Source organism: Rhincodon typus, chromosome 2 (assembly GCF_021869965.1).
Source record: "Rhincodon typus isolate 14 chromosome 2, sRhiTyp1.1, whole genome shotgun sequence".
Lineage (NCBI taxonomy): Eukaryota > Metazoa > Chordata > Chondrichthyes > Orectolobiformes > Rhincodontidae > Rhincodon > Rhincodon typus.
The window spans coordinates 117,621,298-117,693,386 of record NC_063333.1 but is presented as its reverse complement, the minus strand read 5'-3'; the positions used below and the strand labels follow the sequence as shown (position 1 = coordinate 117,693,386).

At 40.6% G+C, this 72,089-nt stretch overlaps 1 protein-coding gene and 1 non-coding gene across 3 annotated transcripts; both read left to right on the top strand.

Annotated features, from left to right (window-relative positions):
• The first annotated feature begins 19,741 nt into the window (after positions 1–19,741).
• On the top strand, positions 19,742–60,266 carry LOC109925977 (probable 2-ketogluconate reductase). 2 transcript variants are annotated; one of them, XM_048606017.1, is made up of 6 exons: positions 19,742–19,852; positions 38,863–39,241; positions 42,186–42,357; positions 55,635–55,813; positions 57,844–57,940; positions 58,060–60,266. In XM_048606017.1, exons 2-6 carry the CDS (start codon positions 38,866–38,868, stop codon positions 58,214–58,216), a joined length of 981 nt encoding a protein of 326 aa, XP_048461974.1. In that variant the 5' UTR covers positions 19,742–19,852; positions 38,863–38,865; the 3' UTR covers positions 58,217–60,266. The 2 variants fall into 2 exon arrangements, with proteins under 2 accessions (XP_048461974.1, XP_048461978.1); XM_048606021.1 differs by having other exon boundaries at positions 58,405–60,254.
• Positions 21,655–21,725, top strand: trnal-aag. The gene has a single exon. It is a non-coding gene; the product is annotated as a tRNA-Leu (tRNA).
• Positions 60,267–72,089: the final 11,823 nt, after the last annotated feature.

Here is a 72,089-nt window from a genome sequence, read left to right as displayed (position 1 = left end):
ATGGTGGGATCTTTTGTTGACCTCGCCCGGTATAGGATATGAACTCTTTCTGTTTGCATCACAAACCAGCCATACAGCTGACTGAGTCAACCAGTAACTACAAAATTGAAAAAAAAGGAACACTCTTAAGAGCTTCCATCTCACTTAGATGGCTTCAGACCAATTCACATGTGGAAAATTCTGATCACATTTTGATAGTTGTGGCAAATTGCATCAAAGCAGCTGAGACCACCACAATATCCTAAAAGGAAAAAGTCAATCTGTCATACTTTCCAAAGATCCTTTCAAAAGGTTATAAAATCTGAAAGTACTGATCAGTTTTTCTTTGGGCCATATGCTAATTTTATATTTGTTGAAATTTATCAACTAGCTTGAGAATTGTTCATAAACAAACAGATGGTAAATATATTATTTCTGCCTGCACTTAGTGGCAAAAGTAATAAATGAAACACATGCTGCAAGTACTCAGCAGGTTGATTTTTCTATGGGGAAAGAAACAGTTAAAGTTTTGGCTGCAACCTTTCATGGGAATCATTCTAATGAACATAAATATAAATTTAATGGTTTACTGTTTCAATATTTTGTTCATGTAACCATAATTCAAATTATCCACTGCCTGTTCCCTCATTAAAAGATTTCAAAATAAACTGGATCAAGCTGTCAAATTATTTAAAAATCTTAGTTTCTTCATTATTGCAGTGATTTGGATTTATTATGCTATGAGGTTTGGTTTTGAAATAATGATAAAATAGATTTTGTGGATCTGCAGGAAATACTGCTGTTATTAAATAATCCTAAACTGTCAATTTATTTGCCATTTAGGTGTGTTAGAAGAAATGCTTTGTGGTATTTGTAAGTACTGCAGTTTCAAGGGTGAATAAAATTCATTTTGACATTGCCACACTCTCCCAGGACCAGATGGCGAGGTTCTGCATAGTAGACTGGTTAGTTACATTAGATCACATGGGATCTGGAGCAGCTAGCCAACTGGATACAAAATTGGCTTGAAGGTAGGAAACACGGTGGTGGTAGAGGGTTGCTTTTCAGACAGGAGGCCTGTGACCAGTGGTGTGCCACAAGGATTGGTGCTGAATCCACTGCTTTATCATTTTATATAGATGATGTGGATGTGTATATAGGAGGCATGGTTAGTAAGTTTGCAGATGATGCCAAAATATGTGGTGTAGTGGACAGCGAGGTTATCTTGGGGTACAACGGGATCTGGATCAGATGGGGCAATGGCCAGAGGAGTGGCAGAGGGAGTATAATTTAGATAAATGTGACATGCTGCACTTTGTAAAGCAAACCAGGGCAGGACTTATAGGGCCCTGGGGAGTGTTGCCGAACAAAGATGTAGGGGTCAGGTGCGTAGTTCGTTGCAAGTGGAGTTGCAGGTGGGCATGGGTGATGAAGAACACGTTAGGCACACTTGTCTTTATTAGTCAGTGCATTGAGCATTGGAATTGGGACATCATGTTGTGGCTGTATAGGACATTGGTGAGACCATTTCAAGAATACTGTGTACAATTCTGGTCTCCCTGCTATAGGAAAGATGTTCTTAAACTTGAAAGGGTTCAGAAAAGATTTACAAGGATGATTTAGGGACTAGAGGATTTGAGTTCTAGGGAGAGGCTGAATAGGCTGGGGCTTTTGTCCCGCCTGGAGTGTTGGAGGCTGAGGGGTGACCCTATAGAAGTTCATAAAATCATGAAGAGCATCAATAGGGTGAGTAGCTAAGGTCTTTTCCCCAGAGTAGGGGAGTCCAAAACTAAGGGTGTAGGTTTAAGGTGAGAGGAGAAAGTTATTTAAAAAGACCTAATGGGCAGCTTTTCCCTGCAGTGTGGTGTTTGTATGGAACAAGCTGCCAGAGGAGGTGGTGGAGGCTGGTACAATTGCAACATTTTAAAAGACATCTGGATGGGTACACAAATAGGAAGGGTTGAAGAGGGATATGGGTCAATTTGGGATGCCTGTGTTGGTCAAATTGGACTAAAGGGTTTGTTTTTGTGCTGTATGACTCCGACTGCTATCTCGAGAGAGAGTGAGACATTAAACCTGAAAGTTACCTCCCCTCAGCCGAGAGGTGTGGTTGAGAAGGCGGGACCTTCAATGTTGACCTTGAGCACCTTGGGAATGAATGAAAACAATTAGATTTTGGAAAACTACTGTAGTACTGAAAATTCTACTGCTAAAATCAATTCTAAAAACAGTTATAGCCAGCCTGCACTGAAATTACACGAGCTGGATTAAGCTTGCCACCACCATGCATACTTGTCCACAATTATGAAATTCTTAGAAATTCCCGTGGTGGTACTCTGCATGTACGCACTCTGACTTGATGGTGGGATTGCAGTTCACTCTGGCATGTAACTGTGTAGCACCCAGCCTCAAAAGTGGTATAATGAGAGTCTGAGATGTGCTCAATCTATTACTTTCTGACCTTCGACCTGGAAGATATTTTGGTATGAAAGCCTGATACTGGGATTGCAATTGGTAAGAAGTTTTAGTAAATGCATGAGTGAAATTTAATAAACTGGAGAAACTGACTTTTTTTTCCCCCTGACTAAAGTAAAGTAGTTAATCGTAGAATCATAGTCCCTACAGTGTGGAATCAAGCCATTCGGACCCAGCAAGTCCACGCCTACCCTCCGAAGGGCATCATGCACTGACTTATTCCCCACTCTATTTCCCATGGCTAACACATCTAATCTACACATCCCTGGCCACTATGGGTCAAGTTAGCATAGCCAATCCACCTAACTTGCATGTCTTTGGACTGTGGGAGGAAACCAGAGCACCCGAACGAAATGCACAGGGAGAATGTACGCACTCCACACACAGTCGCCAGAGAGTGGAATCGAACCCATGTCCCTGGCGCTGTGAGCCAACAGCTAACCATGGAACTGCCATGCCGCCCCACTTATTGTCTTTTGAATGATGAAAGAAATTTGTCAATAGAGTTCACAAGATTTTCTCTGGTAATGAAGAACTTCGTGGGTTCTGAGCCTTGAGCAATAAGTAATTTTGTTTCATATCATGGCAAAAATTATGGATAACATCCATCAACTGTGAATATCAATATCAAAAATAGGTAATCACCAGCAATTATAAATAAACATCAAACCAATCAATTGTTCAATTTTTCTTTACCATTTTAATCCTTTAACAATCTAAGTTGCATCCCATCTGGATCAGGTTATTTTTCTTTTTTTAGTATTGAGAACTTCCAACAATCAAGTTTTATCTATTTTTATCATATCCTTTACTGTGACATTCGCAGCATTCTCTTCACAAGTGAAACTAACGCAAGATACTCATTTAGAAGCTCAGCCATATCCTCCACCATCTTTTTGGTCCTTAAGTGGTGAAAAATTCCTTTGACTAAGTTTTTCCTATTTGTAAATTTCTAAAAGAGCTCTTGGGTTTCCTCTAATGGTACCAGCACATCAGTTCTCACACACTCTGTCCTGTGTGTTTCTTGTTTCAATTCCTCTACTATTTGTATTCGGGTTGGTTTCTACTGAATAATAAGTCTAACATTTATCAAGCTTTGAGTCAGAGTCATAGAGTCCTACAGCATGGAAACAGATCCTTTGGTCCAACCGGTCCATGCGGAACATAATCCCAAACTAAACTAGTCCCATCTGCCTGCTTCTGGCCCATATCCCTCCAAACCCTTCCTATTCACGTACTTATGTAAGTGTCTTCTAAATGTTGTAATTGTGCCAACATTCATCACTTCCTCAGGAAGTTCATTCCACACACTAACCACCCTAAAACACTCCCTTCTCACCTTAAAAATATGCTCCAGTCTCGAAATCCCCCATCTAAGGAAAGGTTGCCTACCATTACCTCTCATCATTTTATAAACCTCATCAGGTCACCTCTCAACCTCCCAGTTAAACACATCCCAGCCTTTCTTTATAAAGTCAAGTCCCTCCATTCTTGGCAATGCTCCAGTAAATTTTTCTGAACCCTGTCCAGCTCACTAGTATCCTTCCTATAACAGGGTGACCAGAACAGCACCGATACTCCAGAAGAGGCCTTGCGAACATCCTGTATAACGTCAACATGACATACCAACTCCTATACTCAATGGTCTGAGTGATGAAGGCAAGTGTGTTAAATCCCTTCTTAACCACCTGTCCATCCGTGACGCAAATTTCAAAGAATTATGTACCTGAACCCTGAGGTCTCTGTTCTTAGACAATTAATGGTAGGGCTGTGGATAATGTTATAAGTCCTGTTGTTGTTTGAATTACCAAAATACAATACCTCTCATTTATCCAGATTAAACTCCATCTAGTGCTCCTCAGCCCATCGACCCAATTGATCAAGATCTCTTTCTAATCTTAGACAACCTTCTTCACTGTCCACCGTACCACCAATTTTGGTGTCAACTGGAAACTTACTAACATGTCTCCTATATTCTTATCCAAATCATTGATTTAAATGGCAAACAAAATTAGATCTAGTACCAATCCATGTGGAACATCGCTGGTCACAGGCCTCTAGTCTTAAAAACAATCCTCCACCGCCACCCTCTATCTCCTACCATCAAGCTATTTTGCATCCAATTGGCAAGCTCACCCCGAATCCCATGTGATCTAACTTTACTAATTAGTCTACCATGCAGAACCTTGTCAAAGGCTTTACTAAAGTCCAAGTAAACTGCTCTTTTTGCTTTTGTCTTAATCTCTGTTATTCAGGGAGCTGTTTTCTCTTCTTTCTTTCCCCTCATAGGAGTGTCACTAGCTAATCTGAGTCCAAATCATCTGTTGAAGCCCTCTCATTATTCATTGACTGTTTTACCTGTGAGTCTCTCTTGTAGTCCACTTGGGTCCCTTCTCACATCAACGTAATTGCTCCAGTTGAGTATTTTCAAATTTCCTATTCCCTGATTCTTCTTCACAACTACTTAAACCTTAATGACAGTGTGATCATATTTCGCCAATTCTGTTGCTCCCCCCCGCCCCTTTGAAACACACTCCATTTACCCGACTACATTCCCAGAGCTAGATCTAGTATTACTTCCTTTCTGGTTGGGATAGAAATAATATGAACAAGGGGGTTCTCTTAAACGTGCTAGGAGTTTCTCCCCTCTTTGTTCTTTATGCTGTTAATTTCTCAGGCAATTGAAGTGCCCCATTATCACTAGTTTCAAACTCTAGCACCTTACTGTTATTTGTCTTCAAACTTTATACTATTTGGTACTTGAAGCATCATAACTTCTCTATTATTCTTTAATTCTAAACAATCTATGTTAGAACACTTATTTACATCCCTTTCTATTGCTGGAACAGTATCTTTGATCAATTTGCCATGCCTTTTCTATCCCCTTCCTTCTTTCCTGCATATTTTGTATTCAGGAGTACTGAGTATTTATCCCTCCTCTTGTTTCAGTCAGGTTCACCTTGGTACCTTTGCCTCTGCCAAATTAGTTCAAACCTTCTCTCCTGCCCTGCCAACACTAGCTAGCCTATTAGAAAAGCTTTTGGGTTTATATGATAATGCTAAGACAGTGCAAGATACAATTTTGGAACTCTTGACTACAAAATATTTTAACCTGCCTGCATTCGGAGTATTGTACCACATTTTGGGTTCCAAGTGTTGTGCAGATTATTGTAGCTCTGGTGATGGTACAAAGGAGTAGCCAAAACGTATGTTCTTTGGTGTCCTTACTTAACAAAATGCACTCCAGATTTTGTCGTTTGCTTTTAAGAAAACACAATCTAAAGAAAATCTATAATTGAGAAAATGGAAAGATTAAGTTCAGTAGAATAGTTTGTTTTTCTCTAAAGGATAGAGATGTACAACAAGGAGTGAAAATGACAATCTTAAGGCAGATGATTATTTTAGATGCTGGAATTTCTTTCTAGAGTCTTCGTCTTCTGGAACAGATTAGGAAGCATTTACTAAGTGTGGTTTTCATGCAGTCCTTCTCGGTGAATATTGATGAGGTCATGAGAGAAGGATGGAAAACTATACTTATCACAAGAGACTTGTACTGAGCTGATTTTAAATGAACTGAATGAGGCCAAGGAGAGATGTACTGTATGTTTTAAAATTAAGAAATGTTCTTTGGGTGAGTAGAAAAAGATTTTTGATTTTGGAGTTAAACGGCATTAGGTGGTCAACTTAAAACTCTTTACCGAAGCAAAATAAAAGGATAGGATAAATAAATTGTAATAACTTTAGAATACTACAGAGAATAGTTAAGTCAGAGACATAATACATCTTTCCAAGACAAAAGTAAACAAATATTTGAAGCAAAGGAAAATACAGTAGAGCTAAAATGCAACTGCTGCAAGAAGAGGATCGTAAGGTCAGATGAGTATTTTTCTCTGGATTCTTTGTAGACCAGGGACTAGGGGGCCAACAAGGAAACAGTGGGCCTTTCTTGCCACTGGATTTTCTTCTTGGAGTCAGGGACTACTCCCTGGGTACCTGAGAACTGAACTTCATCTATCATAACCCTAGAATAGCTAGACATTCACCAAATGTTTGGTGAGTGAGTGGCACATTAGTGAGACCCTGTCATTAAAATTGTTAATGTCTAGCTATGTCTAATGATATGGTTCCCTGGTAAGCCAGCTTTATTCTTTGTTTTTACTCCCAAGCAGGAACACAGAGTGTGGTTGACTAAATAAAGTAAATAAATTTGAGAGTCATCTAAGTTTGGAGCAATTCATGAATATTACCGAAACGGATTGCAAAACATTCTATAGGTATGTAAAAAGGAGATGTTTGGCTAGACTGAATATGGGTCCATTACAGGCAGAGTCAGGAGAATATGCGGGCATAAAGAAAGGGCAGAGAAGCTAAATGGTTATTTTGTGTCTGTTTTCACTAAAGAAGATATCAGAAATCTCCCACAATCATCCAGGTGGCTGAGGAAAATGAGCAGTTGAAGAAAATCAGTGATAGTAAACAAAAAATTGTACTGGTTAAATTAATGGGGCTGAATCTTGAAAATTCCCAGGATCTGATGGTCTTCATTCTAGGATGCTGAAGGAGATAATTACAGACAGTCATTGGTGATTATTTTCCAAAATTCTATAGATTCTGGAATGATTCCTGCAGATTAGAAGGTATCAAATGTCACCCCACTATTTAAGAAAGAAGCAAGAGAAAATGGAATTACAAATCTGTTAGCCTTGCATCAGAATGGGAGATACTCAAATCTATTATAAAGGATAGAATAAATTGACATTTAGATGATAATGCTATGATTAAGCATAGTCAGCATGGATTTGTAAATAGGAACTAGTTGGAGTATTTTGTAGATGTTAGTAACAAAATTGGCATTGGAGAGCTGATGGAGGTAGTATACTTAAAGCTTCAAAAGGCTTCTTCCAGCATATTCCAGTGATAAGGAAGAACTGTAGGAAAAGAGAGAGCCAGCCATGGATGTCTAAGGAAATAAAGGAAAGTATCAGATTGGAAAAAAAACACATACAAAAAAGCAAAGAGTAGTGGGAAACTCGTAGACCGGGAAATCTTTAAAGGCCAACAGACAACCACAAAAAAAGTTATATAGAAAAGTAACATAGATTATGAGAGTAAACTAGCTCAGAATATAAAAACAGGCAGCAAAAGTTTCTGTAAATATGTAAATCGTAAAAGAGTGGCGAAGGTAAACATTGGTCCTTCAAAGGATGAGAAGGCCAATTTAATAACTGGGAATGAGGAAATAGCCGAGACATTAAACAGTTATTTCGTGTCGGTCTTCACAGTGGAAGACACAAATAACATGCCGAAAACTAATGGCAAGAAGGTTATAGCAGGTGAGGACCTAGAAACTATCATTATCACTAAGGAGGCAGTGCTGGGCAAGCTAATGGGGCTAAAGGTAGACCAGTCTCCTGGCCCTGATGAAATGCATCCCAGGGTACTAAAAGAGGTGATGGGGGAAATAGCAAATGCACTAGTGATTATTTACCAGAATTCACTGGACTCGGGTGGTTCCCGCAGACTGGAAAACAGCCAATGTGACGCCACTGTTTAAAAAAGGAAGTAGACAAAAAGCAGGTAACTATAGGCCAGTTAGCTTAACTTCGGTAGTGGGGAAAATGCTTGAATCTATCATTAAGGAAGAAATAGCAAGACATCTGGATGTAAATTGTCCCATTGGGAACACCCAGTATGGGTTCATGAAGGGTAGGTCATGTTTAACTAATTTGGTGGAATTCTTTGAGGACATTACTTGCATGGTGGACAATGGGGAACCTGTGGATGTGGTGTACCTGGATTTCCAGAAGGCATTTGACAAGGTGCCACACCAAAGGCTGCTACGTAAGATAAAGTTGCACGGTATTACAGGTAATGTATTGGCATGTATTGACCAGTAGAAAGCAAAGAGTAGGGGTAAATGGGTGTTTTTCTGGTTGGCGGTCAGTGGCTAGCGGTGTGCCTCAGGGATCAGTGTTGGGACCGCAATTGTTTACAATTTACATAGATGATTTGGAGTTGGGGACTAAGTGTGGTGTGTCAAAATTTGCAGATGACACTAAGGTGAGTGGTAGAGCAAAGTGTACAGAAGACACTGAAAGTCTGCACAGGGATATCGATAGTCTAAGTGAGTGGGCAAAGGTCTGGCAGATGGAGTACAGTGTTGATAAGTGTGAGTTCATCCATTTTGGTAGGAATAACAGCAAAATGGACTATGTTTTAAATGGTAAAAAATTACAGCACGCTGCTGTGCAGAGGGACTCGGGTGTCCTTGTGCATGAATTGCTAAAAGTAGGATTGCAGGTACAGCAGGTAATTAAAAAGGCAAATGGAAGTTTGTCTGCCATTGCTAGAGGGATAGAGTTTAAAAACAGGGAGGCTATGTTGTAGCTGTATAGGATCCTGGTGAGGCCACACCTGGAGTACTGTGTGCAGTTTTGGTCTCCTTACTTGAGAAGAGACATACCAGCACTGGAGGGGGTGCAGAGGAGATTCATTCAGTTGATTCCAGAGTTGAGAGGGTTGGATTATGAGCAGAGACTGAGTAGACTGGGATTATACTCATTGGAATTCAGAAGAATGAGGGGAGATCTTATAGAAACATATAAGATTATGAAGGGAATAGATAAGGTGGAGGCAGGGAGGTTGTTTCCGCTAGCAGGTGAAACTAGGACTAGAGGGCATCGCCTCAAAATAAAGGGAAGTAGATGTAGGACTGAGGTCAGGAAGAACTTCTTCATCCAAAGGGTTGTGAATCTGTGGAATTCCCTGCCCAGTGGAATGGTTGAAGCTACCTTACTGAATGTTTTTAAGGCAAGGCTAGATAAATTTTTGAACAGTAAAGGAATTAAGGGTTATGGTGAGTGGGCGGGTAAGTGGAGCTGAGTCTCAAAAAGATCAGCCATGATCTTATTAAATAGCGGGGCAGGCTCGAGGGGCCAGATGGCCTACTCCTGTTCCTAGTTCTTATGTTCTTATGTTCTTCTGATAAAGTCCCTGCAGGAGGATGGTTAGAAAAATTTAATGGGAATGTATTAGCATGGGTTAATTGCACAATAGACAGAAAACACAGAAGGAATAAATCTGTCATTTTTGTATTGGCAGGCTGTGATGAGTGGCTACTATAAGGATCAGTATTTGTGGCCCCAGCTGTTCACTATATAGCAATGATTTAGAGGTAGGGCCCACATGTAACATTTCCATATTAGCAGATGGTACAAAGCTGAGTGTGAATGTGTTGTGAAAAAGATGTCAAATAGCTTCAGGAGCATTTGGATAGCTTTAGTGGTTGGGCAGGAGCGTGGCAGAATGTGCAAAAACGTGAGAGGTTATCCACTTAGGTAGGCGATAAAGATATGGAGTGTATTTCCTAAATGCTAAGAGGTTGGAATCTGTAGATGTACAGAGGGATCTAGGTATCCTTGTCAGCCTTCAGTGAATTATCTACAAGCAGGTGCAGCAAGCAATTAAGAAGACTAATGGAATGTTAGCCATTATTGCAAGGGGATTTGAGTATAGGAGTCGTGAAATCTTCCTTCAAGTGAATGGGAGCTTGGTTAGACCACACCTGGAATATTGTCTGCAGTTTTGGTCTCCTTATCTCAGGAATAACATTACTGCCACCGTGAGTATGCAACAAAGATGAGCAGACTTTTTCCTGAGATGGACGGAATGTCTGATGAAGAGAGATTGGGTTAACGTGACTTGTAGTTTCCGGAGTTTTGAAGAAAGAAAGATGATCTCACTGAAACCTACTTAAAAGAGATAGACAGGGAAAATGCAGAAAAGATGTCTCCCCTGGTTGGAGAGTCTAGAGCCGGGGGGAATAATTTATGAATAAGGTGGCGCCACCTAAGTGAGAGATGAATTTGTTTTACTCAGAGGGTTGTGAACCTTCAGAATTCTGTACCACAGAGGGCTGTGGAAGCTCATTCTTAGGGTTTACTTAAGATTGATAAATTTCTAATTACAGGAATACAGGAATTACAGGTTACAGGAATGGTGCAGATAAAAGACATTGAAATGTTTGTTTAGCCATGATTCTAATGAATGGCAGGACAGGCTCAACAGGCTTAATGACTTAGAGATAGTAGGAACTGCAGATGCTGGAGAATCCGAGACAACAAGGTGCAGGGCTGGATGAACACAGCAGGCCAAGCAGCATCATAGGAGCAGAAAGGCTGACGTTTCGGGCCTAGACCCTTCATCAGAAAAGGCTTTTCTGATGAAGGGTCTAGGCTTAATGACTTAGTCTCATTCATACGCATTTCCAGGAATTTGCTTATGTCAGTCTCTTGATCCTTCTAACTTGCAATCTTGCGTTCATTACCACTGAAACTCTGTTATGTAAACAGAAGCCTTATATGAATTTTGTCTTTTAGTAGGATGCTCTTGTCGCATAGTTGTAGTATCCCTTCCCCTGGACCAGGAGACCCAGGTTGAAGTCCCATCTGCTCCAGAAGTGTGTAAGAACGTCTCTGACCAGGTTGATGAGAAAACATGGTTAAATAAGAACAACAGATTTCTAACTAAGCAGTTGGATAATTTATTGTGCATCACATAGTGTAACATTTCTGGGTTAATAAAATAACAACTTGAATGAGTAATATTTAATGTTGATTTGAATGGTGGGGGGAGGAGTAGTACTGTGGGATTTTTTAACATGCAAATTGACCATTTCATTTCACGCAACAAAGCACCGTTGGAGAGTTAATTTTCATTCATATGCTAATTTGAGAGAACAACTTGATGATACAAAGGTGAGGGCATTATTGACCTGTCAAGCTGAAACATTAAAATTCGGATGAAATCACTCTCTAGATTTTGCTCAGTTTGGATCTCCAAGGATATTACTTGTTTAAAATGTGGGATTTTATTTACCATGTAATTTACATGAGCTCAGTTTTGTTTGCTATTTTTGTGTAGCTTTATAAGCCCTCCAGTTTGGAGAATGTATTGAAACCTCAGTGCAAATTGCAGATAGAGCACACAATCTGAATGAGAGCGCTTAACAATATTCTTTACAAAGCAATCACATAGCTGTTGGACAGTAATGAGGTCAGCTCAGAAGTATACGACTATAAAGTTGAGATATCCAAAGTAAGTACAACTTTGTTCTGAAGGTATTATTCTATCCAAAGGTTAAATGCAACATAAGGAAACAACACAAGTTGCTCTGATTTTTGTGTTTAATTTACAGAGAACTCAGTGGAAGAGCATCAGTGTGCAATATGCGTGCATTGTTGTTGAACTGGGTTATTTTTAAACAAGAAACATTGTACAATATATGATATGTGATAATGTTTTCGGGCAAGCAGAACATTGATCCATCTAGTTATCCTTCCAAAATGCTTAGTTTTCTTTGTAGAAATAAAAACTTTGCAAAATAGGAATTTCATTTAAAGCATACCATACTTTTTTTTGTCCCAATGTGCCAATACCACCTTACTTTATCAAAAATACCTACATTTGCTCTTGATCTTTCACATCTATCACTTTAAATAGTTTTTTTTTCCCCCAGGCTTAAGACTGTAGGAAGATATTTCTTGAATCCAGATTCTTCTCACCTGTAAAAGTCCTTGCTGTACCACATCATCCTCGTCCCTGTAGAGAGCCAAGTCTCAGGGTGACTTTGTAATTCTGCAATTTCCCTGTTTTCATATACCTCCATTTCTACAAAGATGCTTTTGAGACTACATATTTTGAATTGAGTCTTTGTGAAAATTCTACAGATAGGATTTGGATATCTGCCTCCAGGCTTCCTCAGCATCTTGAACTGTCAGTCATGCCTCACACACCCAAATGTAACTTTATTCTTCTGTATATAGAAGCAGATGTCTTTGTATGTCTTTTCTATTGTGGAACTGTAATATATTGTCTAACTAGAAATATATTGTTCTAGCAGTTTAGGACTAGATTGTAATGAAAATTCTATAGAAGAAATTGAACAGGAGCTAGCAGTTACAGTTGAGAAATAACTGAGGGACTTTTTCATGTTTGCTATTTGGACTGTGGTTTTAAATTTCTTCTTGTAAAGAATGTGAATATTTTTCGAGAAATAATTCATGGCAAACCTTTGTTATCTTTTGTCATGATGTAAGAAAAGAAACCAAGTCTCAAGGTAAACATCATTCCCAAAAAGACTACAGAAACTTGTTAACTTAAAGAAAATAAAAAAAAGATGAAATGTTTACTCCAGAGGATAGAATTTCTACCCCCCAAAAAGAAGTTTAATCATTTTGATTTTTCTTTGAGGAAAACTAGTGTTATTTCATGTTTGAAGTCTAAGATGATTTGCATGGTATAAATAGTACGGGATGATAATAATAGTTCAGGTTGTAATAATAGTTCAGGGTGTTTTAAAATTTGAGTCCTGGTGATCTGCTAATCAAGATTTAATCTGTAGCTATACAAAGTTGAAGTTCATGGATATTGGTATGTGCTGATGGTATCTACGCGTAATGTTGACTGTGGATTTTTTGGCATGTTGAGTTTCCCGGGTAGCAAGTGGTTTGGTGGAAGATGATGATCGTGTTCTGCATGTCTTAGCTTACACATGGAGATTACTTTTCTAAGTGACATCATTGCCGCCTTTCTATCAAGTTTCACCATTTTTGTTACAGTAGATGTTAACTAAACCATATTTGTTTTATCATAGTGAAAATGCACAGGGAACGTTCATTGACTTAGAGGCAGACAAATTCCAATTAAAACAATTTTCTAAGAATTTCTAGGCACTTTCTCATTTCCCGACAAGTCATCAGTAATGTTCCTCCAGTGGCCTTTGTTAAATGCCAACAGCAAGCAGTGAGAACTGAGGTGGGTAATAGTCATTGAAATGAATTTCTGTGATGAAATACAAATAAAAGCCTAAATGGTAGAAAATAAGGCTTCATGTTTTATTCCAGCTGTATGATCTGTCGTGAAAAAATTGCACCTACAGTTTAACAAGAACCTAATGGATTTGTCATAATTGATTTGTTGAGATTGTTTAAAAATAAAAGTTAAAATGCTTAATTCACTTCTCTTATTTTTAATGTACAAAGTTTTAAAGTACGCAGTATTTACAAATTTTACTTGGCTCTACATGTTGAGATATGGTTAGAAATTGCTGATTATGGCCCTGAGGAAGGGTGTTATGGATATTGAGCAGGTTTGGATCCCAAAGCATTTATGTAACTTCCATTTATAATACAATAAAGAAAGGTGTTTCAATCCTGAAAATTTGCTTTATGATCTTTTTAATAAACATGAAGCAACGATCAGGACGTTCGTAGTGAATGAGGTGTAAACTTAATCATACCAATGGATTTTAAGATTTAGAAATGCAATGAACACCAGCATGTGACAAATTATTTTGTCTGGGCACAAATATTTGCAAAAATTAAACTATTTGCCAGGTGGACTTAACCAGCATTGAATTATACCACAATATTAATAGGTGAGGAGCGCTGGCAGTACAACATTTCATTCCTGATGAAAGGGAACACACCTAGAAACTTCCCAAAGTACCTATCTTCAACAGTGATCAGAGCAGATCTGCCAGTGGGACTTGTTTTCCTTCATGCCATGAACATCAAGTAAAGGTGCGCATTTTGCCTATTGCTGATTGCCCCACATGCTTTACAGGTGAGTGGCTTCCTAGTGCCATTTCAAAGGGCATTTAAGAATCAACTACACATTTTTTGTATTATTCAAATTATCTGTAGGTACACAGTTAAACTATTTTGTTATGTTGTGTGGAGTAAAGTCATATTGAGTAGTGGTGTGCAACAGACGACCTAGGGGTTCAGATACATAATACTTTGAAGTTTGCATCGCATACAGACACGGTGGTTATAAAGGAATTTAGCACGCTTGCCTTCATTGCTCAGACCATTAAGTATAGGAGACAGGATTTCATGTTGAGGTTGTACAGGATATTGGTGAGGCCTCTTCTGGAGTACTGTATCTATTTCTGGTCATCCTGTTACAGGAAGGATATTATTAAGCTGGACCGGGTTCAGGAGAGATTTACCACGATGTTGCCAGGTATGGAAGAAGGTTCAAGTTATAAAGAAAGAGATTGAGAGCAACGTGGAATGATAAACAGGAAAGATACTGAAAGCTCTTTTTTCTCTCTCTCTCTCTCTCTGTCTCTCTCTCTCTCTCTCCCCTCCTCTCAATTTTAGAAACCAGCATCTGTGAAAAAGCAATTTAGAGAATAAGCACTGTTCAAGAAATTAAGGTTATCTCTAAGTTTTGCCACTCTCAAGGAACCGACACATCAGCTAAATAGTTTGGACTCAGATTTCACTCTCATGACTCATAAAAACTGTAAACAGCACCTGCCTTTACCTTCCTTTTTGAAACTTTTTATTACCTCTGTTTGTGTATGTGTTTGATGTCATTTGATGGATGTAGCTTCAACAACACTCAGAAAACAGTGCTATCAGGGACAAAGCAGCTCCTCGACTGTCACCCCCTCTAATACCTTTAACATTTATACCTTCCACCACTGACAGTGTATGCAGCAGTGTATTTATGTACAAGATGCACTGAAACAACACACCAACATCCATCCAAGAGCATCTTTCAAACCCACTACTACCTGGAAAGACAAGGGCAGCAGACACATGTCAACAGCATGACCTGTACATTTGTCTCCAAGCTACACACCATGCTGTCTGGAAAGTGTTCCTTCACAGTCGTTGGGTGAAAATTCTCAAACTTCTCACCTAATAGGTGTAGGTAAACCTGCACCAACAGTTCAAGAAGCAGCTCACTGCCACTTTCTCAAGGGCAATCAGTTCCTCACTTTTCATTCCATTGATATCCCTTGGAATATTAAAGAATTATCAGGACCTCAAAAGGTTGTAAGCTCTGAATTATTCTCTCTACCACGTGCCGAGTATAGGAATAAGCAGATAGAACAGAATAACTGAGTGACTGAATGGTTGGTGGAGAAGGGAGGACTTTAGATTCCAAGAAAGACAGAATGTGAACAAATTTGACCAGTTGAACCTCTATGAAAGCTGGACAAGCATCCATGCAGGTGGTTTGCTGGGGCTGTTTGTGGGGGTATAGCTATTTTTGTAGGGGGAAAAGATAGAGTGCAGGTGCAAATGTGGAAAAAAAAACAAGTCAATGTGAAAGGTAGAGCACTTATCTCATTATGGTGCAAGAGAGCATGACAAGGCTAGATGATATTTATTTTAATGCATGTAAGCTTGCAGGTAAGGCAGACAAGTTGAGGGTGCTGGTTAACACATGGATTATGATATTGTTACTGTCACAAAGACATGTTCTGCCCCTCCCTCAAACAGCAACTCAATATTCAAACAGTGTCAGTGGAGAAGCAGTTTGGTGACAGTGACCATAACTGTTATTTAAAATATTTTAAAAGTTCGTTATATAAAAGGACAAAGTTTCATCAGGAATAAAAAGGTACTGAATTAGGGAAAAGGCTGATTTTAAAATGACAAAGCAGGATCTGACGGAAGTGGGGAGTGGACTAAAAACAGCTTTTGTGGGAAATTTCTCAGAGCAGTGGGAGTCATTTAAAAAGAAAGTAGTCAGAATGCATGGTCAACATATTCCCATAAATAGAGAGAGGCAGGCAAATGGGTCCAGGGAACTAGAGATGTTAAGGAATGGTTAAGGCAAAAAAGGGAAAGTTTATGGTAATACTGAGATCTGAAACGTTAGAAATCCTAGAGGAGGTTAGAAAGTGCAGGGTCTTACATAGAAATATATAAGGAGACCAAAGAAGAGGCATGGGGGGAAAAAACGGTGTCTAAGATAAAGCAAAATCCAAAGACATATTTTATAAGTTTAATTAGGCAAGAGGTTAAAGGGAAGGGAAAGAGCAGGGCCATTAGGAACCACCGTGACTATTTGTGCATGGAGCCCAAAGATTCGTGAAGGTTTTGAGTGAGTACTTTGAATTTGTATTCACTACGGGGGAGGACAATATAGGTATGGAAACCTTGGAGGGAGACGATGATAAACAAACATATCAGCATTGGGAGGGAGCAGGTATTCGTGGTTTTAGCAGGCTTAAAATTGGATAATTCCCCAAGTTCAGATAAGATGCCTCCCATAGCAGGTGAGGATAAACCAGGGTCCTATCGGCCAATGAGTCTATGGTAGGGAAACTTTTGGAAAACATTCTAAGAACAGAGTAGGGCATTCGGTCCATAGAGACTGCCCTGGCATTCAACATGACCATGGCTGATTGTACACTTCAAAGGCTTTTACTCACTCCATCTCCACAATCTTGTCCACCATTATTAATCAGAAATCTATCAATCTCTACCTTAACGTACTGAAAGACTGAGGCTCCACAGCTCTCTGTGGTAGAGAATTCTGAACAATCAGAACACTGAGTCAGAACTTGTCGTCTTGGGTCTCAGAATCATACCCTTAATTTTTAAAATGTGCCCCTTGTTCTAGACTCCCCAGTTAGGAGCAACATCTTACCTGCATCTACTTTAAGATTACATAAATGTGTGAATAACTATTACGCAACTACAGATGACGCAAGACTAATTAACTTAGCAACTCTCACATTGAAAAAGTTGCTTTTGAGGTGGTGAGCTACCTTCTTCAACTACTATAGCCCATTTGGTTTACCTAGACCCACAATGCCATTAGGAAAGGAGTTTCAGTATTTGTGGCACTGAACGAACAGTGACATATTTCCAAGTTAGGATAGTGACTGGCTCAGAGAAATTTACAGGTGGTAGTTCCCCATGTATCCGCTGCCCTTGTCCTTCTAGATGGTGGAGAGTTTGGAGGGTGCTGTCCAAAGAGCCTTGGTGAATTTCAGCAGTGCATCTTGTAAACAGTGCACGCTGCTGCTACTAGGCATCAGTGGTTGAAGGAGTGAACAGTTGTGGATGTATTGTCCTGGATAGTGTCAAGCTTCTTGAGTGTTGTTGAAGTTCCACTCATCCAGACAAGTGGGAGTATTCCATCACACTCCTGACTTGTGCCTTGTAGATGGTGGACAGCATTACAGAAGTGTTATAGCGCAGAAGGAGGTCATTTGCACCATTGTGCTGGTACTGGGTCATTAAATGAGTATCATTACTTAGTGCCAATTTCCTGCTTTTTCGCCACAACCTTGCACGTTATTTGGATAAAGATAATCACCCAATATCCTCCTGAATGCCTCAGTTGAACCACACTTCCAGGTAGTACAATTCATACCTCCAGCCCTCGCTGAATGAAATTTTTTTTCCTTACTTCACCCTTGCTTCTTTTGCAGGTCACTTTAAATCTATGCTCCTTTGATGTTGTTCCTTTAGGGAGAAGCTATCCATATCTACTTGTCCAACCCACTCATGTTTTGAAAATATCTATCAACTCTCCTCTGGGCCGCCTTCTCTTCAAGGAGAAAAGTCCCAACTTCTTCAATCTATCTTCATCACTGAAGTTCTTCAACCCTGTAAACCACTCCAATGCTTCACATCCTTCATACAAATGTGGACCCAGAATTATACACAATACTCAAGCTGAGGTCTAACAAGTGTCTTTTACGATTTCAGGCTTTGGGAATCAGGAGGTTTGTTACTCACTACACCATTCCTAAACTTTGACTTGCTCTTATAGCCACTATTTATATTCTTAGTCCATTTAAGCTTCCGGTCAACAATAGCACCCAGGATATTGATAGTGGCTGATTCAGTGATGGTAATTCCAATGTGATGGTTAAATCATCTCCTCTTGGAAATGGCGCTTGTGGTGTGAATGCTACTCGCCACTGGTTGGCAGGAACCTGGATATTGTCCAGGCCTTGATGCAGTTGGGCAGGACTTACTCAGTGTCTAAGAGATTGTGAATAGGGCTGAATGTTTGCTGATAATTGCACATATACCACTTCTGATCTTGTGGTGAAAAGAAAGTCATTGATGAAGCAGCTGAAGATGGTTGGGCTTAGAACATATCCTGAGGAACTCTTGCAGAAATGTGTTGGAGCTGAAATGACCAACCTCCAACAATCATAACCATCTTCCTTAGTGCCAGGAATTGACTCCAACCAGTGACGAGTTTTCCCTCTGATTCCCATTGACTCTAGTTTTGCTATGGCTCATTGTTGCCACACTAGGCTAAATTCAGATTCGATGTTTCGGTTGGTCATCATTCGTTCGATCGCACCTCTGGAATTCTCCTCTTTTGCCTGTGTTTGAACCAAGGCTGTAATGAGGTCAGGAGCTGAGAGGCCCTGGTGGAACCCAAACTGGGCGTCTATGAATAGGTTATTGTTAAATAGGTGCTGTTTGATAGCATTGTTGTTGATGACCCCTTCCATCACTCTACTGATGATTGAGAATAGTTGAAAGGGCAGTAATTCGATGGGTTGGATTTGTCATCCTTTGTAAACAGGACATACCTGCACAATTTTTGACAATATTGCATTGATACCGATGTTATAGCTGCACTGGGGGATCTTAGCTAGGGGGCACAGCAAGTTCTGGCACACAGTTCTTCAGTACTATTGCCAGAATGCTGCCAGCATCCATAGCCTTTGCAGCATCTGGTGCTTCCAGCCACCACTTCATATCACATGGAGTGAATCAAATTGGCATTTGTGATGCTGAGGACCTCCAGGAGGTTGCTGAGGTGGATCATCCACTCGATACCTCCGACTAAAGGTTGTTGAAAATGCTTCAGCCTTGTCTTTTGCACTGTTAGTATGGGAGTACCTCAGAATTGAGAATAAAGATATTTGTGGAGCCTCCTACTTGATTGGAAGTGGGGGGCGGGGGCAGAAAGTTGGTGGCAGTATATGGCAATCAGCAGGAGCTTTTGTTCCCAATGTTTGACGTGATACTGGTGAGGCTTCATGAGGTCAGAGTCAATGTAGACAACTCTCAGGGCAACTCTTTTCTGACTGTACACCACTGTGGTGCCATTTCTGCTGGGTCCATTCTGGTGATGCAGCAGGACTTGTCTACGGACAATGATGGCTATTATGCATAAAGGTATGATTTTGAGAGTATGGCTGCATTAAGCTGTCACTCAACTACTCTGTGAGACAGCTCTCCCAATTTTGTCACTAGCAAACAGATTTTGGTAAGGTGGACTCCAAAGGGTGGACAGTTGAATTTGAAGTTTCCAGTGCTTAGGTTAACACGAGGTGGGTCACCACGTTTTTTTTCTAGGCAGTTTAATGGTTTGATGCACCAAATTGCTGAGTTTGTTAAGCCAATTCAGAGCCCATACTATTGCAATGGGGATCTGGTGCCACGTGCAGGCCAGACAAGGTAATGGCAGTTTTTTTTAGTGAACCACGAGTTTCTTATTCCAAAGGACAACTGATTCCTGATTTGGGAGGTACTAAAGGAGCTTTGGCAAGTGTATCTTGTCAAATGATAGAGAGCTGCCACTGAAGCATCAGCTTTGGGAAAATCAGGAGGTGAGTTCCTGGGGCAGAGGAACAGCTTCTGAACGCTGGATAAAAATTAAATCTTGGGAAAGATGATTTAATAATATGATGACTTATGTGAATTGAAAAAGGTAAAGTTAGATATTTCAGAATAAACTAAATAATGCTGGTGGACGTGTGGGATGATTAGCCGAAAGAGCTGCAGGCGGAGACGACTAGATGAATGGCCACAGCACGGTGAAGCTACCCCTAAATAGGCCCTTACGGGGCCTACTCACAGGGTCGATTATTATGGTTTCTGAAATAGCCATGATTCAGTACACATTTCGTATTCCATGAATGTGCAGGTTGTTTGCCGAAGGCTCCCCATTTACTGAAGGACTAAGTTGCCCGCTGGATCCCTGACATAGCGAGTCCGGAGCCCCGCGGGCAGCTACTTAGTGCGGTCTCCGCACTCTCCAAAGGTGTGATACCCATTACCCAAATCAATCCACAGGCGCTGTTTTACTCATGCGGTGTCTGTGTTGCTGCTGTCCTCAGGCCGGAGCACTGTTCCCCCTACAGTGAGCAGTTCCCACAGGCAGGGCAGCTCAGGGTGAGAATTTGTGTGTGTGTGTGTGTGTGTGTGTGACTGAGGCAGGGTGTCTAGGCGGGACTGCACCGAGAGGAAAAAAAAAAACCTGGATTTCCGTCGTAAGGTCAAACGCTGCACACCAAAACTCCCAAAAACCCAAAAACCCCCCCCCCCCCCCCCCCCACCAAGGGGTACAGTTTTCCGGATCCCTGAGAAAGGTGGGAGAAGCCAGAGGGACAATATGAAGACGCGGTGTTTGAGACGCGGCGATTTTCTAAAGAATACAATTTAAATATTTGCACAATTGAAGTGCCTCCCTAAGGCAGGGGTTAAAGAAAAACGAACTGTTCATTATCAAACTTTAGGATTAAAGCGAGGAATATCTAAGCTCCATTCTAGTAATACTTTTGAAACCGCGCCTTCACTTGGCGATTATAGGTCAGTTAAAATGGAGGGGGGGTGGGGAGCTTGACGGAGGGATTCCAAGTTGCATACACCAGCAGTAAACGGGAAAGGCTAAACTGCAGTTGCTGTGCACGCAAAAATAAGCAGGGAGAAGTTTTTGTCGAGCTGGGGACAGCAAAGAGAGAGAGAAAACAAATCTATTTATCTTCTCTATGTCCGAAGATGTCATCAAACTCGCCAAATGACTGGCGCACTGATCTTTACAGAGGCTCCTCTGCAACATTTTCTTCCTACCTCCTCCGGACCATGACCCCACATCCAAACATCAAGCTATTGTTGCCAGTACTGTCGCTGACCTTATTACCTCTGAAGATATTCCTCCTGCTGTCTCTCAACCCTGGACAGCCCGCTTCTACCTCCTTCCCAAAATCTACAAACCAGACTGTCCTGGTAGGCCCATCATATCAGCCTCTTCCTGTCCCACTGAGCTCACTTCCCCCTACCTTGACTCCATCCTCTCCCCACTTGTCCAGACCCTGCCCATCTACATCCGCGATTCTTCTGCTCTCCACCATATTGTGACAACTGTGGTTTTGTGCATTTTCTTCTGTTTTCAAGACAGATTTGAGCATCTACAGTATGTAGAAGATGGGCAGATTAGGTGGATTGACCATATTAAATAATAATAAACATTGCTCCATCGTATCAATGGATGGGTAGGTTAGCCACGGTAAATGTGGGGATAGGGTGGGGCTGTGGGTCTGGGTGTGATACTCTTCAGAAGTCGGCGCAGACTCAATGGGTCAAATGCCCTCTTTCTGCACTGTAGGGATTCTGATTCTATGAAATATCAGCTGAAATAGCTCAGTTGGGAGAGCATTAGACAAGATTTAAAGGTCCCTGGTTCAATCCCAGGTTTCAGCCAAATGAGCGCTGCTTCCTGATCATGTCAGCCTTAGTTTGGTGTGGCTCAGTGGTTAGCCTCACAGCTCCAGGAGCCTGGGTTCAATTCCACCCTCGGGCAACTGTTTGTGTGGAGTTTACACATTCTCCCCGTGTCTGCATGGGTTTCCTCCAGGTGCTGCGGTTTCCTCCCACAGTCCAAAGATGTGCAGGCTGGGTGGATTGGGCAATTTAGCATGGCCATAATGTTCAGGGATGTGTAGATTAGGGGGATGGGTCTGGGTGAGATGCTCTGAGGGTCAGTGTAGACTTGTTGGGCTGAAGGGCCTTTTTCCACACTGTAGGGATTCTGATCTATGACCTTCACTGATTCGTGGAGGCTGAAATACTGAAAGTAAAAAGTCACCATAGTCTCCCAAGAGGGAGATGTCTAGGGGAGGCTTATCAAGCAACACTGCTTTAGGCAAGGGGAGAGATTGAGAAGGAGACTCCTTCATGAGTTTTAACCTCATTTGATGTGGGAATTAAACTCATGTTGTTGGCATCACACTGCATTGCAAACCAGCTGTCCACCCAACTGTGTCCCTATCGCTGTAAAAGGAATTAAAGGATAGGGGTGGAGGTGGCCCTAGGGCAGATCAGCCATATTGAATGATGCAGCAGTCTTGAGTGACTGAGTCCTGCTCATATTTCTTAGGTTATTGACAGACCATAGTACTGTGATTGGCCTTCACTTAGACACTATCAGTGACTGGCTATGCCTATAGAATATGCAGGATAAATTTCTGCCATTTTTGACCATTCTAAAATTAGTAATAAGATAGATCAAATTTCTGAGCAGACACAGGAGGATAATTTGCACAAGATTACATAAAAATCAAAATACTGCAGATGCTGGAAATCCCAAACAAATACATATAATGCCAGAGAAACTCGGCTTGAGGGAGATAAAGAAACAAATAGTTAAAGTTGAATCTGATAAAACCCCTCTTCAGAACTGAAGAGATTACACATTAACTTTGTGTAGATAAATCTTCCATCCCTTTGGAAAGGTCAGTCCAATGCTGGGATTACTAGACATGTTCACACTTCAATGATTACCTTGTTTATACAATGCTAATGAAATGCATTTTGAAATATTTGTTGGCATTTCATCCTGTTAAAGCAAATTATTGTTGAAATAAGACCATACGATATGGGAACAGAATTAGGCCATTCAGCCCATCGGGTCTGCTTCACCCTCTACCCATAACACCTCACCCCCTTACAAATCAAGAACCTCTCTGTCTAAATACACTCTGGCTCTGTGACAGCCCTCTGCAGCAATGAATTCCATAGATTAACCACCTTCAGGCAGAAGAAATTTCCCCTCATCCAACTTCTTAAAGTCATCCCTTCACCCTGAGGCTGTGTCCCCCGGTTCTAGTCTCTTCTGCTGGTGGAAACATCATCTCCATGTCCACTCTTTGCAGGCTTCTCAGTATTCTGTAAGTTTCAATGACATCCCTCCTTGTGCTTCTAAACTCCATTGAGTACAGACCCAGAGTCCTCAACCACTGTCATATGATAAATCCTTCATCCCGGGGATCATTCTTGTAAGCTTCCTCTGGACCCCCTCCATCACCAGCACATCTTTCCTTCGATACAGGGCTCAAAACTGCTCAGACAATAGCAGTTCATCTCTGCAGTTATATTCTAGACTTCTTGAAATTAATGCTAACATTGCATTTGCCTTCCTAACTGCCAAGTGAACCTGCACGTTAACCTTAAGAGAATCCTGTATTAGGATTCCCCATCCCTTTTGTGCTTCAGATTTCTGAAGTCTTTCCCCATCTTAAAAAAAAAAGTCTATGCCTCTGTTTTTCCGCCCAAACTCTATAATCTCACTTTCCCACTGTCATCTGCCTCTTCTTTGTCCAATCTCCTAGCCTGTCCAAGTCATTCTGCAGCCTCTCTACTTCCTTAACATCACGTGTCCTTCTACCCATCTTTGTGTGATCTGCAAACTTAACAACAATGATCCAGATCATTAATGTATAACATGAATAATTGTGGTCCCAACACTGACCCATGTGGAATTAGTCATCAGCTGCCATCTTGAAAAAGGCTCCTTTATCCCCACTGTGCCTTCTGCCAGTTGACCAATCCTCTGTCCATGTCAATATCTTGCCCTTAACACCATGGCTTCTTGTCTTATTTAGCAGCCTACTATGTGGCACTTTTGTCAAAGGTCTTCTGGAAATCCAAATAGATCATGTCCATTGGCTCTCCTTTGTCTAACTTGTTTGTTACGTCCTCAAAAAAATTCTAACAGATTTGTCAGGCATGACCTCCATTCAACAAAGCCGAGCTAACTCTCTGCGCTAAATCTAAAACGGAAACAATGGATTGTCCAGGATCATCCAGATGAGAAACAGATCATGTTTTGGATCAGTGATCATTAACAGTAGAGCTAGAAATGATGTGAAGAGGCCTTAAGCAGGAAATGGGGAGGATGTTGGGTGGGGTTGGAACAAATGGGGGAGGTGGGGAGGGAATGGAACAAATTGGGAGGCCTGTGATAGATCCAAGGCAGGAGTGATTTCATGTTTCCTGAAAGGTATGGAGTAAAGAAGAAAGAAGCAGCAATGAAACAAGAAACTTGCATTATAAAGTTCAGGAAGAGGTGTAAAGAGGAGAACAAAATCATCGCCCTCTATAGTTGCCTGGAAATGGTAGTTGTAATCTGAAATTGTTGATCTCAGTGGAAGATGAGGTGCTGTTCCTCAAGTTTGTGTTGAGCTTCATTATCAAGTAAGTAATATTAGTTCTGAAATAAACCTTTAACTGATCAGTGAACCTTATCAACAGGCAGTCCATGAGAAATTAACAAGTAGTGCAAAAGAGAGAGTGTCCAGAGATTCTGCTCACCAATTGGTTTTCAATTCTTGGTAATGGTGAGGTCAATGGATCCTTGGAGGAAAGCAACAAAAGCCAAGCTGTTCTGGGGTGGAGTAAGAAGAGTGGTACTATTACGAGATCCTTTAGTTTCTAGAACAGATGGGCATTTCTGGGGCTGTCACTGTGACTCCAGAATGGTTTGTTGCCTTCCTGGTGATAGAATTAGGGTCACTGAATAGCTGCAGGACATTCTTTGGAGGGAGGGTGAACAGCCAGAGGTCATAGGACTAACATACATTGGTACTAAATAACTAGGTGGGAAGGGTGAGATGAAAACTAGCAAGTAAGACCTGTGAAGTAGTAATTTCCAGATTACTCCCAGTATCAGCTATCGGTGAGTTCAGAAGTAGGAAGATAATGCAGATGAATGTATTGCTGAAAAGGTGGTGCAAGATGGAGGGCTTTAAGATTCCTGGGAAACTGGGGCTAGCTTTGGGACAAGATGGCACCTGAAGAAGCTGGAGAGGCAGACACAGCGAGCGACACGCACAGACAGAGAGAATGCTTTGTTAGTACTGGGGGGGAGATTTTAAGTACACTTAGCAGTGGCTTGGGAACCAGGAGAGAATATTAAAAAGTGATACTAAAAGGTGCAGACATGCTAGGAGAGGCAGAGAGCATTGAGAGATTTGTAAATTATTAGGTGGAGCCAGAGTAATAGAAATTAAAGAAGTCTAAAAATTGGGGATACATTTCAGTGTATGTGAATGCATAGGATATTGATCATAAGATTGGAGAGTTACAGGTACATATTGCTTTCTGAGATTATGATGTTGTGGCAGTAATGAAGACCTGGCCAAACAGAAGGCAGATCTGAGTTTTAAATATTCCTGGTCACAAGGTGTTCAGAAAAGCTATGAAAGGAAGAAAAAAAGAGGGTGGTGAGTGTGGTGCATGAATATTAGAGTACTGGAGAAAGATGACGTTTCAGTGCTTTTGAATAGAGCTAAGGAATAAATAACAGGTGCAATTATATTGCTCCGTGTAACATATAGACCGATAGTTAGTGGGGAGGATGTAGAGAAACCAAATGTACAAGCAAATTATAGTGAGGTGTAAACAGTATAGTTATAATGGAGACTTTAATTACTTGGATATCAACTTGATAGTGATAGTTTAAAGGGACAGTGGCGGACAAGCATTCCTTGGTTATGTTCAGGACAGTTTCCTACAGGAGTACATATTCAGTCCAACAAGAGGTTACTGCTAGATTTGGTTCTTGGAAATGTGGTGGGCCAATTAGATCAAGTGACAGGTAGGTAGTATTTAGGGACCAGTGATTATTGTAGCATGGGGTTTAAGATGGAGGAAAAATTATATTGGTCAGTGAAGATGTGGAATGAAAATAAGCTATATTGGATAGACTGAAATTAAGTGTTAGTAGGAAAACAGTGGTTGAACAATGGGTGACCTTCAAAGAGGAAATGGGTTTGGACATAGTCAGGGCATATTCCCTTACAAAGGGGAAGGTAGGACAAAAATCCAGTTTCCCTGGATGATAAATGAGATGTAAGTTCAGCTAAAGAAGAAAAGTACCTAACGGTAAGTGCCAGGTAGTAAATGCGGATGAGAGCCAAGCTGAATATGGAAGGTGTAGAAGAGAGGGAAGACAACAAGTGAGAAGCAAGGGATTATGAAAACATTGATAGTAAAATGTAGGGTATGCAGGGTAGTTTGATCTTGGAGTAGGATAATAGGTCGGCACAACATCGTGGGCTGAAGGGCCTGTACTGTGCTGTACTGTTCTATGTTCTATGAAAAATGACAGGCAATTAATATAAAGAGGAACCACAATGTCTTTTGTAAGCACATCTACGTAAAACCGGAGATAAAAAGGAGTAGGGATTAATTAGGCACTAAGCAAGAGGATTTATGCTGAGAGGCGAGAGGTATGGTTAAAGATGTTAAAATTAATACTTTGCATCTGTCTTTACCTATAAGGCTGATGTTTAACAAGCCTTGGCAACAGTGGAGGAAATTCAGACACCAGAAAGAGTTAAAATTGATAAGACAGCAGTATTACACAAGTTATCTGTACTTAAGGTTAATAAGACATGGGGGCCAGGTGAGATGCAAAGGGTACTGAAGGAAGGAAGAGTGTGGAAATTAGAGGCACTGGCAATTATCTTGCAATCTTCTCTGGATTGGGAGATGGGGCTGGAGGATTGGAGAATTGCAACTATTCCTCCCTTGTTCAAAAAGGTCATAAAGATCAACCCAGCAGTTAGGATTCAAAAAGTTAACAAGCCTCTTAGATGAGAATTTTTCTTTTTAATAAGTGGCATTCCCCTTAATTTTAAAATTGTCCCCTCGATCTAGACAACCCAACCAGGGAAACATCTTACCTGCATCTACCCTACCTACACCTTTTAAAATATTTTGTAAGTTGTAATGAGATCATTTCTCATTCTTTGAAACTGTAGAGAAGACAGTCGAATATGCCTAAAGTCTCTTCATTGGATGCTCCTGCCACCCTGGGAATTTTAGATGCACTCCCTTTATGGTAACGTCCTTCCAGAGTTAAGGAGACCAAAACTGCACATAGTACTCCAGGTATGGTGTAACCAAGCTCTTGTACAATTGAAGCAAGACTTCACTATTCCTGTGCTCAAATCCTCTTGCAGTAAAAGACTGATATTCCATTAGCCTTCCTAATAGCTTGCTGAACCTGCATGTCAGCCTTCAGTAACATATTCACAAAGACCCTTAGATCTTTGTACATCTACACTTTCCAACTGCTTGCCATTTAAAATATAATATTCTACACACCTGTTTCTCCTGCTAAAGTGGACAACCTAACATTTTTCCACATTCCACTCCATTATGTTTGCCATGTCCTTACCCATTCACTAACCTTGTCCAAGTCTTCCTGAAGCCACTTGATATCTTCCTTGCACATTGTGGATGATCCAAAGCTAAGCAGCAAATTTGGGAATATTACATTTGGTTCCCACATCCAAAGTCATTTGATATATGTTGTGATCTGCTGTGACCCAATTATTGATCCTTGCAGTACTGCTAATGCAAGAATAACCATTTATTCCTGCCATTAGCAAAGCATCAATCCGTGCCAGTACACTACCTGCTCCTACCCCATGTGCTTTAGTTTTTCTAACTCCCGTTTAATTCAGAAGCTTTTCCGAAACTTATGAAAATTTAAATATACGATAACTGTAAGCTCTCTTTCGATTTAGTTAGTAACATCTTCAAAAAACTCCAACCTTAAACACTATTTCCCATTTGTAAATCCATGCTGGCTAATCAGATCATGAATTAACCAGATTTGTCCCATTCTTTGCAATGGACACTAGCATTCTCCCTACTTTTAATGCAAGGTTAACAGGCATACAGTTCCTGTTGCACTCTCTCTCTCCCTTCTTAAATAGTAGGGTGAAATTTACTACTTCTACTCCATAGGAATCATTGAAAATCTATAGGATTTTTGAAAACAAGCACAAGTGCATTTATTATTTCTATATCCACTTCTTTTAAAATGATTGAGATGAAGACTCAGGTCCTGGAAATTTATTAGCCCCACTCATTTCTCCAGCACAATCTTCTTGCAAAAATAAATTTCCTTCAACTCCATTCTCCCTAACCACTCGGTTCTCTAGTTCTGGAGATTTCTGACATCTACTCCGTGAAATGTAATCTTTTAGCTTCTCTGTCATCTCTCTCTAATCCCTGTTATAAATGCTCCAATTCTATCTGTAATGGATGCATATTTGTTTTAGACAAAATGTACCCAAAGCTTTTATAGTCTGTTTTTAAATGAACTTAAAGTAAAACACACTACAAAGTAACCATGAATAAATCCCTGGGTTTAGTGATCCAAAAGGGAAATTACATAGAACTAGAAAACGAAGGTCAGTGGAACGAGAAAGACTACTGAATGTAAAGTGCAGTTATTTGCAGTTTCTCTTGTCAGGGTTCATTCCCAGTCTACTAAAATACTAGATTTGTACCTCACTATTTTTCTCAACTGTACACAATGAACCTTACTAATCTTTTACCAAGCTTCTGCTGTAAAAATGTCAACAATTCAAAGTGAACAAAATGTGAATGAAGTTTTACAATGTTTACAACTCCTCCACACTTGTCCCCTAGCTCATTGGTACTCAAATGGTTTTCGTTGGTGGAATTGATTACCATCGATACCATCTCCCCACCATGCAAATTACAATACTTCAAAATACAATGCAGAAATGCTGTTTTTCAACAGTTTTTAAATAAGCTTTTCAGAATATTTAGAGTAGCAATTTGATTATTTCGATGATATTGATAATGATGGCACACCAAATAATTCTGGGATAAAGGATGAATTTATTTCCCAAAAGTATACTTTAAGCCATAAAAAGCTTGTAAAGAAGGACATTACATCCATCAATTCTGATACATTCTAACAGAACTGCTGATAATGTGGTCAAAGATTATATGTTAACGGCACACTTACAATCACCTCAGATCACATTCAGTACAAATCACTGGGGAAATTGGTACAGGTACTGTTTCAAAAACAGGCAACCCTGAGACTGAGATCATACTAGATTTTGGATTTGCAGGTTTTTGAGGGAAAAACTCCATAGGAGATAAATGAAAGTAAATGGATAGGTGTCATTGTATGAAAATGAAAATATGTAAGAATGAAGTAATATTTGAAAGTAGTTAATTTTTCTTTCTTGCGTTACTGTGTGTGGATCTGGCAGATTGATCCTACATGAACTCCATTTGACCCAAAAGGTGCATGGTAAAAGACAGATTTATGAAGCAGGTCTCTAGTCTGGTGCATTACTGTGCCAATGCAGTACTCAGTCAAGTTACCTCACCAAGTTACTTTACTCATTTACGCAACAATTAAAATTGAGACATGGCGGCTAATAAAATTGTCTGATTTTCAGACATTGCCAGGTTTTCACATTACTGCATTTAAAACACTAACCTGCATTAACAGCACTCTCCCCTAATTTGGATATTTAACAATTCAAAGCAAGGGACAATTTTAAATTTTGAAAACTTAGCATGAATTACTTCACTTCCCTTTAATTGTATTAGAGAACTTGCTTTTATTCATCAAGGGATGTGACATTGCTGGCTAGGCCAGAATTTATTGTCCATCTCCAAGTGTCCATGAGAACATAAACACAAACTTATAAATTACAAGCAGGTTGTTCGATAAGATAGTGGTTGATCTAAATGTAAACCTCAAATCCATATTTCTGCCTATTCCCAATAATGTTTCACTCCTTTGCTTAGCAAGAATCTATCCATTTCTGCCTTAAATATATTCAAGCATTCACCTTTTCAGAAAGAGTTCCAAAGACTCATGATTGAGTGAAAAAAAATTCACCTCATCTGTTTCAAATTGCAAAACTGGATTTTTAAAATAGTGACCCCTAGTTTTAGATTCTCCCATAAGAGAAAACATACTCTCCAAACCTACTTTGTGAAGATCCTTCAGGATCGTATGTTTGAAAAAGTGACGGTGAGCTACTGTCTTGAACCACTACAGTCCATGTGGTATAGGAATACCCACACAATGCTGTTAGGAAGAGAGCGCCAGGATTTAGGGAATGGCAAGTTCTAAACCAGGATGCTGTGGGCTTGCAGCATCAGGTAACTTACAGATGGTGATCTTGGTCATGTGTCTGCTTCCCTTGTCCTTCTGTTTGGTCGAGGTTGTGGGTTTGGAAGGTACTGTTGAGAGAGCCTGGGTAAGTTGCTGCAGTGCATCTTCTCGATGGTAAACACTGGTGTGTCTGTGCGTTAGTGGTGAAGGGAGTGAGTGACTGTTGAAGAAAGGTGGTAAATAGGGTGAAAATATTTGTCTAGAGAGTGATGGAAAGATAAATATTCAGCATGATCGTGATCAGGCTGATCTAGTAGATTTGACATCATTTTTTTTGTGGTAGTGATCTACAGGGACTACTTGGTTTCGTGTGTTTGAGGTAAAACTACCTAGTAAGCTCATGAAAAGAAGATCTTGTTTTAACAAGTTATAGATTATTGCATGAGATAATCTGAGTTACATTTGCATGATATAGACATTATTATTGGAGATGGAGATCTTCATGATAGGTCTAGTTCCTCGGGAAAAAATCTGAAGTTGTTTCCTGCTCAATGTGTGACATCACATCAAATACTGTCCAATGCGCTCAATATTAACCCTTTCAGACTCTTTACAACAGCTCTCTAACGCGCCCCCCCCCGCAAACATTATCATCAACATTTCCCCCCTCTGCCTAATTTTTGAAGGCAGTCTGGAGGTGTCACTGTTCTCCCAGAATATGTCCTCCAATTTGGTAGGTCTCAATGTTAAAGATTGACTTTGATTCTGTTTGTGACAGAACAAGGTCCATACCCTTTAAAATTGAATGCCTTTTCTCTTTTTGGATTTTCTTCACTAAAAGTAGTTTCTGCTGAAAACAGGCATTGCTATATTGGAGATCATTAATCACGTGAATTTCCTTCAGAGATCAGATATTCTGTTGAAGCCTTTTTTTTTTGTGAAGTAGTATCTTAGTTCTTCAGAAAATGGATTTTTTTTTTCCTTAATAGTATCCTGGATCTCTAAGCTAGGAAGGTTCTTCTTGAAAAATTGTCCTGAACTGTTGGACGTTGTTTGTCCCACTCAGTGGTGGCTTCATTGGAGTTGTGTGACAGTATCCTCAATTTGTGTGAGCACATTTTTATTCTTGATGTGCCAGCAAATCTGTATTCAAGTGTGTAGACTCTTTACTTAAACTTGTTCATAGAGTGGACACAGACACACAGTGCATTGGTGGAAGTGACATATTAATGGCCTCGATCACACAACTTGAGGTTCTGTGCTGACCAAAGATTATCCGAAGAACAATGATCTTTTCTTGCTTCGCGAGAATCAGAAATAATCTCCTTGAACTTGAGTTTTCTCAGCATCTCATGTCAGGCTGTAGTCTGTCACCATTATCTATATTGCAGAAGAAATTCTCAACTAATGTAATTCATTTAACTCAAAAGAGGGGTGTACAGCTCAGGGTTGCGTTCTCATTATGTCATATACTTCATTTACTAATGTCTGAAATTCTCCTCAGTGTTGATAAGAATGGAAAACATTCTGCCAACCCTTTATTGGTATTGGTTATAAAATAAATTTCTTATACCAAACACTGAATCACAATGGATTGTCTTTTTTTTTTTTTGTTCCGTCACAAGTCTGGGAAAGCGTACAAGAAAACTTTCTACCAGTTGTCCCTTGACTGGATGTTCAGTAGCGAGACTTTCCTAAAAGGGCAAGTCAACAAAAAATAGATCAATGGGCAGTTCTTCAATGACTGGTTGTTCCATGAACAGTATCATCTTAAAATTTAATTTGATTGCTAACAATTGTAGACTCAGGTCAAAATATGCTCAATAGTGAATTCTTGATTGTGAAGTACATCAGAGTTCTCTACACTCTGACACCCCTTGTGGTGTAGAGTTGCTTGTTGTAAATGTTTAATTGTAAGTGTTGTACCTCCTGGACCTTGTAGGTCTACCATATAGGCTGGAAACTGTTTTCTGCAACTATTGTACACTCAATAGTGACATTCACCCTGATAAAAATGCAGCTTAAAATTAATGAGAAATATCCTCTTTCCAAAAAGAGAGGGCTGGATCACATTTCCACTAGGAATATCTTTGGCTTGTAGAATTTTCTACCTCACTTAACTTCTTTTGAGTAGCTACTTGTCTTGCTGCAATGTACCTCTTTTATAGAATCAGAATATCTACAGTATGGAAGCAGGCCATTTGGCCTATCGAATCCACAGCGCCCCTCCTAAGAGCATCCCACCCCCACCCCATAACCCTGCATTTCTCATGGCTAATCCACCTAACCTCCACATCCCTGGTCACTGTGGGCAATTTAGCATGGCCAATCCACCTAACCTGCACATCTTTGGACTATGGGAAGAAACCGGAGCACCCAGGAAGAAACGCATGCAAACACGGGGAGAATGTGTAAGCTCCGTACAGAGTCACCTAAGGCTGGAATCAAAACTTGGTCTGTGGCACTGAGGCAGCAATGCTAACCACTGAGCCACCATGTCAAATGGCCTCATCCTGTCCGTTACACTTGTTTAAGCTCTTATAGAATGTAAAATTGGCACTTTTTTTTTTGAAGAAGTAAGCTATTGGTTTACAGATAAAAGATTATTTAATGACTTGGCACTGCTTGTGCCAATGAGATCTCCTTGTTCCATAGTGTTGACAATTTGATAACTTCTGGTGTCTGTCCTGCTCACTGTACAGGCTTATGTTTTAATGGCTTTTACATCTCAAGAACTGATTGAATTCTGATTTCCTGCCGTAAGATTGATCCAGTCCTTTTAGGATTAATCTGTATTCCTCTAGATTCTGCTTCAGTCACCATCTGAAGTGTTTGATTCAGAATCATATCATCTTTTGACTGTAATAAGTTGTCTTATGAAACCTGAAACTCCATCATTGCATTTTTTCACTAATCTGTAGAAATTGTTAACAAAAATGATCCAGGCTTTCCTGGATGAATTTTTTTAAAGAAGCAAAGTTTTAACAATGGTTATTTGTTCTGAGGTTAAGCTGCAAAAGCTTGCAGAATGCGATCAAAATCTGATATTTTTTAAAACAATAACACCTTGATAAACTACAATAGCTATAGTCAACAGCTACAGTCCCAATCAATAAAAAAAATTTAATTTCTTAGCTTCTGAATTGGTATTTAATTTGGAAGCAATTCTTAAGGTATCCAATTCTGTGCTCTATTTGACCCATCCCAGAAATTAAATCTTTCCTGGCAATAGAAAGACATGGCAGCAGAAGAATGTGGTTATTTATTTTCCCAACTGTTTAAAAAAAAAAAATTCTTTAGTGTAGTAGTAATGTTACTTCTTGTGATTTAAGGTTTCCCACATTAGTGAGATCAAAAATGGAGGATTTCGGTCTTTTGCAGTTAAGATGAAGGAATCCCACTTCCTTCATGTGAAATAGATGATTTACATTTTCCTGTTGCTTATCTAGATGCATCCTACTAATGTCTCTCAAATTGATTCCCATTCTGAAAGACTTTACAAATGAATGCCACTTTTTGCAGATCTACAGCTGAATTCTCTTCCTTTTTAAATAGATTTTCCTAAATGATTCCTAGTATTATTTTCTTTTGCTTCAAGTTCCACCCCTCCTCCCAGAAGAGGTCTGTTGTGTGGTTGATCAATGCTTCCCACCTTTATAACACATTAAATAGTAGATCTGCTGCCTCTGTGGCCTCAATAGTGTCCTTTTTTAAAAAAGTCTGGTTTTGTCTGCTTAGGTTTCTAATTTGCCTCTAGATTGCTTTGTTTCTGACTTAGACTTTCTCAGCTTCTTTTTAAAATAGTTTTTATGACCAATTATTTTCCTGACTGTAGCCATGTCCAATGATCCCCGCATTCAATCTGAGCTGCAAGTACTTTCCCAGCCTGTAAGTTGTGCTGTTTTGTTTCAAGCTTCCTTTTGCCGCCATGAATATATAAAAAAAAGTTCTGAGGATCTGATGTGTGATCACTATCCAGCACTGATGCAATCCATAACTGCCCCCGGAGTAACTCGCTCTCGGGAGTTCTGAACACTCTGCTGTTGCAGAGCAATCTCTTACGACGCCTGAAGTTACTTGGCAAGGCAGAATCCTGCTGAGAGGTTCTCATTGCACAAAATGTTCAACTCCAGACTGTCTATACAAGTAGCCTTCTGAAGAATCTCCATGGATGCCAATGTTTTGAATGTGCCACTTGCTACCATGTGGTGAGTCCTCACCACAAGTCATGTTATAAGATCCATCAGGTGAATTTGCTACCACCATCCCTCTTTCGTGGTAGCGAGATTGAAGGTCGAGTTGATCTAGCGAGAGAGGAAGACCATGTGTTCTCTGACAAAAGGCTGTCAGAAAGAAGAAGCTTATTACATTGTTACAATAGATACAAGTTACATTGGGATAATAGACAGTCTAAGTCACAATGGGGGAGACTTCAATGCTGGGTCTTACTCGCTGGAGATCTGAAGCTGTTCACTGCCCAAGTTAATGAGACAGCATATTGGACAATGTTTAGTGCATTCCTCCGCATTTATCCTTTCAGATCTTTACAACCTTAGACATTTTAAGCTTCTTGAGATCATTGTTGGAGCTACACCTATCAGACAAGTGGAGAGTATTCCATCACCCTTCTGATTTGTGCTTCATAGATGGTGAATAAGCTTTGGGGAGTCACTCACTCGAGGATTCTTACTGTATTTATGGCTGATCCAGTTAAAATTCTCATTAGTGTAATGCTCATTCTTGTAGATGGTCATTGTCATTTGTACGTAGCAAGTACTTGCTACTTAGCAGCTCAAGCCTGCCAGTTGTCTTTGTTGCATATGGTTTGGGTTGCTTCAGTATCTGCAGACTCATGAATGGTGCTGAACATTTTCTGCTGACGATACCCTTATGAAGGGAAAGTCATTGGTGAAACAGCTGAAGACAGTTGGATCAAGGACTGTTTTTAAATGATTAATGGTGTCAGTTGATAATTGTTTGAGCTTTCTTCTCAACCAACAGGTCTTGCCTTACTCTAATGGAAAGAAAAAAACTTGCCCTGCATTTTAGCCCTAATTCAGCACCAATAATGTCCTTTATCATATTGAAACATTGGCATTTTTGTCAATTTGTCTTCATCAACTTTGCCATTTCTGGAGACAAAACAAATGTCTACTTTCTTTTGTGATTTTCTTCACTAGCAATAATCTTGCTTACTGTTCACTGCAAAATGGCTGGTGTAAGGGACCATGGGATTATTAGTATTACTTAATCTTGTCATGAGTTGATGTGGAGAGCAATGAAATGTGGAATGGGAATGGAATGGTAATTGAATTAGATTTATTGTCACATGTACTGACATGAGTGGAATGAAAGTTTACAAGTCGCCACATACGGCGCCACCTCAGGTACCAAGGTACAGACTCTTGAGAACAAATTCTTAAGAAAAAAACTTAGAAAAATGAGGAGTCCAGCGTTCCAGACCTTAAAGTACAAAATCATAGTAATCAAGTAGGAAAATAAATAAGTTCTGAATAACAGTCCTTCCACATAATAATTAAATTTATAAAAAGAGAACTTAAGACCAAAGTCCATTTCATGGCTCTGGGAATGAGGACCCAACCCCGCATTGAAATCCTGGGCTAGACCCACCACAATGCTGAAGCACCATGATGCTTAGTTTGTAAATTGCTGCATAAAAATAGGGTTCTTGTGCTATCTTTTGCCAATATCCTTACTCCGTGTGCTCTGGTTACCTTTCCTTTAGCCAGCAAAAACAGTTTCTCTTTAGTCCTGTTATCAAAAGTCTGCATGATCTGAAGCAACCTTTATTAAAAAGCCCTGAGAGTGTCTCAGAAATTTTTGAAGGGCAGATGATAGGCCTGGAAAATGACATGAGGAAGCCCTGGCTTTATAAACAGAGTATAATTCTCATTTGATGGTATAATGAGGTGTGGATTGAATAGTCATTAAGCCCATCTGGAACAGATTTATTGAGTAGGAGTTTAAGCACAAAACCTCAGTTGTTACCTTGACGTTGTCAAAAAAGCTTAATGTTCTTAATCAAGATATGTAAAAATCCCCAATTTACTCATTTGATAGTGACGTTAACAGAAAACCATACGCCTTGTTTCCCATCCCTCATCTTATGCATTTAGTCAAAGCCCGCTGTCGCTATCCCTGACTCATTCTGACATTTGGTGCAAACTTGTTGTTGTCTGACAAAGCAAGGAACCTTGTCCTGTATCTTTATCACTTTGTCCATATTCAGTCAGCCCTTCATTTGTCATGAACTGGTCCTCATCATCAAATATGTATATTGGACAAAGTGTATGTTGTGAACTGCAAAGTTTTTGCACTCATTTTTAAGAAAAAGCACAGAATTCTCATAGCATAGAAGGTGGCCACTCAGCCCATTGTGCCTGCATTAGTTCTATTACCTGGTGCCAATCTCCTGTCACTTCCCTATATCGCTGCACATCATATCTATCCAAATAATCATTCAGTGCTCTCTTGAATGCCTCCGTTGAACCTGTCTGCACCACAATTTCAGATGGTGCATTCCGGAGGAAGTGGTAGAGGCAGGTACAAAAGCAACACTTAAAAGGCATCTGGATTGGTATATGAATAGAAAGGGTTTAAACGGATATGGCCCAAATGCTGGCAAATGGCACTATGCTGGTGATGACAAGTTGGACCGAAGGGTGTGTTTGCATGCTGTATGACTGTATAACTACTTATTGCATGAAAGATTTTTCTCATGCATGCTTTCATTTGAATTTCACTTTCATTTTATGCTGCCTTATTCTTTTCTATATTAGAAATGGCAACTTCTCCCTATATACTCTGTCCAATGCACTCATTAATTTTAAAATATGGATCAAATCTCCTGTCAACATTCTTCTCTCCAATGAGAACGGTCCCAATTTCAGAAACAGTCACACTTAAGGATGAATAGTATACCAGAGAGATGAACCATTCATAGAGATCCCGTTTTCCATGTGCATAGATCACTGAAAGTTGCCACCCAGGTTGATAGCGTTGTTAAGAAGGCATACAGTATGTTAGGTTTTATTGGTAGAGGGATTGAGTTTCAGAGCCATGAGGTCATGTTGCAGCTGTACAAAACTCTGGTGCGGCCGCACTTGAAGTATTGCGTACAGTTCTGGTCACCGCATTATAGGAAGGATGTGGAAGCATTGGAAAGGGTGCAGAGGAGATTTACCAGGATGTTGCCTGGTATGGAGGGAAGGTCTTGTGAGGAAAGGCTGAGGGTCTTGAGGCTGTTTTTGTTAGAGAGAAGAAGGTTAAGAGGTGACTTGATAGAGACATACAAGATGATCAGAGGATTAGATAGGGTGCACAGTGGGAGCCTTTTTCCTCGGATGGTGATGGCTAGCACGAGGGGACATAGCTTTAAGTTGAGGGGTGATAGATATAGGACAGATGTCAGAGGTAGGTTCTTTACTCAGAGTAGTAAGGGCGTGGAATGCCCTGCCTGCAAAAATAGTAGACTCGTCCACTTTAAGGGCATTTAAATGGTCATTGGATAAACATATGGATGATAATGGAATAGTTTAGGTTAGATGGGCTTCAGATTGGTTTCACAGGTCGGCGCAACATCGAGGGCCGAAGGGCCTGTACTGCGCTGTTATGTTCTATGTTCAGCTTTATTTTTTTTTTTTTTTTGAAACCACAAGTTTAAGCACAATCCTTATTTTCCAAAGTTAGCTTCGGATGAGTTAGCTAAATCCAGATGCCTGCTGAGCAGTATATTCATGGGAAATTTTCTTTTTCATTATCAAGAAGCTGACTTAGCTAACTCATTCCATGTGTCATGAATTCAGCAAATTGGTCACCAAATGACACATGTTGGGTGGAATCTCCTGCCTATTGTAAAGTTTCATAAATCAAATCCATTTCTGAGCCCCATCCCTGTCCAGGTCAGGGATATCTGACAGTTGGAATCTTCGAGGAGGTGGAAAATAAATAGGCTGCCTCCAAATTCACTATTCAGTGAAAGAAGATGGGCGGGCCCCCAAGGCAGGAGACACTTTAAGAATTAGATTTGCAGCACTGGGAAATGGAAATTCCATTGGCAGAGGTGGAGTTGTTGAAGTAGTTAGGGAAGTGAGGGTGTCTCAAGATGGAGGCACTCGGAGCCTGTCTAATATTTTTAAAAATGCAAGTCCTGCAGCTCGAGGTTCTGTCTTTTGAAGTTTGGTGGCATCTTCTCAGTAATTGATGGGAAGTCTTTACAATGATCCAGCTTGTTGCCAGAAGGCTGCCTTTAAGCTGCATTTGGCCTTCCTACACAACAGGGTGAGGTGCAGGGGTGCTTGTTAGTGGTTAGATCCCAGAGTTTTCAAGAACATTACTGCAACTGGTCCTTGCATTGACCTACCAAGAGTATGGCCTCTGTGACAATGATGCCACCTCTTGCAAGAGAGCTTGTGTGGGATTGTTCCATCCAGAAATGCAGATTTCCATTTTGTCCTTGACTTGACTCTAAACCTGTTTCTGTATGTCCAGGAGGTTTCAACATGTTGGTGGGTCAATTCAGTTTAGTGCTCTGCCTGCATGATGCAATAGAAGTGAAGAATTGAGAAGAAAATCTAGCAATATAACCAACTAATTTACAGAATAACATCTTTTATTTCTGCTCCCCCACAGACAATGAATGATCAGGCTCATGCTTTAATTTCTACAGTAAGTGATACACATGGTATCCCAGCAAGGTTTGCAGAACTCATCAAGAAACATTTCAAAATCATCTGCTGTGAAGAATTCCTGAAAAATGAAAAAGAACTTGCTGATAAAATCCAAGTTATTTTTGAATGGGAATATTGTCCCACAATAAATGAAAAGCTTCTGAAATCTCTACCATGTTTGAAGGCCATTGTAAATCATGGAGTTGGTGTGGACCATCTTGACTTATCCCTGATCCACAGTTTCGGTGTGAAGGTGGCCAACACTCCTCATGTGGTGGACAATGCTACTGCTGAAATGGGCATGACCCTAATGTTGGCATCTGCCAGGAATATATTGGAAGGTAAGATAAGGGCTGAAAATGCCAACTATTTTGGCAAAACGGACATCAGATGATATGGAATCTATAACTTAGAGCTTCAAAACCAAGGAAGGAGTAGAGCATATTTTAATAAACATTAAAATTAACATATATATTAATCAGAAAATACAGGTTGAAATTATTAAATTGTGCACCACAGAAACACACTGTCATGTAGACTAACTGCACTTAATGGCTGTTCAAAAGTTTTTTTCCTCATCTGTTTTTGAGCACGACTGGTCAGTGCTAGAGTTGGTGAGTTGAGGAAATTTTTTAGTCTGTTTTTGAAAATCTAAACTTGCTGAAATCTAACATTTAACTGAAAGTTACTGTGTAAATTTCAGGGACTGGAGTTAGGCAGAGGTATGCAAATTATCCACTGTAGGACTGCTAGGTTAGTAAATTAAGGAAGCTGGTTTGAATCTTTTTTGGTAACTGGGGCTCAGCTATCTGTTTGGTTTCAGAACTATTACACACTACATCTCAGTGCAATTTGAACGGAATGCTGAATTGATGGAGTTAGTGGAAGGAGGTGCTCCTTTAGCTTTTTTCGCATTTTCACCCTGTAGAAATTCCTCATTTTTACTCATCCCTTATATATCCAATTTATAGTTAAATGAGAAAGAACTGATTTGTTGGAAGTAGGATTACTCATCCTTACACCTCCTAGTCTCCAGTTTATAGCAAATAATGCTTAAGTTCTATAAGATGAGGAGTCCGACTTCGGATGGAGAACTGTCTACAGTTCCCAGCATCTCACTTCAAGAAGGATGTTAAATACATTGGAAAGTGTGCAGAAGAGTTTTACAAGGATGTTTGCAGGGACAGGAAACTTCAGTTATGAAGACAGACTGGTGAAGTTGGAACTGTTGTCCTTGGAAAAGAGAAGACTTAAACAAGATTTGATAAGTTTTCAAAAGTTACAAATGTCAATTGTGAAAAATTTCATTCTCCTAAAAGGATCAAAATGAGATGTCACAGATATAATATAATTTACAAAAGAACCAAATGTGCTGTGAGGTAAAAGCTTTTTCATACAGTAAATTGAGGGTCAGGAGTGCACTGCCTGGTAGTGTGGTCAGTTTCAATTGAAGCAAGGTTTAGATGATTATTTACATAAAAACAATAAATGAGGTTACGGGAAAAGGCAAAGAGAATGGCAGTAAGTCCTAATACTCGATCAGTGAGCTGGTCCAGATCCAATCAGCCAAAAAGCTGCCTCCTGGCTGCGTAACAATTCTGATTCTCTAATTCATGCAAAAGGCCGAATTTAATGTCCTTCCAGGTTGCAACATCTGAAGCAAACTGTTGTTTGACTGGTTGGGAGGGTGCAGGGTGGGAATGCAGCAATCTCCATTTCCTCATAACCCCACTGAAGTCTGCACTGCAAGGTTTGAGAGCAGCTGTCCTGCTTAGAGCCCAGTTAAGTGAGCAGCTTATGCCGCATAAAAGGGTCTCATCCAGCCACTGCTCCAATTGCAGGAAAAGACCTGTGGCCCAAACTGCAGCCTGGCAGCTTTGACCCTGCAGGTTGCTGGAGGTGAAAGGAAAGATGCTTCTTTTACTGGTCCCTGGTGCCAATTGGAGGCCCTTCCACCTAAGACAGTTTTCCCTCCTCACATCCACCTTTCCCCTGGACCTTATTAGTCAAGACCCCACCTCTGTACACACACACCAGGGCCTGCCTGAAATGCCTGGAAGTCAGTATCCGTCACTGAACATTTTCTCCTTGCCTGGCTGCAGTACTGGCAATGCCCACCACAATGGACGACACCCACAGCACTGTTGAGCTCCTGGCCTTCACTGGTTGACCACTCTGAGACATCTTCTTGGAAAGAGGCAGTGTATCGGGTGTAATAATCAAAGATCTACAGGCTGTAAAAGCAGGGCAATTTAGCCATGTCCAATCTCACTGTCAGCATTTACATTGCAAAGAGCTTGCCCTCTGAATAATCCAGCCCATTTATTGTTAAAAAAAATCTTAAATCTGCATTCATTGCTATAATTTATCATCTGCTTTCAGTATTTCTTACAGGCTTTGTTGATAAATTGTGAATTCCTACGTGGCATAAATTTTTTTTATAGGTAAATGCTTTTTAAAATGATATTGTAGAATTACAGTAAGTTACAAAGCCTTCATGACAGGAGAAGAAATGTACCATGTAAAAATATGTAAACATGAAAACATTGGGTCGCTTATCTGATTAAAATTATTCACTTCTTAAAGTTCCTGTTTTCATAAAGATAATATCTCAAAACTGAATTCAATAGAATTGACTTGAATTTAAAGAGGCAGTTCACTCAGACTGGACATCTTAGCATATGGGGTCACTATATTTGACAAATCCAATTGTTTCTCTTCTGGATGTGGTACTTTACCCATGCAGTAGGCATTTATAATGCATAGATTATAAAGGGAAAGCCTTTACATAAGCCCCTAAGAGTTACTGAAAATTGATGTTTAGTTAGCATGACTACCTGCAGGTTATAGATTAGTAATATCAGATTATTGTACACATGTCTTCCTTGGTGTTCATCTAATGCCAGCTTATGTTTGGAGGATGCAGTTTGTTGATGCTACAGTGCTGAAGATTTGCATTTGCCTTCTTAATTTAGTTGCTACAGGTATAAAAGTTAATTAAGTCCAAAGAGCACTGTGGTGGCATTGCAACAGACTGTTGGCCAATTTGTTGCCAGACTAGGAGGGATGTTTGTACAATATTGGCCTTCAATATTCACCTTCTTCCAGCTTCTGAAAAGCATTCTGTTGGAACGTTAACTCTGAAATGCTAACTCTGTTCCTCTCTCCACAGGTGTGTGACCTGCTGAATATTTCTCAGTTTCTGTTTTCATTTATGAAAAATATTTATTTGTTAGCTATTCAACACACCAATTGCTCCTGTCTACCTTGATTTTAAAATTTTAGGTCAGCAGATTTCAACTTCTCCAGACACTAAAATTTATCCTTTGAATTGGTACGGAGCCGAGGTGACTGGAGCTACTCTTGGGATCATTGGAATGGGACGGATTGGATACAAAGTTGCTCAAAGAGCCAAAGGATTTGATATGAAAATTCTGTATCACAACAGGAACAGGAGGTAGGATTTGTGGGAGGTTCCAACTAAAGATCATTTTATAACAGTGCATTGATATTATCTGTTAATAGTATTTGAGGTGCATGTTGTCATACTAGCACATTAATCCCCAGACACAGCTTTTTACATGCTCCCTGGATGGCCAGGACAGGATTGAATGGGAAATGAGGATCTCAAGAATCAAGATCCTATGTTATGACTGCCCTGCCATATTTATAATGATGATTGAAACCATAGATAAAGTTCCCCCACAAGAATAGATGGAGGCTGATTAGGAATTCAAAAAGTGCAGCCTGATTCTGTCCCTAAGCCCCTCAAGAAATCCATGGCTTTACCCAGGTTATTGGGTCATCTACCCAGGTTATTGAGACAGTGGCTACATTGGAAACATAAATGGCAGCAAAGGTACAGAATTCATGTTGGGGTTTGAAGAAACTGGGTTTAATCTTCTTAATGTTTATGTCCCAGATATAGCTCAGTATTAGCACACTCGCCTCTGAGTCAGAACATACTGGGTTCAGGTCCCACTCAAGAAAATGTAGGTTGTTGCACCAATATAGAACTCGGGCAGTGCTGCATTATCAGAGATGCCATGTTAAATCAAGGCCCCGTATCAGGTGGGGGTTTAAATATCCTTTGGTATTTTTTCTAAGAAGAGTTAATGTTCACCCCTGAAGCAACGTAGAAAACTAAATTAACTGCTTCTTACCACATTTGTTTGTGATTCTTGCTCTGCACACATTGGTAGCCATGGTTCCTATGTTACAATTGTGACCACACTTCAAAAACAGCTTGATTGTCTGTAGAGTACTTGGGTTGTCCGAATGTTGCAGCGGCAATAATGTAAAGACACACACTTTATTTCTGACTGGTGAAGGTCCAAGATTGGATGTTGGATAGGCAGTCTGACAATGCAGACGCAGTGAGGGTAATAGAGTTTTAAAGTTGTGTACCATCATTCACGTGGAAGCTGGTTCCATGCCTTCGGATGTTGTTAGTAAAAGGCAGTATGTACATAAGGAGAGGGAGCAGCAAGAATAGAAGCAGGAAGCAGGCCCATCCCATATACCAACATGTGGAACATCAATGAAACTTAAAAAAGCTATATGACAATTTTTAAAAGTAACTTTGTTATTTAAAGTTGGGCTATTCATGGATGGTAGAATGGATACTTAAAAATATTTAGTTTGGTGACAAATTCATTTTCAGCTGTATTAATTATTTCAGACAAAGTGAGACGGAAAACAGGAAATTACAAACCAATCAGATTAACATCTGTCATAGGGAAAATGATAGAAGCTATCACAAAACGTTATAGCAGAGTATTTGGATAAGTTCAAGAATAATCAGGCAGAGGCAATATGATTTTGTGAAAGGGAAATCATGTTTGACCAACTTCTTGGATTTCTTTGAACAGTTAATGCATGATTGGATAAAGGGAAGCCAACAGATGTGCAGCACTTAAGATTTCCAGAAGATATTTGATAAGGTATCACATGATCAGTTATTGCAGAAAATACAAGCTCACTGTAGACGGTAACCTATTCGCATAGGTAGAAGACTGGTTGGCTAACAGGAGGCAGACAGTATGTATAAACAGGAATGATGAAACCTTAGGAATTGATGCTGGGACCTCAACTGTTTACAATTTATATAAATGACTTGCATTAAGGCACCCAAGGTACGGTTGCCAAATTTGCTGATGACACAATCATAGGTAGGAGAATAAGTTGTGAAGATGTCCTAAGGAGGCTACACGAAACTGTATGTAGGTTGGGTGAGTGGGCAAGAATGTGGTAAAATGCAACAGTGTCGATTTGGTCAAGAAGAATAAAACCTCAAAATGATGCAAGGTGATCTGGGTGGCCCCATGTATGATTAGCAAAAGGTTAATGTGAAGATACACCAAGTCATTAAGAATTGCATGTTACAATTTATCGTGAGGGAAATTGAATACAAAAGTCAGGAGGTTGTGCTTCAGTTCTGCAGTACACTGGTTAGACTACATCTTGCGTACTGGTCCAATATTGGGAATCTTTTTTAAAGAAGAATGTAAATGAATTAGAGGCTGTTCAGAGGCAATTTACCAAGTTAATACCTGGAATGGAAGGTTTCTCTTATGAGAAAAGGTTTATAGGCTAGGCTTGCATGCACTAAGGTTTAGAAGAAATGAAGGACTTGATTAAAACGCATAACATGCTGAGGGGTGTTGACATGGTGGATATAGGGAGAATGTTTCCTCTTACGAGAGAATTTATAACTAGGAGTGACTGTGTGAAGCTCAGGGGTCACCCTTTCAAAACAGCATTGAGACTCTGAGTCGTGAGTCCCTGAAAATCTCTCCCTAAGAAGGTAGTGTAAGTAGAGTCAGAGAAGTCTGCAGTAGACAAAAGAGGCCTTTACGCCCATAAAGTCTGTTCCAGTCAAAAGCAACAACATAACTATTCTGGGATAGTAGGAACTGCAGATTCTGGAGAATCTTGAGAATAACAAGGTGTAGAGCTGGATGAACACAGCAGGCCAAGCAGCATCAGAGGAGCAGGAAGGCTGATGTTTCGGGCCTAGACCCTTCAGAAAATAAACTATTCTAATCCCTTTTTCCAGCACTAGGCCAACAGCACTATATGCCTTGGCATCACATGCACATCAAATGTTTTGAGGGTTTCTGCCTCTACCACCCTTACAGGCAGTGAGTTTCAGATTCCCAACACGATATTTCCTTCACATCTGCTCTAAACCTCCTAAACCTCCTGACCCTGACCTTTTAACTATACCCTTGATTATTGATTCCTCCACTAAGGAGAGATGTTCCTTCTCGTATAATCTGTTTATGTCCCTCCATAATTTTATACATCTCAATCACGTCCCTCTGCTCCAAGAATACAATCCCACTTTATCCGATCTCTCTTAAATAAAACTCTCGAGCCCATGCAACATCCTCGTCAATCTCCTCTGCATCCTGTCCAGTGGATTCCAGAACTGCGCACACATACTGCTGTAGCAGAAGCAACGTTTTTGAATAGTTCGTGTAACCGCTCTATGCCTCAGCTAATAAAGCCAAGTATCCCGTATGACACCTTAGCCACTTTATCAACCTGACCTGTGATTTTTAGGGACTAGTGGACATGTACATCGAGGTCTGGATGATCCTTGGTACTTCTGAGGGTCATACTGTTCATCATGTATTCACTTGCCTTGTTTGTCCTGCCCAAGTGCATCACCTCACACTTATCGTCATTGAATTCCATTTGCTATCTGACTTGCCCATCTATATCAACCCAACACAGATCCCGGTGGAATCCCACTGGCCATGGGTTTTCAGTCATGATGACAGCCCTCACCCATCACCCTCTGCTTGCTGCTACTCAGCCAATTCTGGATCAATCAGCCATATTTCCTTCATTCCGACTGGCTCTTATCTTCCTTGTTGGTCTCCCATGTAGGACCTTATCAAAAGTCAGGCTGAAGCCAAAGTAGACTACACCAAATCTATTGCACTTGTCTGTACACCTGGTCACTTCTTTGAAAACTTATATCAAGTTGGTCAGATAGGACCTCCCCTTAACAAAACCATGCTGACTGTTCTTGATTAATCCCTGCCTCTCCGAATGCAGATTAATTCTTCTGTCCCTCAGAATTGCTTCCAATAGTTTCCCCATCATTGAGTTTGTACTGATTGGCCTATACTTTTCTGGTTTATTCTTTGCTCTGTTTTGAATAACTGCACCACATGGGTGTTCTCCACTCCCCGGCACCTCTCGTGAGTCCTAAAATCTTTTTCCAGGTAGATGTAGGTACAATCTCATTAAGAAAGGGTGAGATGTTATCTCCTGTAGATGGGAATGTGGATTTGAGGTTACTGTTAGGTTAAGTATAATCTAATTGACAGAGCAAGCATGAGAGGCTGATTGGCCTACTACTTCTAACTTGTGTGTTTGTATATTAATAAATATGGTTTTATAAATTTGAGAAATTATAATTCTTAAATACATCAAAGAATATTCTTAATGAAAGAAAATTATGGCTGTTCTGAAACACTGTCCAATTGCACTCATCTAAAATTTTATGTTTTTGATTACAAAAATGACCTTGACCTGGAAATTGAACCATAAAATCAATTCGGAGAACTTGAGCAGATTGACGATTCCTGTGAAAGTAGAACTTTATGCATAGCTAGTCAATTATCATAGTAACTACAATACCTTAAGTATTGTATTGTAGCACAGCAGCAAGTGCAAATTTAAGTTTGTATTTATCATTTCAAGGCACTTTTCGTGCTAACGATGATGTGCTGGGATATTTTTAAGTTACTGGGCCAAAGGAGATCACTGGAGACAATAAAATAATTACTGTGGAAATTAAAAGAAAATGCACATATATATCACCTTGCCACATCCTAAGGCCATCCCAAGTGACTTCTAATGACTGGGGTATTACTAGAAAATGTCAGATAGTAGGAACTGCTGATGCTGGAGAATCTGAGACAACAAGGTGTAGAGCTGGATGAACACAGCAGGCCAAGCAGCATCAGAGGAGTAGGAAAACTGACGTTTTGGGTCTCGCCCCTTCAGAAGGACGTTCAAAAGATGTTAGGCATCAGAGTTCAGTGAGTGAGTGGGAGGAAGGAAATCGGTATTAGGAAAATGGTGTTGGGCAAATTGATGGGATTAAAGGCTGATAAATTCTCAAACACGTATAATCTACATCGAGTACTAATAGAAGTAGCCCTCGAAGTAATGGATGCAAAGGTGGTCATCTTTCAAGATTTTACAGACTCTGGAACGTTTCCTGTGGATTGGAGGCTAGCTAATATAACCCCGCTATTTAGTAAAGGAGGTAACCAGAAAACATACAGACCGGTTAGCCTGACATTGGTAACGGGGAAATACGAGTGTCCACTATAAAACATTTAACAGCAGAGCACTTGAAAAACAGTGACAGGATCAGTCAGCATGGATTTACAAAAGGGAAATTGTGTTTGACAAATCTACTGGAATTTTTCAAGAATGCAACCACCAGTGTTCATTAGAGAGAGCCAGTGCATGTAGTTCACTTTGATTTCCAGAAGTGTTTCAGTAAGGTCCCACTCGAGATTAGCTTGTTAAATTGAAGTGCATGGATTGGGGATAGTGTATTGACACGGATAGAGAGCTGGTTGACAGACATGAAATAGAGTAGGAAGAACAGGTCTTTTTCCGTGTGACTAGTGGAGTACTATAGAGATCAGTGTTTGGACCCCAGCTGCACTCAATATATATTAATGATTTAGATGAGGGAATTAAGCATAATATCTTCAAGTTTGCAAACAATTCAAAGCTGGGTGGCGTGGTAGCCTTTGAGGAGCATGCAGAAAAGCTTCAGTGTGGTTTGGACAAATTGAGTGAGTGGGCAAATGCGTGGTAGATGAAGTGTAATGTGGATGAATGTAAGGTTATCCACTTCAGTAGCAAAAACAAGAAAGCAGATTATCTATCTGAATGATAGATTGGGAAAAGGGGAAGTGTAATGAGACCTGGATGTCCTTTTACACCAGTCAGTGAAAGTAAGCAGGCAGTGAAGAAGGCAAATGGTATGTTTGCTTTCATAGCAAAAGGATTCGAGCACAGGAGCAGAGATGTCTTGATCTTGGTGAGTTCACACCTGGAGTACTGTGTACAGTTTTTTTTGTCACCTTAACTGAGGAAAGATGTTCCAGCGATGGAGGGAGTGCAGACTGATTCCTAGGGTGGCAGAACGGATATATGGAGAGAAACTGAATCTGCTTGATTATTCACTGAAATTTGGAAGAATGAGGGGGGCTGAACAGGGTCAACACTGGAAGAATGTTCCTAGCGATTGAGGAGTCCAGAATTGGGGGTTACAGTTCTAGCATGTGAGGTAGGCCATTTACGACAGATGAGATACTTCTTCACCCAGAGAGCCTGTGTAATTCTCTACCACAGAAAGCAGTTGATGCCACAACATTGAATGTTCTCAAGAAGGAATTAGATATAGTTCTTCGGACTAAAGGAATGTTCTTTGGGCTAAAGTAATCAACAGGTATGGGAGAAAGTAGGAACAAGGTACTGAGTTGGAGGATCTGTCATGATCATATTGAATGGTGGACCAGGCTTAAACAGCCAAATAGCCTACTCCTCCTATTTCTGATGTTTCTAAGCCCCAGATATGTGTCATAACATGTATGAACAGGCTGATTTTAAAAAAAAAAAACTCTCGTATCTTTCCCTTTTGTTAATGTAATTCTTTAATTTAAATAGGTGATAAGGCAGTGGTTTTAGAAGAAAAGGCCATGTTCTTAGCTCATCACTGTATGTAAATAAGTTGTGTGTAAATAAGGTTGTGTTTTAAAGTTCTTGTGCTGCAATGATAGTGTCCATACCTTTTGAGCTGAAAGGACTGAGCTTAATACTCCCCTGCATAAGATGTGCCATAACACACTTGAACAGGCTGATTAGAGTCATAGTTGTACAGCACAGAAACGGGCCCTTAGGCCCAACTTGTGCATGCTGACCGAACTGGTCCTATTTGCCAGCATTTGGCCCATATCCCTCTACACCTTTTTCCTATCTATGTACCTGTCCAAATATCTTTTAAATGTTGTAATTGTACCTGTCTCTACCACTTCCTCTGGCAGCTTGTACTCTACATGCTCCACCCTCTGTGTGAAGAAGTTGTCCTCAGATGCCTTTTAAATCTTTCCTCTCACCTTAAACATATGCCCTCTAGTTTTGGACTCCTCTACCCTGGGGAAAAGACCTGATCTATATCCCTCATGATTTTATATATCTCTAAAAGGTCACCCCTCACCCTCCTATGTTCTGGTGAAAAAAGTCCCAGCTTTTGTAGGCTGTGCTTATAACTCAAACCTTCCAGTCTCAGTAACATCCTTGTAAATTTTTTTTTGCACCCTTTTTGGTTTAATAACATACTTCCAATTGCAGCGTAACCGGAATTGTACGCAGTACTCTAAATGTGGTCTTAACAGTGTCTTCTACAGCTGTAACATGATGTCCCAACACCTATACGCAATACTCTGACCCATGAAAGTAAGTGTGTCAAACGCCTTCTTCACCCTGTGTACTAGTTACGCACTTTCAAGGAATTATATATCTGAACAGCTCGCATTTATATGAAAAATATAAAAAGTTGAGTTTTTGGGAGGGTCTATTCCTGCTCCTCTTTTCTATGTTGCTACAGATCAGACTCCATCAGCAACAAACAATGACCAAATAATTTGGTATTTTACGGTTGCTGGTTGAGGTAAGAATGTTGCCAGGGCATCATCAGTCCCTTTGCAAATAATGCATCCATTTGAACAAATAAATTTACTTTTACATATCAGTATAAAAAACAGCACATACCAATGCAGCACAGAGTATGGCTGGAATGTACAAACTTCTGAATCAGCTTGTTATTAACTGAGCCAAGATGATGTCTTTTTAGGCATTTGGGTTAAGTGGAACAGTGGTCTACCAAGTTAAGCAGTGATTTTTTAAACAGATAAACATGAAATGTCAGCATAAAACTTAATCACAGTGGAAACCAAAGGTTGCAATTCCAGAGGGATAGAACACAAAATAAAAGATTTGCAAAAAATCAAAGCCTACTCAGCTTAAAAATTGTTCACTTCCAATTTTAGTATTCAATATTAAATCAGGTGTAATCCCTTAACTGTACAAGGAATATGAACTGATAACACCCTTTTTAAAACAATAATTCAATTTTAATTTTGGAACATTGGTGCTTCCTTTTCTTCTTAGTACACTATTATTCACATAATATAAACATGAATGTGTTTGTTTATTGCTTTGTGGCAGTCCCTGGTACAGGTTCTTGGTCTAGCCCAGGGCTTGTGCAAACCTAAGGGTTGGAGTCCAGAGCGAAGTTTCTAAGATTGATTGATTGTGCGATCACTGTCGCACATCGCTATCAACCTTCAAAAGAACTGGGTCACTGTTTGACCAGATGTTTATTTTGAGTGATTCTGATTTGGATGTTGCTAAGCAACTTAATTGTTCCAAACAGGTGGACTTTCCAGGGTGTGGACTCCTGGATACCAGCCTGTGAGTTCTCTTATTCAGTTTAGGTTTAGTGAGACTTGTTTGCTGTCTCGAGTCCACGTACTGGCAGCAACTACAGCAACTTGCCAGCCTGGCTTCTGAAGAAAATTTTAACCATTGTGGCCAAGTTTTGTTGTAGGTTGACATAGACTCCCTCTGTTCAGGATATGCAATTGCCTTCACTCAATTGGTGTTTTCCCAAGCTCAGTTGGACTCACAAGGGTGTTCACTTCCATTGGAAGACCTGCAACACACATGCTCCACTTGCCATATTTTCCAATGATAAAGCTAGTTGCGGTGCCTGTTTGAAGTCCAGTTGGACTTCATCTAGTCAGTACTCTTGCATAGTTACATCAATAATCCCATATATCAAACAGCATCTCACTAAGTAATAAACCAAAATCACATGCCTCTGCCATTCTTCAGACCCTAGTCAAAATTCCCGAAACGGTTTCCCCAGTTCTCAAATTGCTGTGTAAAACCAATAGCATCTCAGAATTATTAGACGCTTGGAGCCAGAATATTCCTTGACTAAATCCATCAACCCTTGAAAGGTTTTAGTATCTGGTCCCTCAGGGAAAGTCAAGCTCCTAATAACTTAAAGCTGCAGGCCCACAAGCTGTCAGGAGAATTACATGTTGGCTTTCAATGTCATTTGTCCAGAAAAAATAACACATTCTTTCCACATACTGGGCCTAGTCTTTGATGGCAGGATTGAACAAGTCAAGTTTCCCAAATGATGCCAGAAATGCTTACCCCAACTCAAAGACCATTGCAAGTGAATTTCTTCAGGAGCATGCTTTTCTTTCATCGCCACTGAAATAACTCCAATGAGGCCTGTTACGAATGCACTGTGCAACACATTGGCTCTGTGGTTAGCACTGCTGCCTCACAGTGCCAGTGGCCTGGGTTCAATTCTGTGTAATGTTTGCACATTCTTCCCATGTCTGTGTGGGTTTCTGAGTGCTCTGACTTTCTCCCACAGTTCAGAGGTGCTGGTTAGGTGGATTGGCCATGCTAAATTGCCCATAGTGTCCAGCGATGTCAAGGCTATGCGGACTAGCCATGGGAAATGGAGGGTTACAGGGATAGGGGAGGGGGATGGGATGCCATTCGGAGGGTCTATTTGGACTCAATGAATGGCCAAATGGCCTACTTCCACACTGCAGGGATTCTACGATTTATTTACACATGACTGATCCAGCTTGCTCAGAACCAGCTCTGTGAACAGGATGCCTGACACTCCTGTTCTTATCTGTCAGCCAGGCTCCCTGATTGGACCAGATTAACAGCCCCAGTCAGGAAACTCATTGTATGAGGTCCACCTGGCTGACCTAATTACAATTACTACAGTGCACACAAAATTGCAGCACCTCATGGTGTAACGTTTTGTTTCATGTTGCTTCAGGTACATTTGCTAATCATCCTTTAAATCTGTGGCCTTTTTGTTACTGTCCTTTCTGCTGCTGAAAGCAGTTTCTCCTTATTTATCAAAACCTTCCATGATTTTCAGTACATCTACCAATCTCAGTTTAACCTTCTCTACACTAAGTAGAATAATCTCAGTTAATTTCTCCCAGCTCTCCATGAAAATGAAGTTCTCATCCCTGATAGCATTCTAGTAAAACTTTTCTGCATCTTGTCTCAGACTTAAACTGCAGTACTCAAAATTTCCGAGTGGAAGCCCAAAGTTGTCATAAACACTTCGCACAGTATCCTTGTTTCTGTACTCTATGCTTCTACTGATAAACCCGAGAATCCCATAAGCTTTTTAAATGGCCTTCTCAACTTTTACTGCTCCTGAGGTGCAGGGACAGAAATCATAGATCCCTGACTCTGCCCCTGGTCTGAGCACAGCGGGCCCCCTTGAGCCCTGAGCCTCAGTTATTGGGTCTTCATGCATTCATCTCCATTCTCTTCTCTTCTCGTTTTATTCCATATTATTCATCAATTCATCACTTCCCACTTCAAGGAGTGTTAACTGACTGGAGATAAGACTTCCAGCACTCAGTCAGAAGGAGATCTCACTCGACAAGCTGTCAGCTAACTGAGTGACCTGCAGCTCTGTACTCCCAGCATTAGTGGCCAACACCAGAACAATAAGCAGACTCAAATTCCAGATCCTGGTTTTCAGGATTAGGTAAGTGCAGGTAGTGCCATAGCAGGAGGGAACATTCAGCCTGGACAAGTGTTGAGAAAGGGATGGGGATCTGAATGGAGAGGAAATATCCATCTGAACATAGGCTTTGAGGGGGACATTTGATGTGGAAAGGAGATCATGGAGGGAGGTGCCCTTCTTCCTGGCCGAGGTCTAATGAGGTGACTTGCTGAATTTCCATTTCTGCCCCTGAACTCCTGCGAGCTGGACAGGGAACAGCCCTTAAACAGTCATGGCAAGGATGAGTGGGAGAGCCAGGCCTTTCCCATCCCACTGTGATATTGTTGGTAGGTTGGGGGAGTGGATGGATGGTCGGAGAGCTTTGGGACATTTTAAGCCCTCCCTCTACAGTTGCAAACCCACTGACGTGGGCCTTCAAAATTTTGCACCTAAATTCTTCCCATAAGTGAGAACCATTTCTCCATATCCATCATGTCAACCCACTACGTAGTTTATAAAGGTCCTTTTTTGTTGATGTAATCTTATTCATCTCCTCTCACCAGAAAGTACCTTTACTCCTGATCATTGTGTTATCGGGCATTTAAGCCATTGGAATTCTCTACAATGTAGAATTTTGATACTCATCTCCAGCAAATCATCGCTTCACTGAACTAAGAAGCTATTCAGATGTTATTCCAAACGTTAGTGTTTTCCCAGGTCACCTTGATATGGCTTGGTGAGCTCCTGGTAGAGGCATTGATTGTCCTTCTTGTTCATCGTCATTGTAATCCTTAATCTTCCCAACACAACAGTAACAAACCCAACTGTCCCATTATGATGTCCAGTAAACCAGAGAAAAGCTGATGAAAGAAGCACAGAAGATTTTTGTGAACATTAATGAAGAAAATTGACGTCAATACAAGCATTGAAATGATGAAAATTGGCATGTTTTGTTGATATAATTTAATGTTGGCCCATCCATGATATACAACATCACAGATCAAAAAGAACATTGCTGAGGTTTTTCTCTTGTTCTGAATCAAATAAAGCTGTTAAAGAAAGCTTAGTTAACCTGTACCTAAATACGAGGAGCTAGTCAGTGCTTTATGTGAATGGTTTTCTCCAAAAAGTTCAGAGAACCCTTTTCTCCAGCCATGTGCTCATTGAAAACGTAAAATTAATGAGGAAAAGAAAGTGACTGATCCACATATATTTTCTATTTTATGATTTTCATGTTTTAATGTCATGACATTAAAACATCCTGTCCACAAAAAACTGACCATGACGCTGCAGAAGAAAACTGAGAATCTTGTTTACTAATTAATCTCTGAACATCATCCATCTCTGACCAAATTTATAACACAGACAAAATGGGCTCACATTGGCTCTGTTTACCAAATTCAAAGCTGATAGATGCGAATGAGCGAATCTGGTTCTACTGGCTTTAAAACAGAATAAACATAGATTAATAGTACAAAAATAAAGTTGCTGGAAAAGCCCAGCAGGTCTGGCAGCATCTGTGAAGGAAAAAACGGAGTTAAGCCAGTTCTGAGGAAGGGTCACCAGACCCAAAACATTAACCCTGTTTTTTCCTTCACAGATGCTGCCAGACCTGCTGGGCTTTTGCAGCAACTTTGTTGTTGTTCCTGATTTACAGCATCTGCAGTTCTTTCAGTTTTTATACAGATTGATAGTACTTATGGGCGATTGGAAAAATTAAGCACCCGAGGTCATTTAAGTTTATTGTAGTTCAGTGAGCAGAATAATCCATGAATGGGCAAGGAAATTTTTCAAGAGTGGTTTCAATGTGTTTTGCACCCTTCGTAAAAGAAGAATTTAGAAAAATAGGCAAGACTGAAAATAGTGAAGCTTTAGGCCAGCATAGTGACTCAGTGGTTAGCACTGTTGCCTCACAGTGCCAGGGACCCAAGTTTGATTCCATCCTTGGGCAATTATCTGCGTGGAGTTTGCGCATTCTCCCCATGTCTGCATGGGTTTCCTCCCACAGACAAAAGATGGATTGGTCATGCTATATTGACCATAGTGTTCAGAAATGTACAAGCTAGGTGGATTGACCATGGGAAATGAGGGATTTGAGGGACAGGATAGGATAGGGTTGGGGGGAGGGGGTCGGTCTGGGTGGTGATGCTCTTCAGAGGGTCAGCGTGGACTCGATGTGCTGAATGGCCTGCTTCTGCAGTGTAGGGATTCTATGACCCTATTCTATTGGTAGACGATTGTTGACCTCACACTCATAAACCAGGGTTAGTGAACAGTTAACATTTTTCCCGCTTGCAAATGAAACCTCATTAGTGTAACTTCTGGACCCAGGCATCATCCAGACTTTGAAATGTGATTAAAGAAGAGATTTCATGAGAACGTTTAATCAATTATGAAGGCATTATACAGAACTTTCAAGACCTCTAAGCGTAAAGAATGTAATCTTGAATGTGAAATAAGTGAAAAGTGAAACTTACAAGAGGGCTCAGAGAAAATTCAATGTTCAATTTGCAAAAGGCTCTTCTGATAAAGAAGGATTTAACCTAAGATCCTTCGTATTTTGACTTGCTGTTGAAGATTAGAAGCAAACAGTTTTTACTTCCTGAGTAGCTGCATGTTATTTTATATTCTTTCTTTGAAAGTTTGTGCTACAGATATTGTACTGTATTCCATCAATAAATGTAACTCTCTGTTAATGAGCATGTTTGATTAACCAACATGACCTTTTCCTGCACGTGCTGTATCATTAATATTTTACTGAAGTTGTATCCTCTCCTTTCTTCCTACCTGGATTTTGTCAAGTGAAGAACAGTACTGCACCACAGTACCCCAACTGTGTTTGAATTGAAGTTCCAAATAAACATTACAGTACCCTGGTATTTTTCTATTTTAGCAAAGGAATTGAGAAATTGTCACTATGGAACAGATGATCTGAATTTGAAGGTTTCAATTTAATGCCCCTTAGAAGGCACACCATTGGCAAAGCTGGATAGTGAAAAGATTTATGAAAAAAATGGGGGTGATTTTTCACAGAATCATTAACGAAAAACGAAAATGTATACCAGGTTCTAAAAATTCACTATCTTTATAATAATTATAACACTTGCTTCATCCATCTGTAGGACTGAGGAAGAAGAGATGCTGGTTGGGGCTTGCTACTGTGCAAAAATCGATGATCTCCTCCAGGAGTCAGATTTTGTCATGATAGTAGTAAACCTGACTCCTCAAACTACCAAAATGATTGGAGAAAGAGAACTTAGACTAATGAAACCCAATGCCACTCTCATTAATATCTCCCGCGGTAAGGAAATATATATATGTGATTGCTTGTTTTGCAATGTGTTATGACAAAGTTTCTTATTTAAAAGGTTTCTGATTGTATAATTGTATTAAATCTTACATAAAATGACACATTTCTAACTCAAAAAATCATCAAACACTTAATTTTTTGGACTGGTTGACAGGATTCCATGGTTTATATTCTTCATAGGTGCACTTATGGATTCGACTGATCAATGGTTTCAACCATTAGGTCTCTGGGGAGCAGTTATGTGATTATGTCAGCTAAAATTGCTGTACCTGTTGCCTTTCATAGAGGCTACCTTTCCTAATTATTAAGAATCAAACAGGACTGGCCAAGACACTTCTTGTATATGAGAACATGTTACAGGGCTTTCCATGTGCCAGTAAAATGCATTGGTCTTCTAACAGAGTGGACTACCCATTGTCAAGGAAAGGTCAACATTACAGCATAGTATATAACATATATGAATTTTCATTGACTGAGCACCATGTATTTAGAAAAGGCAATTCACAGAGGCATAATCAGACAAAGACAAGTATGATTTATGAAGGGAGTTTTAAGGTGGGAGCTTATAGAAAGACGCTGAGCTGGAGGAATGTAAGAACCAAATTTCAACACTTGGACCTGATTAGCAATTGGACAGGTTCTGAGGAACAACCATAAGTGGTGGGGAGGCTAAACAGAACAGCAGGATGTCACAAAGGTACAGAAGGAGAAAAGCATTAAAGAATGAGTATCTGAAATTTGGGGGACCGTGGGTCACTGTAAGAAAGCTTAGGTTGGGGAGATGTGTGAGCAGGATCTTTCAGAATAGAAGAGAGCGAGTTGCTTTTGATGCGTTGAAGCTAAGTGGAGAACTGGAAGCCATTTAGAGAGCATTGGAATGTGTATGGAGGTAACTAAAGCCTGCATAAGAATTTCAGAAGAAAATGCACTGAGTAGAGGCAGAGGCAGATGATACTTTGTCACATCATCCAGCAGGAGTTCACGGTCACACAAGGGGCTTCATGGATTGAGATTTGTGCACACAGCTGACGGCATCACCTCCAGTCAGAGGGAACCTGGATGAAGATCCCTAATGTTTGAATACCTCTGTGCACAAAGTTTAACAGCCAAAAAGGTGTCCACTAGTGGCTGTGCCAGAGAGGTGGCACCTTCAGAGGGAGTCAATTCTGTAGGATGTCTGGGAAGTATGCATCATACAGGCCTTTGCACTAGGCCTTTCAGGGGCCTGTAACCTTCATTGTTACCGTCTCTAAAAGCCCTCTGAGGTGTGTGTGCTGCAGCCTGCCCTCTCACAAGTCAAGCCATTTAGCCTGCATTCTCCAAGTGTTCTTGCGACCATTTTCATCCCATTATACACTTGCAATTTCCACATGGAAGGCTATAGTGAACACTCGTCCTCCAGTGTCTCCTAGCCTGACCGTGTTGGTGAGCCCTCAAATATTCACAGCCACTTCCCAGTGGTCTATATTCCATCAACCTAGAAGGATTCACACTTCCACCAGTCTAAATCCAACCCATCTGCATTCACCCACAGCTGCCACTCAGGCCTAGGCACATGAAGTGAACATACCTGGTGTTGTCATTTCATGGTCCTACCTCTTCAAGCCACAGTATTACTGGCTTGTTCTAACCTAAACTGCGATTAAACCAAACTGCCTTTTCCAGGGAGAGACAAAATAGACACAAATCAAAAAAATGGCTGAGAAGATAGTGGTTACCTGAACCAATTATTTGCTTTTTTGCCCCACAGATGTAAGAGTTTTTTTGAGTTATTGAATTCTTTAAAATTTTAACATTACAGATGTGTATCAGATGTAATATGTTTTCCTGATTGACATTTATTTCAATTAAACAAATAATATGGCCTTCATGATTGCAGTAAAACATTCTTGGGATAAATTCACTCAAAAGAAATGTTGCTAAAACTGTATAACTTTATACTTTGCATGCATATTTAAAATCTGTGTTCCACATAGAGTAGAACATGCAGTCAAGTTGATAGAGTTGTTTGATATCCCAAGGTGGAGTGATTGATCAGAATGCTTTGGTGAAAGTGCTTCAGAATGGAGTTATTCGTGCAGCAGCACTAGATGTCTCTGAACCAGAGCCCCTTCCGAGGTATGTTGTCACATTCATTTATTCAAATTATCAAAAGATTTCATTTGAAAAGTACAAATCTATAACCTAGGTACAGAAACCCATTTGACATCGCAACTGTCTCGTGCTTTTTCTAAAAGGAATCATCCTTTACTACACTTGCCAAATGTCATTCTGACTCCCCACCTTGGAACTGCCACTGAAAAGACGAATCGTGAAATGATGGAGAGAATGATTGAAAATGCTTGGGCTGCTGTTCGTGGTCTTCCAATGCCTCATGAAGTGCTACTGTCATAATGGGTTTCAGCAGAAGAGATTTAGTGATTCTTTGATTCTAGTACATTGCAGTAATGATCACCTCAGCCTCAGTTTATTCAAAACAAGAGTTTTAACAGCTATAGTGAAGAAATAAGGTTTCTATACCCTATGGTCACTCCAAATAATACTGGGATATTCCTTTTCCCTCCTTTCCTATTAATTCATAGAATTCAAGCCAACTCTCACAGAGAAGCACAAGAGTCTTCATGCAGACACGACAAGAATTGACTTAACAAGTAAAACGTTGTGATCCTACTTCTGCCCACCGAAGCTTTATTCATCAGACCCAGCACAGGGACAATACTGAGACATACCTCTGTTCATTGAAATATCAGCACAGCCTGGTGATGAGTAGACAGCCCCTTGACCTACACTCCATTTTCACCTTCCCTCCCACCCCCCCCAGACATCCCTCATCTCCTCACACCCCTGAGCCCGGTCGTCCAGTATCCATGATAAACTCTCGACCTCCATAATAACACTGAGAAATCCTTGGGAAAGTGATAAATCAGATAAAATTTAAAAAAACTTGAATGTCTCTTGAAAACCATGATCTCTGAACAATTCAAAATTTGTAAATGTAAGAAAGCTCATATTCTGTTTGACCATTGTGAGAACTACCCCTGCTCAGCAGAATCAAATTGTTGATTTGAAAGTCAGCCAACTGTTCATAGCGAGATTCCATTGAAGAACTGGGTCAACAAACTTTCCTAGACTGAATTCTGTAAAGTCTTTGAAGACAATCAGAGGCCCAGACATTTGTCAAAGCTTTAAAACTAAGCAAATGGATCAACTGAACTTCAAGGAAACCATCAAAAGCTCTGGACACATTTCTCACTGTCAGGTCAAAGATTTCACAGTGGTACATATGAAGGTAAGAAGTAGGAGCAAGAGTATGCCTCTCAAACCTGCTCCACCATCCATTACATTGTGGTAGATGTCATCGTGGCCCCAACTTCACATTCCTACCTACCCGGATAACATTTGACTGCCTTGGTGGTCAAGGGAGTACAACAGTTCTATAACCCAGATTAGCACGTTATCCAAGGATGATGCACTCCAATACTTCTGAAGACTTTTTCCATTTTCACTATAATGTTAATTCCTTCATCAGCTTGCCAGATGTCAGAGGTTGACAACCTGGCAACCACAGAATTTAATGATCACTCTCCTTTCTGACACAAACTGCATTACCACTCACAGCATTGATTATGCCCATTTCTAATACAATGTAATAGATATGAATTAGACAACATCTTTTGTTGGACGTTTTGTACAATTCCCACCTCCAAACTGTGGTTCCGTACAATTTGCAATACCTGACTTACACTGCTCTCCAAAACTGGCCCAATTCCATCAAAGTTTTGGAAGGTTTGAAAGAACCACTTCTGCAATTGTGCTTACAAATTCAGGGCAATAGAGAGAGAGCTCCATACCTATGCCCTTAACCCGCACCACTGAAAATTCATACTGTTGGGAATCCCAGATTCAAGTCCTACACACCTCAATGCACTTCAGCCACACATAAGGGCTGGAAAATCCAGCGTACTGTGCTGCGTGATCTAGGGTGAGATAGTCGTCAGAACTGGCTGATGGTATCCTATTTCAAATTATTTGGCACTGATTAAGTTCATAAACATGAAAAGAAAGTTCCCACACTCCAGAGATTCACAATGGCCAATAGCCAGTACTTTACAGTGTAAGAAAATTGATTTTAACTGCTTCAGCAAGATTTTGTCCCATTACCCAATTTTATCCCAGAGATCATACTTGCAGATCAGCACATCAACTGTAAATTATAGTCTTTTAGTTGATAACGTCCTGAGAAAGTTAATTAAATTTGGTACAAAATATGTTTTACTGAATAGATTAAATTATACAGATTATGAATGAACTGTAAAGGCTGCAGTATGATATTTAATTTTTGATAACATTGTAATTGGATTAGAATATAATTGTATATTTTCATTAATGTTACGGTGTGCAAAAGTAAACTGTGATTAAAATGCCTCATGTAAAAATCAGAACAAAAACATTGTACATTCATGTAATATATGATGTAGAGACTCACTAAACCGGATCTTGCTTTGGGTAGAACTATCTTTAAGATTCTTGCGATGATTTGAGGCTCGGGTTATGGACGAGGTTGTTGGCTTGCTCGCTGAACTGGCTGGTTATTGTACAGATGTTTCATCACCATGCTAGGTAACATCAGTGAGGCCTTCAATGAAGTGATGTTGTTCTACTCCGCTTGTTATTTATATGATCTGGTCTGATAAGTTGGGTTGTGTCATTTCCAGTTCTGTTCTGCATGGGTTTGTACATGGCATCTAATTCCACATGTTTGTTGATTGCATTACGGGTTGAAAACCAGGCCTCTGGGAATTCCTATGTGTGTCTGTGGTTGACTTGAGCTAGGATGATCACGTTGTCACAGTTAAATTGATGGCCTTCATTGTCTGAGTGCACCGAGATGAGGGAAAGTTTGTTGTGTTATTTTGCTACTAGCTGGTGTTCGTGTCTCCTGATGGCTAGTTTCCTTCTGCTCTGTCCAATGTAATGTTTGTTGCAGTCATTGCAAGGTATTTTGCAAACTACATTGGTCCTGCTTATCATGGATATGGGGCTTTCGGTCCTTATGACTATTTGTTAGTCATTGTGTGACTGCGTGGGTTTGTGTGCTACCATGATTCCTAGTGGTCATAGGAATCTTGTCAGTTCTGATATGTTCTTGATATAGGATGGTCTGGCCAGTGTCTTGGGGTATACTGTGTCCTCTTGACGTTGTCTATCTAGCAGGCACCTGCAGATGAAGTTGTTGGGATATCCGTTGTTAGGAAAGACCTTATGTAGGTGCTCTTTCTCCTTCTTGCATAGTTCTGACATATTGCAGTGCATTGTGGCCTGTTTGAATAGTATCCTAACACTACGAGACTCCTACGACCACTAGGAATCATGGTAGCACACAAGCTCACAGCTGCACAATGACAAGCACTCACAAGGACCAATGACCTCACCCACGGCATGCAGGACCAATGTAGTTTACAAAATACCTTGCAATGACTGCAACAAACATTACATCGGCCAGACCGGAAGGAAACCAGCCATCAGGATACACTACCGCATACTTTGACATCAAAAATACAGCGGAGACGGAGGGCCAGGCACCTTTGGAGTATCCTGGCAGGAAGCTTCTGGGGGCCTGTATATAGCTCCTCCTTCACCGAGATGCATACTAGTATCCAGCTTCTTCTCTGAGAGGAACGGCACCTGAGTGAGGTCGATTTTTGCACAGTCTAAATCTTTTTTGTCAATAATCTTCAGAAAAATTAGAAAGATTTTTGACAAAACTATTTGCAAAACTGTTTATTATTTGTTGGAAAAAAAACCTGGCTGAACTGTTTCTCATATTAAATCTATTAGTTTAAAACCATATTAGATCCTCAGATTTCTTGCACTTATTTAGCAAATTCTAAGTTCCCAGTTTGTAACTCTGTTCTAACAGTCATCGTTCTGTAGGATTTGCTAATCTTCCAGCGAGAATGGTTAACAATTTCACTACAACTGGAAATTTGGGTTAATCAAATTTGATCCATTGTGATTATTTCACTGCATTTATACATATTGCATACTTTCCTGAAAATGGTAACTGTTTGACTGGCTTGCTAGGCCACTTCTGAAGTTATAAAGAGTTAATAAAATTCAATTTTATGGAGTGTTTGGGGGCAAAGAAGTAATTTAGAAGGCAGGATGGGATCATGCCTGAATCTCTGTCTTCCAATTTCTGCCTGAATTAAATCAGGGTGAGGTCTGAATTCCCCGTGACCGATTGATGCCCTTTTGTAGGGCAACTGATTACCTGCCATCACTGGTATTAACCGGGGGTAGGAGGGCCTCTAGATCTGCAGCAAACACATAACACTGACTGGGGAGGATATCGTCATGTTCGGCATCACCGTGAAACATTACAGGAAGGATGTCCTTGTCCTTGGTGTCAACATCACCTTAAAGCAGTCTCGGAAGAGTGTCTCACAGTTGGTGTCACAATGAAACAGTCTGGGAACAGTGTCCTTGTACACAGTGAAGAATACTAGGAAGGGTGTCCTCACAGTCAGCATTGCCTTGAAGCAGTCTGGGAACGGTGTCTTTGCAGTCAATGTTGCGGTGTATCGGTTTGGGATGGGTGTTCTGCTCATTGGGGGAAAAAAGTGACATCACAGGAAAACAGGAAAGGTCCTGCCCTACTGCAAGAATGGGGGCTCCAAGGGAGAGAGCTGATTGACAAGGAGTAAGTGATGTTTGTAAATATTTAGAACTTTCATCACTTCAATTTTTTTAAGGTCTTTTGTGGTTTATTGTTTTCTAAGAGCTAGATTCTGCAGTAACAAGGAACAGGAAAGAACAGCTCCAGAAACTGCTAATTGATATCTAGCATCTTCCAGAAGGTTTAATTTAAAAGGGTAAGTCATGGCAGTAGAGCTCAAAGTCGTCCAGTGCCTGGGACCAACATGTACACAGGAAGTGTCTCCAGCTGCAGGTCCCAGAAGCCTGGATTTCGGAGCTGGAGCAGCAGCTGTACTATGGAGCATCCACAAAACTGGCAGAATCATTGGCAGCACGTATACAGAGGTAGAGCTATACCATAGATACTGTTGGAGGAGGAGGAGTGCGGGGGAGGGGTAAAACAGCAACAGACAAATTCGTGGCACTACAGTTTGTTCTGCTGCACAGAGGTGGTGCAAAAAGTGTGGAAATGCAGTAGTCATAGGGGATTCAATTGTAAGGGGAATAGATCAGCGTTTCTGTGGCTGCAAACAACACTCCAGGATGGTGTGTTGCCTCAGAGCAACCACAGGCATCCTGAAAGGTGAGGGTGAATAGCCAGTGGTTGTGGTGTACATTGGTACCAAAGCCGTAGGAGCTCGTACCATTTTTTAAAAACCAAAAACAGAAAATAGGGAGTTAGGAAGCAAGCTGAAAGTGGGACCTCAAAAGGTAGTGATCTCAGAATTACAACCGTGCCACCTGCTAGTCAGAGTAGAAATAGCAGGATATATCGGAAGAATGCTGGCTCAAAAGATGGTGTGAGGGGGAGCGTTTCAAATTCCTGGGGTATTGGGACTAGTTCTGGGATGTTAATGGGATGTGTGCTGACTGGACATGTTCCTGGTTAGTCCCAGGACTGATGCCCTGACAAGAATATTTTCTAGAGTGTTTTGGGGGGGTGGGGGTGGTTTGGTTTAAACTAAATTGGCAGGGGGATGGGAATTTATACAAGGAGTCAGGAAGGGGAATTGAGGACAACAGTATACAGAAGAATCAAAGGCCAGACTCAAACAACACCACTGTAAAAGAAAGGAGTGTGAATCAGCCATGGAACATTAAACAGACAAGCCTTAAGGCTTTGTGCCTCAACACATGGAGCATTTGAAATAAAGTGGAAGAATTAATAATGCAAATAGATGTAAATGGGTATGATATAGTTGGGAATTCAGAGACATGGCTGCAGAGTGACCAGGGATGTGAACTGAACATCAGAATTCAGAAAGGACAGATAAAAAGGAAAAGGCAGTGGAGTTGTCTTCTTGATTAAAGAGGATATATACATGATGTTGGGGAAAGATAGCTCAGAAAATGTAGAATCTATGTGGGTAGAATTGTGAAATACCAATAGGCAAAAAACATTAATGGGGATGGTATATAAACTAATAAACTGTAGTTGTGATGTTGGGAATGGCATTAAATAGGTAAACAGAGATGCATGAGGTAAAGGTACACCTGCAATTATGAGTATCTTTCATCTGAATATAGATTGGGTGAATCAAATTAGTCACAATATCAGAGAGGAGGAATTCCTGAGTGTATATGGGGTGATTTTCTGGACCCAGACGTTGAGAAACCAACTAGAGATATGCCATCTGAGACTGGGTATTATGCAATGAGAAATAATTGGTAATGCAGCTGTGAGAGACCCCTTGGAGATGAGTGACCATAATATGATAGAATTCTCCATCAAGATGGAGAGTAAGGTGACGTGATTCCGATGCTAGGGTCCTGAATCTTAGTGAGGAAAATGACAATGGTATGAGATTTAAGTTGGCTGTGATAAATTGGGAAATGTTACTGAAAGGAATGACAGTAAGTAGGCAATGGCAAACATTGAGAGCAAATGGGTGAACTACAAAAGATGTTTGTTTATTCTTGTCTGGCACAAGAATGCAAAGAGAACAGTAGCCAAAACATGAAACATGGGCAAGTTAGATAAAGTATTAGATGCAAAAAAGAGTATTACAAATTGGCAACACAAAACAATTGACCTGAGGATTGGGAACAGTTTAGAAGTCAGCAAAGGAGATCCAACAGGTTGACTAAGAGAGGAATCTAGAGTATATGAGAAAACTGACAGGGAACATAACAACTGACTGTAAAAGGTACTATAGGTATGTAAAGAGAACAAGTTTGGTGAAAACTGATGTTGGTGTCTCACAATCAGAAACAGGGGGAATTTATAATGGGGAGCAAAGAAATAGCTGACAAGCTAAATTCATACTTTGTTCATGTCCGCCTTTGTGAAGACAGAAGCAATGTATCAGAAATGATGAGGAACACAGGGTGAAGGAAAGGGAGGAACTCAAGCAAAGCTGTATTAGTAGAGAAATAGTGTTGGAGAAAATTGAAATCTGATAAATCCCTAGGACCTGATAATCAACTTAAGGAAGTGGCTCTCGAAACAGTGGATGCATTGGAGGTCATCTTCCAATTTTCTTTAGATGCTGGAACAGTTCCTACAAATTGGAGTGTAGCTAATGTATGCCCACTAGTTGAAAAGGGAGGTAGAGGGAAAACAGCAAATAACAGATGAGTGAATCTAGCTTTGGTAGTGGGGAAGATGCTAGAGTCATTATCAAGGATTTTATGGCAGAACACTTAGAAAATAATAGTAGAATCAGACACAGTAAGCATGGTTTTGCAAAAAGGAAATCATGCTTGACAAATCAGCTTAAGTTCTTCAAGGATGTAACTAGTTGAGTTGATCAGGGGATCAAGTGGATGTGGTTTAGTGGGACTATTGGAAGGCTTTCAACAAAGAACCACACAGGAAATTATTGTGTAAAATTGAAGTGCATATGATTGGGGGTAGTGTATTGAGATGAATAGAAAATTGTTTAGCAGACAGGAAACAGAGGGGGAATAAATGGATCCTTTTCTGAATGGCAGGCAGTGATCGATAGGATACTGTGGGGATCAGGACTAGGAATCCAACTATTCACAATATATGTTAATGATTTAGATGACGGAACTAAATGTAATATCTCAAAATTTGCAGATGATACACAGCTGGGTAAGTGCGCAGGTGCAGCAGGCAGAAAAGAAAGCAAACAATATGTTTGCCTTCTGAGCAAGAGGATTTGAGTAAAGAAACTAGGATGTCTTGCTGTAATTATACTGGGCACTGGCGAGGCTACACCCAGAATATTGTGTGCAGTTTTGGTCCTGTAACTGAACGAAAATGTTCTTACTATAAAAGGAGTGCACCAAAGGTTTACCAAATTGATCCCTGGGATGGCAGGACTGACATCTGAGGAAAGGTTGAGTCGGTTAGGATTGTATTCACTGGAGTTCAGAAAATTGGCAGGGAGGATGTCGTAGAAACCTAGAAAATTCTAACAGGACTTGACGGGTTAAATTAGGAAGGTTGTTCCTGATATTGGTGGAGCCTTTGGAATTCACTGCCACAGAATGTGGTTGAGGCCAAAACATTGTGCTTTCAAGAAGATTGGAGATAAATGAATCAACGGATATGAGGGAGTGAAGAATTAGGGTACTGAGCTCAATGCCTTATCATGAACGTAATGAATGGCGGAGCCGGCCCGAGGGATTGAATGGCTGACTCTTACTCCTTTCGTATACGTTTCTATATACTTGCTTGTGGTTTTTTCTAGGGTGGGGCAACTGTCATTCAAAGGCACTCTGTGCCAAATCGAGCGCAACATCTTGAAGGTTGGGTGGGCTACTGAGAAGCCCACAAATATCCCTCTTCTGTGATCCCTGTTCAATACCAGAGATTAAAATGCTGATTACAGAGAGTCTGGCCAGAGACATTTTGAATCAGAGTTCGATTTGAGCATAAATTTTTAACATCACCAATTACCTATTTTCACCAAAATATACACCCAGGTGATAACAGATTCCCTTTTGTCTTTTTCAAACTAATTAATATACAGAAATAATAATAATGAAAAACAAGAAATATAAAAATGACACCATATTGTGCAAATAGTAACATAAATTCTGCCTTTCTTTCCCCTAATGTCCATGAGAGTTCCAAACAAACTTTTCCCAGTATTTCTATTAGTTTCATTGACCTGGCTCCTTTCTTCATAGATGACTGCTACTATCCACCCATTTCAATTTGGAGATTTCTCCATTCTCCAGCATATGTTTTAAAGCTGCCATACGAATCCTCGTCTTTTTCTTCCGGTCACACATTTTGTCATTGATAAGTCACTATTATAGGATAACATGTTGTACTCGATGGGTGTTGCAGCTGAATCACTTTTTAGAATTTCTTCCAATATTTTCATTTCGAAAAATGAAATTTCTGAAGGTCCCGACCAGAAACGTCAGCTTTCCTGCTCCTCTGATGCTGCTTGGCCTGCTGTGTTCCTCCAGCTCCACACCTTGCTTTCTCAATCTATTCTGCCTGGTTTCCAATCTAGTGTATTTAAAAACCCCAAAAACTGATTTCCAATCTTGAATTCTAAATTGAACCAGGTGTCCTTCTCCAGTTATGACCATATTTTCAAATTCACTGCTCCCATGTCATAATCATCAATGTATATCATAAAAATGACTGAAAGCTCCCCTCCTGCCCCGGGGTGCCAGTAAAAGGTGAGAGTTGGCGTGGTTGCTGCCTCTTTTGAGAGTGAAGAAAACAGCTTTCTTTGCAGAAATTCAGCTTTTATATAAATTGATCTACATGCTGCAGTATTTCTTGCAAAGAAAGCCAAGAAAATCTCATATCTTGGTACCACAGTTTTTTTTGCAAAACCTTAAAGCTTAAAGCATGGTGCATTAGGAGATATCTGAAATCATAGAAATGATACAGCACAGAAGGGGGCCATTCAGTCCATGCTGACCTCAATACACCCAGGTGCTCTTTCTAATCCCATCTTCCTGCATATGGCTCATAGCCTTGCAGCTTACAGCACTTACAGTACAATCTAGATAATTTTTAAAAGAGTCTAGGGTCTCTGCCTCCATCACCAACTCCAGCAGGGAATTCCAGACACCCACCACCTAAGAAGGATTTACCTTACATCCCCTCTAATCCTTCTGCCACTTAACTTGAATGTATGACCCTGGTTTTTGAATTGTCTGTCATGGGAAACAGGTTCCTCCTGCCTACTCTATCTCCACCGTCACGATTTTGTGTTCCTGAATCATGTACCCCTCCACTTTCTCTGTTCCAAGGAAAACAACCCCAACTACTCCAATCTTTCTTCACAGCTAAAATTCTCCAGCTCTGCCAACATTCTAGGAAATCTTCTCTGCACTCTCCCCAGAGCAATCCTTCCTGTAATGTGGTGACCAGAACTGCACACAGTACTCCAGTTGTGGTCTCACCAGTGTTTTTTTTCCAATTCCATCATTGTGATGATATGTTTTTTTCAAGAGGGATTTATTCTGTGCTGTTTGTCTTCGAGAGAGCTATTGCCAACGGTGACGGAATGTCAGCTTCAGAAGCAGTGGGTAAACAGCTTTGAGATCTGATTGTTTCTTTAAATTAGATGAAAGAAGCATGAGTGGGTGGAGTCAAGTTCACACAGACCCATGGATTTAGTTTTGCTTTCAGTTGAATTTGGGGGTTTTGGGAGTTGGTTGTTGAAGCTCTTAGATACAGTACAGCTCTCTCTGCTTAAAGTAAAAGTTTGAGTTCTTTCTCTGTTGTTAGATTGTTTATTTCAGTGTTCCTTTCTCCTGGACATAGGACATGGGAAAAATCTGTTTTGCTGAATTTGCCTTTGCCAAGGGTTTGTTCCTGCTATTATCGGAATAATTGATGTTTTAGTAGTTAAATAATATGTTCTTTTGTTCAGTATTCCAACAGAGTTAAAGTAATGCCAGTCCTTTTTGTTTCAATTTTAAAGCCTAATAGTTTGACCAATCGAATCATATTTGGAACAAGGTGCCTTACACTTGACTCTAAATAAGATAAAAGTTAGGGTGTAGGCTACCTCCTTGATGTATTTTGTCGGGGTTTGGTTTGATCCATAACAAATTGGGGGTCTTGTCAGCATCAAAATTCAAATTTCACTTGGGGTTTCCTTCCTATAGCAGGAAGGCCAGAATTGAACACAGTATTCCAAAAGAGGTCTCACCAATGTCTTGGACAACAAGGTGCATAGCTGGATGAACACAGCAGGCCAAGCAGCATCATAGGAGCAGGAAGGCTGACCCTTCATCAGAAATGGGGGAGGGGAAGGGGGTTCTGAAATAAATAGGGAGAGAGGGGGAGGCGGATAGAAGATGGATAGAGGAGAAGATAGGTGGAGAGGAAACAGACAGGTCAAAGAGGCGGGGATGGAGCCAGTAAAGGTGAGTGTAGGTGGGGAGTTGGGGGGGGATAGGTCAGTCCAGGGAGGACGGACAGGTCAAGGGGGCGGGATGAGGTCGGTAGGTAGGAGATGGGGGTGCAGCTTGAGGTGGGAGGAGGGGATAGGTGGGAGGGGGAGGGGAGATTTTGAAGCTTGTGAAATCCACACTCGGTTCGCAATAAATAACTGCACCTCCCAGTCGCGAACCATTTCAACTCCCCCTCCCATTCCTCAGACGACATGTCCATCCTGGGCCTCCTGCAGTGCCACAACGATGTCACCCGAAGGTTGCAGGAACAGCATCTCCTATTTCGCTTGGGAACCCTGCAGCCCAATGGTATCAATGTGGATTTCACAAGCTTCAAAATCTCCCCTCCCCCTACCGGATCCCAAAACCAGCCCAGCTCGTCCCCACCTCCCTAACCTGTTCTTCCTCCCACCTATCCCCTCCTCCCACCCCAAACCCCCCCCCCCTCCCCTCCCCCCAAACCTCATCCCCCCCCCTTGACCTGTCCGTCCTCCCTGGACTGACCTATCCCCCCCAACTCCCCACCTACACTCATCTTTACTGGCTCCATCCCCGCCTCTTTGACCTGTCTGTTTCCTCTCCACCTATCTTCTCCTCTATCCATCTTCTGTCCACCTCCCCCTCTCTCCCTATTTATTTCAGAACCCCCTTCCCCTCCCCCATTTCTGATGAAGGGTCCAGGCCTGAAACATCAGCCTTCCTGCTCCTATGATGCTGCTTGGCCTGCTGTGTTCATCCAGCTCTGCACCTTGTTGTCTCAGATTCTCCAGCATCTGCAGTTCCTACTATCTCCTCACCAATGTCTTGTATAGTTGCAACATGACCTTCCAACTCCTCTCCTCAATGCACTGACCAATAAAACCAGGAATACCAAATGCATTCTTCACTATCTGTCTACTTCCGACTCTACTTTCAAGGAACTATGAACATGCACTCCAAGGTCTCTTTGATCAGGTAACACTCTCCAGGACCTTACCATTAAGTGGATGAGTTCTGACTCGATTTGCCTTTCCAAAATGCACCACCTCACATTTATCTAAATTAAACCCCATCTGCCACTCATAGGCCCATCTGATCAAGATCCTCTTATACTCTGAGATAACCTTCTTGGTTCTGAGGAAGGGTCACCAGACCTGAAACGTTATCTGTTTTTTCCTTCACAGATGCTGCCAGAACTGCTGAGCTTTTCCAGCAACTTTGTTTTTTGTTCCTGATTTATAGCATCCACAGTTCTTTCTGTTTTTAACCTTCTTGGTTGTACACTACACCTCCAATTTGGCGTCATCAACAAACTTGCTAACCATCCCTCCTATGTTCACATGCAAATTGTTAATGTAACTGACAGAAAGCAGTGAACCAGCACTGATCCTTGTGGCACGTCGCTGGTCACAGGCCTCCTGTCTGAAAAGCAACTCTCCACCATCCACCCTCTATCTTCTACCTTCGAGCCAGATCTGTATCAAAATGGCTAGTTATCCCTGTATTCCATGTGATCTAACTTTTCTAACTAGTCTACCATGCAGAACCTTGTGGAATGCCTTATTGAAGTCCATATAGATCACATCCACCACTCTGCCTTCATCAATTCTCTTTGTTACTTCCTCAAAAAACTCAAGCAAATTAGTGAGACACAATTTTCCAAAAACAACGCCATGTTGACTATCCCTAATCTGTCCTTGCCTTTCCAAATACATGTCCCTCAGGATCTCCTCCAACAATCTGCCCACTACTGATGTCAGGCTCACCAGTATATCCCTTACCACCTTTCTTAAATAGTGGCACCAGATGAACCAACCTCCAGTCTTCCGGCACCTCACCTGTGGGTATCGATGATACAAATATCTCAGCAAGGGGCCCAGCAATCACTTCCTTAGCTTCCCGCAAAGTCCTGGGGTACACCTGATCAGGTCCCAGGGATTTATCCACCTTTATGCATTTTAAGACGTCCAGCACTACCTCCTCTGTAATATAGAAATTTTTCAAGATGTCACTGTTTATTTCCCCAAATTCTCTAGCTTCCATATCCTTCTCCACAGTAAACACTGATGCAAAATACTCGTTTAGTATCTCCCCCATGTCCTACAGTTCCACACATAGGAGGCCTTGTTAATCTTTAAGGGGCCCTATTCTCTCCCTAGTTACCCTTTTGTCCTTAATGTATTTGTAGAATCCCTTTGGATTCTCCTCAATCCTATTTGCCAAAGCCATCTCTTGTCACCTTTTTGCCTTCCTGATTTCCCTCTTAAGTATGCTTCTACTGCCTTTATACTCTTCTCAGGATTCACTCATTCTCTGGTGTCTACACCTGACATATGCTTCCTTCTACTTCTTGACCAAAAGCTCAATTTCTCTAGTCATCCATCATTCCCTACACCTACCAGCCTTACCCTTCACCTTAACAAGAACATACTGTTTCTGTTTGCACGGGTAAGGTTTACTCATGTGTACCGGAGCAGGTAAAGAAATTTGGCTTTTAAGGGATACAGGAAGAAGTCAGTATTTGATGGTGAGAGCTGAGGAGACATGTAATTCCGAAGAAGTAACGCTGGAAAAGATCGTAATATGGGGAATTCAGTGAGAATGGAAAGTCTCGTGAAAAGTGGTGAAGTTGTGGTCGGAGTAATACAGAAATTCTCGGTTCCAGAAATGCAGTTTATCCTCGGCAAGGGTACAGCTGGATCACAGGTGGGAGTGATGCCTACTGTGGCTGAAAAGCTAGGGAAAATTCAGACAACTGAGGTGTTACAAGAATTATATCCTGGGATTTTTCCTAACTCTCTATGGTAAGAAGGTCACAAAGCCACAGGTTGGAACAGGAGGAGAAATCAAAGAGTAAAGGTAAGGAAGTTGAAGTTCAATTTTCAGAAACTACGTTTGATCGAATGGTTGAGAAAAAAACAGGTGGAGGACAGAAGTGGATATTTTTAGTTCAGAGAAGTTAGCTGAATTACAACAGAAAGATTTAAAAAAAGCAGTTGTATCAAAAAGCATACACAGACGAAGGATCTGAGTGTATCCCAGAATGTTACTATCTTAAAGCTAAAGTCTTGATGAGGAAATGGAGACCATCACATATTCAGGCTGATGAAAAATGGGCAGATGTTCATGAAGTTGTTTTACTGAAGGATTAAAGAAAAGAGATATTGCAGGTTGCATATGAGTTAGGAGGAAGTTATTTGGGAGTAAGTAAAACTCAAGTCAAAATTCAAAAGCATTTTATTGGCCG

Excerpts from the sequence above, each read along its gene's own strand:
- LOC109925977 (XM_048606017.1), top strand. The coding sequence starts at position 38,866 with ATGAATGATCAGGCTCATGCTTTAATTTCTACAGTAAGTGATACACAT. Across the intron at positions 39,242-42,185 it reads TGCCAGGAATATATTGGAAG|GTCAGCAGATTTCAACTTCT; the intron begins GTAAGATAAGGG and ends TTAAAATTTTAG. Across the intron at positions 42,358-55,634 it reads TATCACAACAGGAACAGGAG|GACTGAGGAAGAAGAGATGC; the intron begins GTAGGATTTGTG and ends ATCCATCTGTAG.